The sequence below is a fragment of the Lathamus discolor genome, chromosome 7 (assembly GCF_037157495.1).
Source record: "Lathamus discolor isolate bLatDis1 chromosome 7, bLatDis1.hap1, whole genome shotgun sequence".
In the NCBI taxonomy this organism is placed as follows: Eukaryota; Metazoa; Chordata; class Aves; order Psittaciformes; family Psittacidae; genus Lathamus; species Lathamus discolor.
In genome coordinates, this window is record NC_088890.1 from 12,325,811 (window position 1) to 12,397,899 (window position 72,089).

At 38.5% G+C, this 72,089-nt stretch overlaps 1 long non-coding RNA gene across 2 annotated transcripts; it reads right to left on the bottom strand.

The window, feature by feature from the left end:
* Nucleotides 1-21,963: 21,963 nt before the first annotated feature.
* LOC136018209 (uncharacterized) lies at nt 21,964-49,835 on the bottom strand. 2 transcript variants are annotated; one of them, XR_010614297.1, is made up of 4 exons: nt 49,573-49,835; nt 48,556-48,719; nt 46,624-46,715; nt 42,080-42,169 (listed from the first exon to the last, which is right to left on the bottom strand). It is a non-coding gene; the product is annotated as an uncharacterized LOC136018209 (long non-coding RNA). The 2 variants fall into 2 exon arrangements; XR_010614298.1 differs by lacking the exons at nt 42,080-42,169; nt 46,624-46,715 and adding an exon at nt 21,964-23,425.
* Nucleotides 49,836-72,089: the final 22,254 nt, after the last annotated feature.

The following is a 72,089-nucleotide window of genomic DNA, read 5'->3' on the forward strand; positions in this document are numbered from 1 at the left end:
GCTGAACTCATTAAGCCACGACAAGTAAAACATTCATGAAGAATACAGGACATCACCACCTACTCAAATCACTCAGCATGCAGAAGAGCCACAGAAAATGTCAGTACTTATCAAGAATGAGCACATTTACATTTTCCTGAAAAGTAGAGTTTACTTTTTTATCACAATATGAAATTTGCTTTCTCCTGGAAGCTATTGGAATACTCTTCGTAGCCTGATTAATGCAGTCCCCTGGGAAACAAACCACTGTGCAGTTTGTTGCAGAGCTCATTTCAGCATGACTCTGGTCTTGCAGGATCATTGGATTTCTCCCAAGGTGATAAGACTCCCATTTCCACCATCAAAGAAATTCCCTAAACTGGTTTTCCCAGAGTTGTTTTCTTATATTACAATGAGGAAAGATTAATTATGTGCTGGTGCTTCTAAAAGCCTGAGACTGGGAAACATCCGAACATATGAATTTAAAATTAATTTTGCTTCCTAGGGTAAAGTAACTATTGCTCCCCCACTATTTGGGGGTGGCACATTCTGACCCTAAAAGATCACAGATCAAGAAGTGGGGGGATACCCTCCTCATGTCTGCAGACCTGAATGGAGTAATAAATATTAAATGATGTTTTTAGCTAGAAGATGATCTGTATTCCGCAACAGTATTTCATGTGTTAAAGAAAGAGAAGTGAATTAGCATCCCATAGAGATGTTTTATTTATGCTTTCTTATTTCCAAACTTGAAAAATACAGAAATAAAACTCAGACAGCTAGAACTCAGTTAATACAGCTTTTCAGTCTAATTTTGCTAGACTTTAATAATTTAAAATGAAAATAGAAAAAATCTCTTTGAAATTATCATAATTTGGGGCTGAAAATATATTTGGGTTGGTTTTTCATTTTTGGGGTTTTTTTTTTTTGTGGCTTTCTTTTTTTTTTTTTTTTTTTGCATCCACTAAATACCAGGAAAAAAGACATGCCAGGAGAGTTTTTAAAATTTCGTATTAGAGGGAAAGAAAGAAAACCTCCATCAGATGTGCATCTTTTCATGTACCTTGGTTTCATTGCAGCCCATCTTAATGACCTCAGTGGGCTTGACCTGCTTTACAGTGTTGCAATTCAGAACAAAATAAAACCCTTAGTGTGTTGTACAGTTGCATATATGAAGATAACTGGGTTTAGCATTCATTGCTGTATATGGTCATGTTTTAAAGGACATCTCTGTACATTATGTTCACATGGATATTACAATATTCATCCCTAGATTTCAGGGAAATCCTGGGGAATGTTATTCACAATACAGCTGAGTCACAGCATCTGGCCTGATCTTCACAGTGATTTGGTGCTTGTGTTGCTGCAAGTAGTTTCAGAATTTTGCTCACCTCTGTGTTTGGGGAGGTAATTTAGTTCACTTGTTTGTGATTTGTGAGATGTGGGTGTTGAAGCCATCTGCGAGCAAAGGACCACAACAGGACAGAGCTGTGGCAGTGGCCACAGTTTAACCTATTCCACTAATTCTATACATTGAGAGATATGAGGAGCACTTAAGGGATCTTTTTGCTGTCACTGAAATCTATTCCTTGTGTTTAAGAGTGGATTATACCACATGGAAGTTGCTGGAAGAGGGACTAGGAACCCATGAGAGGAATGTTAACATGAGCTAGAGCAGGAGAGGATGGATGGGAGGAGTTTCCTGGAGGAATGAAAAGAGCTTTATGCTTCAACATCTTTTCCTCACCAGTTGCACGCAGATGCTTTTCCTACTTCCTAGGATGCCTGATTCAGAGATCTGGTACCCATCACCTGCAGGGAATTCACAGAACTGTCTGTTTAACATTGCAATACTCTTGCAACAGCAGATGGCCTCCGCACCTTTACGTTGCATGGGCTAGTTTGGAGGATTTCTTTGGCTTCAGATCAAAGGCATGCCTGTAGCTCAGCTGGCCTCTTAGTATTAGCAGGTGGCGTGTTTTCCAGTATATCATATAAATTAGAGACTACACACATCTGGCTGCCTTTTCAGGATAGTTAGCAAGTCTCCCTTTCCAGTGATGCTCTTTAGATTTGTAGCCCAAGGTGAGGATGTGCGCAAGTTGCTGGGAGACTGACCCAGGACTGATGGCATTGAATTGAGACTACTTGGAAAATGCTGAACTACTGATCATCTGGAATCCATTTCATTCCTGCCAAGGAAAGGCAGAACAGAGTGCTCCAATTAGCTTGTGCTCCTTTTCAACCACGTCAGTTAATTAGCTGAAGATGGGGGAGGATTTATGACACTTCTTCAGAGGTCCAGGCACTACGTGTTGCCCAGTTTCAGGCGCTTGGTAATGGGAATTCCCCCCCCCCCCCCTTTTTCTTCATGATGCTGAATAAAGGGGAGGAAGGTGGACTCCCAGTTCTTTGTTCCTTTTTGAGAAGGGTAAGGTGCTTATTAGGCTTCAGTTTGCAGCATGCTGGTTGTAACCCCAGTGACTTTGCCTCCTAAGGCTGTCTCTCATAAAAGATCCAGCTATGTTTTGTATCATAAAGGATGTGAACTAGGCATGAATTCAGTCCTTCAGGTATTGAGGCATATTTGCTAGAGAATTTGTCTTCCAGGCAGGCATCTGCCCACTGCCTTCTAGATCTCAGAGCCAAAAGGGCAGAAGCCAGGACACAGCCTCTTCCTTGCTGGCTTGCAACCAGGGACAGCAGGGCATTGGGGATTGATATGTGTATTGCAGATTGAGACTTGGGTAAGGAGTTGGAATTCTAAGTCTCACATCTGCTATTCCAGCACAGTTCCAACCATCTTGGGGAAGAAGTTATCTTGGATTGTAGATACACACTGGTGAGTTCATGTCCTGGACAATGATATTGTGCAAATCTTATGGTCTCATTTGGCAATGTCATCCATTTGGATGTGAGCATCTGTCACTGAGAGCACTGATTTCCCTCTCTGCTCTGCATTCATCTCTAGAGCCCCCAACATAAGAAGGACATGACTTGTTGGGGCAAGTCCAGAGGAGGCCATGAAGATGCTCAGAGAGCTGCTGAGTAGAGAGGTCAGCTATGGAGACAGGCTGAAAGAGCTGGGGTTGGTCAGCCTGGAGAAGAAAAGCCTCCAGGCAGACCTTGGAGCAGCTTTCAGTGACTAAAGGGGCCAACAAGAAGCCTGAAAGGAGGCCTATTAGGCATGCAGGAATAAGACAAGGGGGAATGGCTTTAGGCTGAAAGAGGGGAGATTTAGATTAGGAAAAAAATCTTCACTATGAGGGTGCTAAGGCACTGGCACAGGGTGCCCAGAGAAGCTGTGGCTGCCCCATCCTTGGCAGTGTTCAAGCCCAGGTTGGATGGAGCTTGGAGCAACCTGCTCTGGTGGAAGGTGTCCCTGCCCATTTCAGGGGGTTGGAACTAGATAGTCTTTAAGGTCCCTTCCAGCCCAAACCATTTTATGATCTTGCCTTCTCCCCATAGCAGAGAAACTCATCTGCACATTCTTTCCGCCACCCTTTAAGTTTTTAGAGAACTCTATTTGCTATAAATGGAACTTCTGCCCTGCTTCCCCAGGTGCTTGTCCTTGCATCCCTTAGCTCAGGCAGTTCCACAGTTGCTCGCTTCCTTTGACATTTCTTTTATTGCTCTCTCATGCACTAGCTCATCCTAACACATGTTAGAACAGCAATGTCTTTTTGTAGCACTAGTTTTAATTAGTCTTCACCTTCCCCTGGGATGACTGTTTGCTCTAAAGCTTTCTGCAGGTACATATTTTGCACTCTGTAACTCACTACACTACCTGTATGGTAATGCAATTGCCTTGCCAGGAGTTTGTGGTGATTGTTTGTTGTTTAGGTGACTGACTGTTTCCTCCCCAGTGTGCAGAATTCTCTGATCTTGGCTGATGAAAATTACTGGTGGTGTGGAAATAGTATTTTTAATGACAAGAGAAAGGAAAGATGAAGGCGGACACTTTCAAAGCTATTTCTGTTATTTTGCTATTCAGAGCTCACTTTTTTGAAGGGAAATCAGCATCTGATTGCCATAGATGGCTTTCAAGAAGTCTTTCAAAATGTGTTAAGAGCAGAAATGAAGAATGTAGTTTATAAGACAAATAAGCAAGTAAGTTATTTTGTCCATGTTTGCTGTATGTACAATCACAAGGCTAACTAGCAATGAAGTTACATTAGTTATGCTGTGAAGGCCTGCAGATGTGCTCTCTGGATCTGCCATGTGACACTTTCATATTATTGTACTCCTGTGCAGTGTCTTTGATAATTCCACAGTTCCCTGTGTTTAGCTGGTAGGCTCCATAAACCTTGACTAATTATTTTTACATTCTACATCTTCTCATTACAGCATGTTTGCCTGAACCTCTGTGCCATGCTGTTCACAGCAAGTTTTGTGAAACATATCAGATCATCAGCAGTTTTGCTTCTCGAAGCTGAGGAAAATATAAACCCTGGCAATTCTTTCTTGGTTTGCTTTCTAACAGCTGGGATCTTGACTTTACTTATGTGAGCTGCATCTTGGCCCATTTAATTAGTCTTCTGTCTGTATGCTGTAGCTGACAAATTAACTGTAATCAAAATATTTATTAGAACTGGCCATTTACCCTAGTTGTGTATGCGCTCTGCCACAAGGTTTCTGTGTACACAGAAGCTCCCAGTAACCCCTGATTAATGAAGCAGGTTTTGTTTCAGTGGGAAAAAAAAAAACAAACAAGGTAGTTTTTCAGAGAGACTTCTGCCTGGAACAGAGAGAAAGGAGACACCATCCTTTTCCCTGGTCTTGACAAATCTCATTGTGTTCCACACTAATACATACAGAATATTTCAGTAATTAATACTGGTTCTCTCATCTAAGTACTTCATCCCCCTAGCAGTGCTCACCATTAGTTCCTCTTTGTGTTGGAGCAAACAGAAGCTCCTTGTTCTCATTTTCATGACCTCTTCCTACCCAGATATCTCCCTTCATTACTAGGATGTTGGCTTCATGGCTCAATAACACCAATAGGCACTGCTCATTTCTGAGGCTTCTAGTGAAGCTGCTGGGTGCAGGATTCAGCCCTCATCTCCGCTGTGGGAAAAGCACCCCTCGCTGTGCAGCTCTTCATTGCTCCCCTCCAAACTCAAGCTTTTCCATTGCCTGGCAGTGGGTGGGCAGCATGAACTCCTCTGCTCACTTGGGTGTTAGTCTCATTGTCCATGTTAATTAAGGCATAAAGCATCAGCTCTATGAAGACCTAATGCCTGAAAGAGTGAGACACACACAGTGCTGGGGTCAAGTACTGGAAAAAAATCTGTTCTTCTGTTCATGTACATGTCTTATATACCACATGCAAAAAAAAAAAAAAAGCCTCAGTTTTGGCCTCCCATTGTCTGGGCTTTGGCTGTCCCGTTATACTGTCAGGGAAATCCCTACCTCTGCCGCACAGGTCTGTCTTTACTAACTGGTTTCTGCCACATGTGGCTTCATTACTTTTATTCTTTCATTTGCTAACTCAACAAGCTGGGAAATCGTTCCTGTGCTCTTCATGCACCTAGACAAGAAACTGATTCTTTTGTAATTAGCTAATGCACTTATTTATGTGGTTTTTAACATGTTACCGTTAATCAATTACCATTGTAGGTATATATTGATATCAGTTTAAATTGCTGTTTCTTTCCACTCAGCCATTTATTGTCATGTTAGTCTGACATGCTATACCATGATGATTAATGATGTGATAAATTGTAATACTTTCTTGTGCCAAATTCACATTATTTCTGCAGGAAATTAGGTGAGGCTATAACTTCTGTTTGAGAATGTCTGCACTGGACCAATGGGCCGGTGAGTATAAGGGGAGATTATAGCTTGAATTGCTCCTAACTGAGCGTGAGTTGTTCCTAAAAGAGAACAACAATTGGCAATATTGTATGCTCCACTGAATTATATTCTTCATGAAGATAAACAGTGGTTTAAGGCTCTAGGCAACAGTGCAGTTCTGGTTTATTTTAGTTTTAATCCATATTTTACTGTTCCATTCTTTCCTGGTGGTGTTGAACATCCTGCTCTTGTTATTTCCATGAAGAGCAGATCTGAAACCAAAACCTGAGATTGTAATTTGACAGTCGTTACTGCTATTTCTCTCAGCATTATTCACCACTTATTCTCCTTTCAAGAATGAAGCCTGAAAAGGCACAGCAGCAGTGGTAACAACAGCCAAAAGGCAAAAAAGCCTGTCTCTAATGCCGGGCAAGGAACAGTGTAGAAGATCCTCCTTGCAAGAGGAGAAAACTCAACCACTCACCCAAATGCACAATAAACATATGATGGTCCCACATGGAGCAAACCAGGAAAGCATGTTGGTGTTGAATGCTTTATTTCCTTAGTGTTTGTTCTCCTGCATTTCTGTTTATGCCATACATGACCTGTGAACGTGGATTGAGCTGCTGCCTACGCAAGAGCTGCTTTTCTCTGAGAGACTGAGAGTCAGGAAAATCTGTGCACATACACTTGCTTTTTAAGACACTGTGATTTTTGAACTTATATTTTTCTGTCAGATTAATAGCTTTGGATATATTAATTACCTTTTCAACTATTGATAAGTTATCAGAGGAAAGAAAATTATTTGGGCTATATTGGGGTCCAGGGAGGTCATGACATCTGTTATAAAATGAGAGATATAATTTTTACATCCTAATGTCTGCAACTGCATTATGCCAGAAATCCTCTCACTGACTTCAGTGGTTGACTTGCCTGGCTTGCATGAAGGTGGCTTTATTTTAAGCTGCTTTGTTCACTTCAATAGAGTTTAAAAGAGAAAAGTCTTAGAGAAGACAGACTTAAATGGTTGTGTCATTAAGCCTTCAGCATTTGCAAGTAGGGTTTTGGCACAGCTTGACTTCCCAGTGGTAAGTACTTTGTTTGGCTTTGGTCATTTAGTTGCTTATTAAACCTCTTATAAAGCTTTTTCAATATTCTTACTTTTGTTAACTGCTGTCACAGAAACTGTATTTAGTGCGTTCTTTCTTTTCCCATACTACAGCCCTGAAACATTCAAATTAAGTAAGTGAAAATTGCAGTGATTTAATGATGAATATGGAAAAAAAGTTTTCAGAACTACCTGATAACATGCACACAGTCATTTTAATGGCGCAAGATGAGCATGTACTGAATCTGCCATTATATTTAGAGGTAACTGAATCTTTCTGTCTTGGGGAACCTTTTCAGCTTAGATTCACAGCCATTTTCTTTAGAGATACTCTATCATTTGAAAACTTTACAAGTGGAAATTAGTACACAATAACCTGCCCACAGTCCAGAACAGCTCTGTGGCTTTTTTAAATATACCAAAGAGGCTCCTGTGTGGAAATAAGCAGGGGTTTTAACTGTTTCTGTGATGCGAATTGATGGGATTATCTTTGTTACAGTGTCCACCCACCTTTGTTTTCATTCAAACAATTAAACACCAATTTGCTGGGAAAAAAAGTGTAGATAAAAGAATTACCTTGTGCTTCACTGATTCTTCATTAATAAATGCAGCCGGAATTGGTCTGCAACAAGACCTGACAGGCACTTCACATAGCAGTAACTATTGCTTTTGCCTTTCCAAGTTAGTTTGAACTGTCATAGGGGGTCTCCAGTTGATGGTGTAACTCTTAGAGTGAGATTTCCAACAAAAAAAAGCATTACTACATCAGCTTTGCTGTACTGAAGGCCTACAGGTAAGGCAAGATGATCCAGTGGAGCATGTTGTGCCACTGGGCTTGTGTGAAGCTGGTATATTCCTGCTCAGGACTTGGTACTGCACTCAGTCCAGCAGCTTTTGCCTAGCCTGTGGCACACAGGAGTAGTCACGTGTGACTATGTAGTCATCCATGCCACAGGCTCAAACCCTAACACGATGGACCTCACTGGACTCTTGGGTAGGTTTCCCAGACAGTCTCTCCAGGGACGTGGGCATGGGGAGGTCATAAGGTGCAGCCATATAGTGAAGTCTGGTACACAGAACAAAACAAGTTTACATGTTTTTCTAATTGTTGTACTTTGGCCCTCCTTCACAGCAGGCAAGCTGCTTTTGAAGCATCCAATGCTAATGTTGTACCCCTTATGCATTGCTCTCAGGTACCCTCATTCACACACTTCACGGTAAATCAGTTGCAGCAGAGCTTTCAGAACCGTATCAGCTGATGCCCATTAGAAGCCAGCCAGCCAGTCAGGTACCACAATGCCTCAGCAGGAGCCACAGGAGCATTATCTCTGGATGTACAACTGACTTGATAGCTGCTTTGAAAAAGTCATGACCTAACTGTCTGTGTTGGATCTGAAAGTAATAAGCCCAAAAAATGCTATTGCCTGGTGTTTCTTTTCATAAATGAGACATGCCTCTAACACGGCCATTAAATCAGTTGTGTGTGAGACAAGCTAATTTTATTTAGGGATGACATATAATTTCATGGTGAGTTTTACTTTGCTGTGTTGCTGCAGCCTATGTCTGTGTCACCTACTTCCAGAAAAGGGATCATGCCCGTCAACAGCAGTACCTTCTGAAGCCCACAGCAGCTGAGCTGACGAACTTCCCTTCCTACAGAAGAGGCAAGGTAATAGCTTTGGAGGATCACCCTGCTAGTTTAACAAAGACATTTTATAGTTTTTATTCTATGATCTGCAGCAAATAAAAAAAAAATGCAAGTAATAAGTGTACAAATATTATATACTAGTTATTTTAATTAAAAGTTTTATTTATGATATTTTAGTCCATTTGGAATGTTGAGAATAGCTCCAGGTTTAATGCAGGATTTTTTTTTTTTATCTACGTATTAAAAGGAAAAGGAATATGGCTGTTTTAACATTTTAAGTGCCTTTATGTCAAGTATAAACTGGAATCCTAGTTTTACTTTTTAATGAAGCTTAATTCAACCTAGTTAGGAAACCAATAACCATATTTCATAATTCAGTTTATTAAAGTAATAAACACAGCTATTCCAGGAAATGAAAACATTTCTGGATATGAAATACACAGTTCTCTGAAGAAGATACTCAAGTATGGGTACCTGACATTTAGCAAGTAAGCCTGTATATTTTTGTATAAAGCAGAGTTCTTTATTTCTAAAGATGCTCAGTATCATCTGGTTTCCTGATGTCTGTGAGTACTGCAGATTCTTAGCAACATTCTTCTGAATTTTTTGTTATGTTTAATGGGTATTTAGATGTCTAATTTTAAGCAATGAGATATTTGAGTGGTTGTCTTAGGACCTGATTTTCAAATATGAAGAGAGCAATATCAACTGCATTAAGCCTGAAACGGCAGAACTAGAACTGATACTTCATAATGCACTAAACTCTTCAGAGGCTACAGTGCCCGAATACTGTAGTACAACATGGTTATTAAGAGAGGCCATTAGTCAACGCAGCAGAGTGTTTGTTATTCATTATGATCACTGAATTCCTAGAGTTTTAAGAAAGAGTGAATTGGAAAATACAAAAATTGGTCTATTGCCATCAAACTGGAGTGGGAATGTTCCTTTTTGGCAGGCGAGGGCTCATGCAATTTGTGTTGAAGATTTTGCTTCTTTTTTCTCTTGAGTGACAATCATGTTTTACCCATGCTGGGATCCTGGAACTTCAAAGGAAAGGGTTAAGAAGTCTGGGGCTGGGCCAGGGGAGCTTTGCAGCCCCAGCTGATGCAGGCTTGCAGGAAAGCCTGAAGAAACTGACCTTTCCCAAATCTCAGGAGTGGTGTCTGAAGGGAGATTCACCTTGTATTGGTTTCTGAAACAGATTCACTCCACAATTCCTTTGTTAAAATAAATAGTATTTTAAAGAGGATGTTTGGCTGCAGGTTATCCCAGAGGAAAGAGAAGTACAGGAACGGCCCTATACTGTTGGCTTCAGGTAGCAGAGCAGAGACTAAAAGGAAGGATGGTCTCAGAGTTACTGCAGACACCTTGCACTAAGTGAGCACTCGAGACCTGAGCCCAGGAGACGGATATGCTCCCTGACACAAATTGAAATTCTCCATTTTCTCTAAAAACTTAAATCCTTAAATTGTAAGAGGGAAGGTTATAACTCAGCAAGATATTTTTCATCTATGAAAATGTTTGTTTAGAAACATAAGTAGTTACACACCGATAACGGAGATACATCGTACAGCTATAGAAATACAAAGACAGCATTTATGGGTAAATATAGATTTTAGAGCATTGATCCCAAATCAGACAATTCTTGATATTTCCACCTTTCTTTTAGTCTTTCTGTCTTTCCAATAATTCAGTCATCCTGGCCAGTGGAGATGCCCTTTCTTCTCTTATTTTAAACACATTAAATTTCAATTAGAAGTGAGCTATGTAGAAGTGGATTGCTTGGTTATTGGAGAAGTTTGCATAAGTCTGGCATTCAGCAGAGATCACTTTCATTTACCATTTAATATTTTAAGAGAATTACAGATGAGAGAGACATGGCTTTTGTGGGAAACTTCACATCTGCTGCTCTGGAGCTTTCCCTGGTGGTGCCATTCCAGGCAGCTGATCATTCACTTCTTGTCCCAAGAGCTGGACTGGGCTTGACAACCTCCCATTCCCCAGGACCGGAGGAGCTGCAGTTAATTAACCTTTTCCTTTTTCAAAGGTAATTCCTCTGATTTGCAATTAAGGGGTTTTCAGTTTATATCTTTTCCAAAAAGGGGGCATTTCACTCCATGGCTGTGTCACCCATGATTTCACATGAGTGCTTGGCAGAGTCCCAGGGTGTTCACTCGCCTCTTCTGATGGAGGTCAGAACTCCCAGGCCCTGGGCACCCTCAGGGCCCATCACACCCTTCAGTTACTAAGGAAGTTCTGAGCTCCCTGTTTCTTGTCTCAGATAGTTCTATCGCTTTCTCTTATGACTCCAAGAACATTGGTTGTTTTCCCTTAAAAAAGAGAAGAGGAAAAAGGAGTGAGCAGCTCTTGACAGCCAAATGCGCACTGACAGTATGGGTAGCATGAGAAGCCTTTTCCATTTGCACCGAGTAAAAGGTATTCAGCAGAGCTATGGAGAATATGATAAAAGGAGACTATCAGTTACTTCCAGAGTCCTGTTACAAACCAGTAGGTGTTCAGTGGAAGTATTTAGAAAATCAGCAACTTTCTGTCGCCCTCCAGGCAGAGCAGATCAGTTGAGTGTGCTTTAGAGGAGCACTCAGAGTGAAATGAGAGCAGAGGCTGTCACAAGAACCAGCCTCTTGGAGAAATGCTTCTGAGATAGCTCCCATGAAAAATTATCACTGATCAGCAGCTGCTGAATGACACAGCACTGTTGCCAAAGCACCAGCCTGAAGCACCTGCTCTCTGCATATCGCGTTTTTTGGCAGTGGATTGAGAAGCATTGCGCCTGTCCCTGCAGCTCCTAAAAGCTGCAGCTCCCTGTATCGAGTCCTCGACACAGGGCAGGGATATGCTGCTCAAAGGAGCGATGTTTTCTCTTTGATTGTGTTAGCCACAGAATATCATCTGGATCCATTTTTACGTTGTGTGTGCCAAGCTTTGGCTTTTAACCCAGAAACTTTTCAGAACCATGCAGTAAGGTCACTCATTGTTTGTATTCCAGCACAGTGCATACTGCAGTTTATGTTCTAAGAAGCGGCATTAACACACTGTAATACATTTGAATAAAAGTGTTTTATTTCCTGCTGGAATTTCATGCTGCTTGTGAATTTATGAATTGGATTTCTAAGGAGTAGTACTAAGCTCAAAGCAATTTTCAAAGGGGCAGGCAGAAAGTCATTAGCAACACTTTGAAAATAAATTCTTCCTGTTCTGCATCAGTGAGATTTGTGATCCCCTTTACATATATTTTATTATGGTCATTCATTGGTTATCTTTTTGGCACTATTAAAGTAATCTGGAAAAATATATTGCATATTATAAGAACCACTTTGATTATACCAGCCTCCTAAGTAGGAACACAGGAACACTGAAAGAGAAATAGAAGTGGGAAAAGATCTCCTGGGTTGGCATATCCTGTATCCCACTGGCACATCACATCATATAATTCCTTTCATAAATATAAGTAATATAAAACTCTATGTTCTCTTGAATTTGAAAGGAAAATATCATTCTTGTGTGTCTAAAGATGATTAAAATAAGCCAATAATAAATGTAATTACTGTGAATTGGTACCAATGAAGATTTTTATCCCTAGAGTTGCCTTATTTTGAGATTTTAGGAAGAAGAGTTGGTTTTGTACTCTGTAGCTAACATTTGTTTCTCTGAGTAGGTGGTGTTGAAGAAACTGAAATAACTTGGATGTTTTTTTCTTCCACAGCCTTACACAAAAGCAAGGCTGTAACAACAGGGTGTTGGGTGTCCATGCGTATATGGAGGAGCAGTTAGATGTTCAAATGCTACTGTAAGTCACCCGATGTTATTCTGCACCTCTTAATCAGAATGAGTGCATCTGCATTAGAGGTTTTGTTCAGCACAAGCAGGAGTGCCCTTGTGAAGCACACCTCCTGGTTGCTCCCCCCCCCCCCCCCCCCCCCCAGTTACTGCACTTTGGTTGCCATCTCAAGGTACCTGCAATGGGTCACTTCTGGAAGATGTGCTTCAGGGCATGCCTATATGGTCCAGCCACAGGGAGGCAAAACATTCAGTGCATGGCCATAGAATGTGTCTAATGTGATCAGCAGGTCTACAGGACCAGTTTTCCTTGATGTTCCCTCTTCCTGAGCCATGCTTGCCAGCACAGACACCAGTGTGTCAGACAGTAAGAAGTCACCCTTGCTCCAGTAACATCATCTTTCGATTCACAACTTGCCATACAAATGGAATCTCATTTTCTCATGGTGCTTGAGAAATAGACTTCTCACTACCACACAGAGTAAATGAGATTTACTGTTACATATCTCAAGTATGAGGTATTTTTTAGGCTACAACAAGGATTTAATCTAAAAATATTTTCCGGAAAGGAGAGAGATGCAGCTGAAAAAACACCCAAGTTAATTCCTCAGTGCCTCGCCTGCAGCGCTCTCTTTCTTCCAGCAGAACCCGGTGGAATTTAACAGCACAGTGGCTAAAGAGCTCTTTCACATTATGGAGAGAGCAAAATAGCTCCTGTAGTGTTTTCCTAGCTTGTTTTAGCTGTTTCTTTCCGGTTGAAACTGCCCGAAGTGAGACTACTCAGCTATTCCTCCAGAGGAAAACAACAGGCAACGGGATATAAAAATAATAAATCATGGTATTTTACTGTACAGAAACAATATACGTCAAAGGAGTGACTTTTACAACCTTATATTGCTATCTTTAGCAGTTGCAAGCTAATAGAATAGGCTAATTTGAGTAGGTTGTTTCTAGCAAATTATCACACAAATACTGCATGTCTACATACACATTACCTACTTCAAATTGAAGTTAGAAGTCAGATTTTGAGCAATGAGCTTTATCTTTACTATCTTTTTCCCATTTTCTGAACCTTCCTGAAATGGGGTTATTTTGCTTTTTCAGAAGCACACTACAAGTGATCCAGTTATTAACAAATGGGCATTTTTTGCTATTGCACTTTAAAGATACTGGTTACATTAACTGCAATTTTATTTTGGTGTGTACCAAAGCCTAGCTTTCTTTCAAGGACATAAGTTTTTTTCCTCTCTAAGCACAACTCAGGTGATATGATACACAATTCTTAGAATAATTTTCCTTTTTGTTCAGCTACCTATGATTTAAATAAGTGATTTTCATATGATTTACTCCCATGACCTAAATGAGAAGGCCACTGTCTCAAACACCATTTTTTTTCTGGTCACTTGGCTGGAGGTCCTCTCATTTCTTACATGTTCATGGACTTTTGTATCACAGGATGTCATACTGATATCTAAGAGCAACATGGATCTAACTAAAGGTTTAAGAAATTTGCGGTGCTCTACAGTAATGTTTGGTACACGGCACCCACTCATAAAACTGAAAGACTGCTGTAGTGCACAAGTCTGAAAGGCAACAGGAAGGCTAAATTCATTGTATCATCATACAATGTACAACACTATCTTTTAGCTTTTCACAAAGCAGAGAAGTCCTTCACAAACTGTTCTGAAATAGAAACAGCAATTGAATTCAGTGAAGTTTGAATGTCAGCAAGATTTCTTGAATGAATTCCAGCACGTTTATCCTCCAGGAAAATGTTTCTGTGGAAAATGTTTCTACAGAAAATTTCAACTTTCTGCTGCCTATTAAAAATAACTTGCAAATATACGTATATATTTATTTACATATAATTGTAGAAGAATCCATGGGGTTTTGTCACATTTTCCCAGAAGAGCTTACACTTAGGGAAGCCATGTCTGGATGATTCAGATCCAACTGCAGAAATTCAGAAGGTTAAGAGTTACTGAAAATGTGAGTTAGATTAATTTTTTTGTATATCATTAACTCCAGCTGTTGCTTACCTTTTTTAAAATAGGTTTCTAAGCAGGAAAATGCTCAAACACATATAGAAATACATGAACAATTCTGTTTGTTTCAATAAGGAAGCTAGTGAATCCAGAATTCAACAAAATGAAACAGTAATGATCATTACTGAATCACCTGAGTGAGTTATGAGTATCTGACCAGTCACCCTCCACAAAACATGGAGGGAGACAGGCATCTTGCCAAATGGAGATTAGCCCAAAATGAGAGATCCTTTCCTAGACTGCCTCCAGAAACAGGATTTGGTAAGTTAATGTTCTTAGGTGTACTTGAGGCCATGAGTACCTGAAAAAGCCAAACCCAAAGCCTGAAGTTGCAGCTCCACAGAAGTCAATGGGAAGTCAAATTTCTCTCTTCTCACCTTCCCATGATGTTGTCCTGGAAACTTCTGCCCTGGCACATGAAATGGCCCACCACACTGAGTATTTCATGGTGGCTCCAATGCAGGAGTTAATATTGCCTCAAAGCAGTCCTTCACAAGGGTTATTCTGCTAGCACTCTTCCTGCATGCTGGCAAGCTTGTAAGTAAAAAATTAATCGTGTACTGTATGTTTTGTTCAGAGACTTTGTACTACCTGGCTTCAGAATTTGTCAGCTGTTAATCGTACAGTGCAAATGCATTGTTGTTCTTGATTGGTCATTTCTGCTGTTAGAAGTACATTCAGACCTCCTAATCTAAAGAAACTCAGGTAAATCAAAGTGGTGGACTATTGCTAATACATTTAAAGATAAATCTCCTTGCTGGAAAAAAGAATCAAACAACTGCCTTTTGATAGCAGTATGAACAATATTTTTAGTTCATTTTCCAGTAGCTACCTTTCAGCCTCACACAATTCAACAGGTTTTTCACATCAGGAAACACCTAGAATCTTTGTATGAGATTCTTGAGTTCAGTGCTTCAGCAAGTTAAGTGCTGCATTTTTAATACTGCAGTTCTAGCTTTAACTGTTTTAATCATTTGATTAGTAACCTTAACATGAAAAGTGACGGAGGCCTTGAATGGTTTAATAACTCAGAGAAGTTCTGGCTTTTGAATGAAGTTCATAAATGTGGCTTAGAATTGATGTATGTTATCTTCAGGTGAATATGTGCCATATCCTTGAAGGGTAAGTAAAAGCAGCTTAAACAGAAAGATTCCCTGCAGAAATAAGATTTTGCTTAGGATTTTTTATGTTATCATATCCCCAGATGTGTTGCTTATTCCAGTGTGATACTGAATTATTTTGGCATTCCACAGTATCAGAGGACACAGGACAAACTTCTGCTTTTAGAAAAAGATGCATGTATCTATGTGTATGCCTGTGTGTGCACTCAAAACTATAAATAAGGATGAAAGGGCATTTTTCTGAGTACGCATTTATATGGAGCTAAATTATGCAGATTCTGTATTTCTTTGTTGAGGATGTTACTATAGTTTTTTCCCATGGTGCAGGGAGCATGTTCATCGTAGTGTCACTTCATTTTATATGTCTCTCCTTGCTTTTATGGCACAACTGATTTTGTGCTGCTAACCAAATGCACATACTCTATGCACCTTCTTCTCTTTGTTGTTTTCTCAGTACAATGCTGCTGTTGCATGCCTTTCACTCCAGCTGCTGCCTACACTGAAGTCATGACATTCAGCCGTTTGTGTCTTCTCTATAGACCACATAAGTTTTTCAGGATATAGCTTTATGGGTTCTGTTGTACTGCTGTTACACTGATCACATTGTTCTCTCCAGCCTTGTGTTTAAGTTCTTTTTATGTCTCATCTTTCAAGGCTCCTGGTGTTAAGCCAGTTGACAGTTGCAGTGTTTGAATAATAAATGGAATTTGTCAGTTCAAATAAAAACCTCTATCTCTATATATTCACATTATTGTTCCTTTTCTTGTAAATCTTGACCACTTACTTGGTCTAATGATCTTGATCTCTATAACTTTGTCAACAAATGGAATGGTCAAACAGCCTCTCACCGTAATGCATTTCTGCTCTGAAGAGAGCTTTGCTTTGTGCATATTTGCTTCCCCTTGGTTCAATTTGCTGCAGTGCACTCTGTCTTTTAGAGTTTCAGCGTGATCACCAGCACCACAACAAGTTGTTCCACTTCCCTCCCTCTTTTTTAATACATGATGTATCAGAAAACAAATGGTTATGTACATACTGATGTTTTATTTGCTATTTAACGTACTAGTAGGGATCTATCTGTTTTTTCACTGATAACCTAATGTCTTTATCCTTCATTTGCTAAAAGCTTCTGTTCGCTTTTAAAATGTACTGTGTTTGATTCAATCATATTTTCAATTTTAACCTGTATATATATATACACACACACATATGCATGTGTTCATATATAAATGTATGTTTATGCACAGGGAATTTCACAGCATTACGTTGGTGAGGTCGAAGAACAGAGCAGCAAAACTGAATCAGGTCAACAAAGCGAATCCTTCAAGCTGACTCTGCAAAGATACGGATGAAATTGGACTGATGGACAAAGGAGTTGGTTTGCAGGCTGTCTTTTCAGAAGACCCAGGAAGAGGTAAGCTGCTGCAGTGGTGACTATCTGGGACTCACTGACTTCACGGCTTCTTCTCCTGACTGAAACTGGATTCCTCTCCAGATCCCAAACTGTTCCATTTTCAGCTCTTTCTGTGTCTTATACATACCCTCTCTTGCACTGTGCACGTTTTACACATCCTGTTCGTTAGGGGGTTTACCACCATAGTCAGCATCAGCAGTCCACACACAAGACAATTTTCTGTCCCTTCAAGCAGGGCTGTGCAAGGCTTTGCAGCATGACATATACACAGACTGGGACACCATAATATCTCACCTCATGATTGGCCATGTTGCTTTGTTTACATATTTACATCAGATTAGTAAAAAAGAATAAGTTAAATTATTCTATTTTGCTGTCATTTCACTGTTTTATCCCAGCTAAGGGAGCAAAATTGTCATCTGTGATGCTGCTTAATGGAGTGTCGACAGAAAAAGCTGAGGTAGCCAATAGAGGTTTTAGACAAATGGGAACCTGAGGACAGTAGTGTTTAGTTTCCAGCCCTAAGAAAAGACAAATATATTATTGTATGGGTTGTAAAGGTTGATTAATGCTTGTACTCCACTTTTCCTCTCTGAAGCATGCAGGAAAAGAGCCTGTGGAAGTCAATGGATGTTTTGCCACTGCCTTCCATGATTGGGCTCTAGATAAAAGGTGATTCATGGAGCTACTTACATGGTAAATGTGAAAAATGAAAATGACCTATCCATTAACTTAATCATCATTCCATCCCTTCTCTAAGGCAAATAAAGTGCTAGATGGAGGCAGATGTTGTTGTAATTGAGGTCTTTTTTATTATTTGAAGGGACCAGTTTCTAAAGGTCATTGATGGAACTTGATGGAAATAAGCCTTTAAAGTGTGAATATTGATGGCTGAGTAAAATGAGTCTTCAGAAGGAAGACTGTGCAAAAAACACAGCTATTTAAAAAAATAATTATGGGTCAAATTCTTCTCTCACTCAGGGCACTATAAATCCCAAGTCATATGAAGAAATCATTGACTTCGGTGTAAATGAGGGCACAGCCTTCCCTCAACTGGAATGAGCTTAAGTATTTTATCCTCCCAGAGGAGAACAGAACAAATGAAAATTTTCTGTGATTTTGCCACAGCCCTGATAGAAGCAGAGATCATGACTGTCAGACATCCATAGGAAAGTTCCCTTATTTTCTCCTCTTTGGATCTGCCTTGCTCTTGCAACCCACCTGTGCTGTACCAGGCAGGATCTTGCCCCAGTGTGCCAGCATGGCAGAGCCACCCCTGACTCCTAGCAATTCACCCTGTGCTCAGGTAAGCAGAGGCTGCTGTCCTGCAGTGCCTCCTATAAACAGCCCTACTACATGGAGAGAAAAGGGAGCTCTACAACTCTTCATTTCATTCTATATTAGAAATACCAGTATGTAGCCCTTATACTCCTAGAAAATAAGGTAAACAAAGGTGCGAAGCATTCGTATTCTCACGGATGTACTGACTGGAAGGGAGAAACAGGATCTATCATTTTGTTTCAATCACTTTTTAATTCTTGTATCATCCTCTGATTGGGTTTGCTTTAATTCTTTTATTCTCGGTCTTATGATGTGGTATCAGCAATCTTGCATTTGTTTTCAGGAATGCCTGTAGAGACGTTCTTCTCTGTGATTACTACTTCCCAGAAAGTAGGCATTGCTGTATGGATTATTTTAAGGTGTTTTTAGAAGTTCAGAAACACACAGACACAATGCAGAGGTGAGATTTTTTTTTTTAGTTTTGAGGATCAATTATATTTACATGTCATTTTTATGCTTTATTAAAAAATGTATGTCCCAAAATAGGCACGCTGTTTGTTATTCAAATGACATTTTTACATTAGATTAATCCCCCCATCGATATAGTAGTAATCTGTACTTTTAGACATATTTGTGATGTTCTTCTATTGTTCCTATTAGGCAATTAGAATACATCAATATATTTTCTTTGCACATTATTCATAATTATTTGTATATATCACATCTACATTTATAAACATGAAAAGAATATCCTTAGCAAAAAAATATAGATTTTTAGCAAATGTGTGTGGCTACTACTTGTCTGACACAACCTTAGCTGTCATAGCACAAACAGCCCTACTAAAATTCATCTCTCCTTTGGACAGCTGTTAGGGTGTGATACATAGCAGATAAAAAAAATCATGGACAAGAACCAGGATAGCCTAGAATACAGGAGTAAGATAAAAAAGCCATCACAAGTAACAGCCTCTCTCGTAGCCAATAAAAGAAAAAAGAGGAGGTCAAATAAGTTCATCCTCCTGAGAATAACATAGAGCTCAAATATGCAGCACCTCTCCAGGCAAAAAGAAGATAAATTTACCAACATTGTAAGAAAAAGTATGGATCAATGATGAGAATTATGCTGCATTATAACAAACTGTAGAATCATCAGATTGGAGAGCAGAGCCATAGAGCTGTTTTGAGTAGGAAAATCAGGGAGAGGCTGGCAGGAGAAGGGATTGTCACCGTAAGGAGCAGTGACAGCTGGGAGGATGCTAGCTGCTGTTTGGCGTGCCTGAGAAATGCAGAGACAAAATTAACTAGGCAGGGTGACATATTTAAAAGAACAAGATCGCTAAGGAAAAGAAGTTTGGCAGGGATTGAAGAGGTTATCCAGGAAGCAAAATAAATGCAGATGAAGTTAAAAATAGGTAAAATCTAAAAGGTAGCTGTACCCCATCAAGCTGATTGCTCCACAGGTCAAAACTGGAATAGCTCCTTCCAGCTTTGTAAGGCAGAAAAGCTAGCATTAGCTTTAATCAGTTTATGGGGAACTCCTCAAAGACAAGCATAGGTAGTTGCTGTTTTCAGTAATATTTACTACAGGACTCTGGTTTGTTTCTTGGAGATACTGCATTCTGCTAGTTTTTTAAATAGTTGTTATAAACAATGCTAACCCTTTATATAATGCAGCAGTAGCTGGTAAAGATGAGTTTTTTATTAGCACTCCACTGTTCCCCCCACTACCATAGCATCTACACTACCCCCAGCTACTAATTCCATTTACATTACTATTACACAAGAAACTGCTCAATGCAAAATTATTAATTATGTTGGGGTTTTTGCAAGACAAAATTTGCAAAGTAAACTTTAGTAAACCTAGAAAAAGATTCCCATTGTAACAATTGCTTTGCAGAAATTCACTTTTCATAAACATACATGCCATTTCAATGTAAATAGCCTTCTGTTGTAATGGAAAAAAATAAATATTGATTATATAGTTTACAAAACTAAGTTGTTTTGGAAGACTTCTACATCTTTGTATGTACCTGCAGAAGGGTGGTCGCATTTTAGTGGTCTGTACTGAATAGACTTTTTTTTTTTCCTCTCAGCCCTGGAAAAGAAAGATTTTTGGAAAACATGTAGTGCCTTGCAGTAGCTTTAATAATTTCTGAATACTTGGCCATCAGTAAATATCAAGTCACATCAACCCAATCTGCTAGGCTGACTTGCCGTGGTGATATTTTCAATTCAGGTAAGGTGGGCAGTGCACAGCTTCCACAGGGATTTGAGATCTCTATCTTGCATTTATTTTTTTTTCTCTGGAGTAATCCCTGAAATCTTTCCCCATAGCTTTGAAAAATCTGTTCAGTCAAGCTTTCCCAATGCTACATAAGGATCATTTTGTGATGCCCATAAGTTTATATTTTCTCAGTTGGGCACTAACCATTTCTATAAAATGGGGACGTTTATTTAGCTATGCCTAAGGTTTTCTTGATTTCAGTTACCACTTTCAGAATGAATACCTGCTGACAAAACTAACTGGCTTCTGCAAAACAGTTCATAAAAGTCTCCCTTTACTACATTGGTCGAATTTTCACACAGAATCTGATCAAAGAGCACTCGTAAAATCCCTGCACTTTCACAGATTTTAGGAAATTTGGTTTTGATTGCTAAAAGAGGGGGTTTTGCCCATTTGTGTGCAGAAATTCTTTTGTTTTGTAGCTGGTGATGTGTTTTTTGAGCTTGCCTGGCAAATAAGAGAGAGTCAAAATGTAACAGAAAATTAGACTCACAGATAGGTTTAGCAGCATCATAATTTTAATCTGGTCATTAAGACTTGCCAATGCTTAGGGGAAGGAAAAAAAAAGTAATATTTGATCTATCCCCCAAATGAGACTCTTTTTCTGGTCATGATTTTGGTATAAAATCACCTAAATTTGAACTGAATTCACTTAGCATACTGCTAACAACAACAACAAGGAACAACAGCTGGCAAACACTAGTTCATTTAGTACCTTACTAAAACTATTTTCCAGCCACCTGTAAATATTTGCAATATGGGTTTGCTACGTCTCTGAATATTTCTGTTTAAATTAAGGCAGCTCATCCCACACACATGACTTGGGATAAAAGCGCCTGCGTTCCCACTCAAGTGATATCTGCAGTTAGAACAGACTTTTTATCCCTAAATCCTATGTAGCATGACTTGTCTTGATTGTTATTGTCAAGCTTTATTGCCGGACATTTTCCACTGACACATTTATATAAATGAAAATAGAAAAATGTAAAATGTTTAACCTTCTATTCAAGCCTCGTGGTACAACACTTGCTGTGTGCAAAAATCCAGGGAGCTGTCCATTACCTCCTCAACTCTTCCAAATTTCCCTGCCTGTCCTTCACACCTAAACCATCTGTTTGTCATTTCTTGGCACTCCCCATACCTCTTTCACAAACGAACCATCTGCTCAGAGCCTTTAAACTTCTATTTACAATACATACTCCTTTATCTATCTCACAACTCTTTGCATATGTCAAAATTTTAATTACATAGTCACATATTAGGATGTCATCAGCTCAGGAGGCTTTTTCTAACAGTGTCTGTGATGGGCTAGAAGGCTTTTAAAATGTGTTTTATGGTTTGGTGATATACGGTATTTATGAAGAGCACAACAAATTTTGCAGGGAAGAAGCAGATGATGCATGAAGTCAATAATTGTTCCAAGACACCTCCAAGTAATTGATGTCTACATAATTCCATAAATGTTACTGCTTTATTAAATATTTATTAAAATACAATAACAATATTAATTTATATGAAAATTCACTTTAGCTAGCAGCTAATGCATTTAAATGTCATATATTCTAATGCAGTCTTATGTCCTGTTATGTTGGGGGCAAAAAAAAGAGGTTTCTTTCCAGAAATTTACTGGATACCTCAGATCTCATAAAATATAAGAAAGTATGAATGATTTTATAGATGCTATAAACATGATTAAAATATCCACCTTGCAAAGAAGGAGGGCAAAACTGAGCTTGCTAAACAAAACGCAGCTAAGACAATGAAAAAGTATCAGGTATATTACAAGTACTGTACTGCATGCATAATGCACACATATAAACAAAGCATTTCTTCACTCTTTTCAGAGGGAGTTTCATCCACACAGATGAGACACTTTTCGTACAAATTGTGGACGAATGTTCCCTGTTTTTTCAGGATGTGTTTGATTAGTTGATGCTATTTTAGTACACCACCTATTTTGCATGGTAGTCAAAGTGGAGGGGAGCTTTAATAAGACAAAGTGTTAGAGAAGAAAAAAACAGCAGGCCTTTCTCCACACAGCTCACTGAGCATTAGCACAAAAGGGAACTTTTGCTGGAGTTCATGGGCTTTGCCTGAATCTTTCAGGTGTGAGGGTTGTTCATCTTGTCTGTTGAAAGGGAGAATATACCAGCAATGAAATCTCACACTATATAGAAAGCACATCAGAAGGGAAGTGTTTTTATCTTTGGCTCTGAGAAAAAAACAAACCCAGTCTTGAGAAAGATACAAACAAGTTCAGTGCTATCAGAGGGAGGACTCCCACTGAAGCACAGATGAGATGAGTCCGGTTACACCAGAGCCGATCCTGAATTGAAGGCATGACTTGGAAATCACCCTGGCTCAGATGCCTGCCTGCAGTTAGCTTTCTACAGAAGTAGGACATGCTATATAGAAACCTCTGCTTCCCATCTGCTTACAGGGAGGACCAGGAGCTATGCAGAAGTCCTATAGAGTAGATCCCAATCAAAACAACATTAAATACAGAAACACTTGCCAGTGTTTAAATGAAAAACCTTTGAAATGGCTTAATTTACTGTAAGTACAATTCTAGGAAACAATCATTGAAATTCAGCTGCTTAGGGCAACTCCATCTCAAACTGAGCACAGCATCACTCCAAACCACTTGACAGTAAATTCATCTGTGAATGTATTGCAGGTGGCTGCTCCATGGAAGACATACAGACGGTAATGTCTGAAGACCAACAGAAGACCAGCTGGTGGGAGGCAGGATCGTAAAAATGACTTTTCCACAAATTCCACAGCCACAATGCCAGAAGTAAGCCATTTCCCAAATAAACCTGATTCAGAGCTTAAATAACGCCATCCCTAGGACTCCATGGCTGATTGCTAGACTGGCACGTATAGCTGAAGTGTAGCACCATAGACTGTTTTGTATGTCATTGGCTTCAGGACTGCTAGGAGATGGGATCCTGGGGGGAGAGAGAGTCAAAAGCACAATTAAATCCCATCAGGGAGAGTTCATTTCTTCTCTCATTTCCATTTTTCCCCTTGGCACTTTGTTATACTCAAAAACTTTTCATGGTACCATGCACTCCAGTATTTCTGAGAGCAGGGGAGGCTCTTGCCTTGCATCCTCTTGCTGCAAGGGATGAGATAAAGCAAGCATTTTGGTACTTCTTCATCTAGTTCTGCTCACGGAGTGGTGTGTGTTTTGTGAAGTTTTGTTAGTCTGACTAGAGTGAGCAGCTGTCCTAAATGTAAAATTACACAGAGTATTGGAGCAATTCCAAAAGAGTTATTGTAGGCATGCAAATGGATGCAATGATCCCACCTTTTTTTGTAATTGATTAAGGTAAATAGCTAAAGTCTAGAACAACCTGAAAGGAGCTTCCTCCCTTTTAATTACACCTCTTTTATTAATAATGTAGCTTTTGAAATCGCTGTTAAAACACTGATGGAAATTTTAATATCAATCATTTTTAATATCAGCTATTGTGTACATACCTGCCATGACAGCTTCTTTACTGAAATTAAGGAATCCAAGTTCCTCATAATAGTTAAAAGATTGACTAGCATGATCCCTCAGTTTACCAACTGATCTTGTTACCTAACTAGGCCTGCACAAATGAATAACAGATTTAAGTAATCTCCAGGCACTGTGATTCCTCTTCTCCACCTATTCAAACAGGGGGATTATACTCATAATGCAGATCAATACTAGCTGATTTAATACCTTATTGTCAGTTGCTTTCAAATCCTCAGATTTAATCATGCAGCCTGAATGAGCAGCTACGTTGTTTTGCTAAAGATTAAATTTTTAAAAAAGGCATACATTTTGGAAACAGGTTTAAGAAACAAGGCATCACATTTTTTACATAAAAGCTCTTGTAAATTTTCAGCTGAAATGCTTTAATGTTTCTATAGTTTAAATGATTGACTTGAAACACCTTTTCTGTTCTTCATAAGTTGACAAAAGAATAGTACACAACAGAATTAATTTCTTTCAATATGGAATTGTGTAAGTTACAGATCCAAATAGAGGAAACTCATTAGATAATAACTCTTCCTGTGGTGTCAGCATCACTTACCTCAGTGCTTTTTGTACTGTTTCTGTACTGGCAAAACAATAGTTTAGAATCAATTGATCTATATTTTCTCACCAAAGATGACTTCAAAAATATGATCTTCTGTGATATATCTGTTCTTTTTTTACTGTGTATATACAATGAATTCATACATATTTTATGAAAACCTTTCACCAAAAGCTCTTGCAATCTTATAAAAATGCCTGCTTGTGTTTTTTGAAACTCAGGAAGATTGATATTTGGAAGAATGATGGACTTCAAAAATTACTTTGGATCCTCTGGACTGCTTCAGTAATGCATGCTGCTTTAAAATCAGAGTGGGTGAAAAGTGCAATTCACAGAGGACAAAACTTGGGGGCATATCCTGAAGCTTCATGGCACTGATCATGACCTCATAGCCAGACATTCCTGTTGCTAGAGCTGTCTCCTCCTTTACCAACCTGCTAAGCCTGGTAAGGGAATTTATTAGACCTGTCTGACTAAGAACAAATAATAACTGTACTTTAAAAGTGCCTGTCTCTTGCTTTCTGACTATTTCTATCATAATTTAATAATTTTCTCACTTTCCAGCACTCTGTAGTCAGAGGGAGGCATTTGCACCTTTTGTTATTAATGTTCTTTCTATACATGCTAGTTGCCACAATAGCTTCATCATCAACAGGCTTGAAGTATGAACAATTAGATCATGATTTTCTTTAAACATGTACCAGACATCACAAAAATCCAGCTGTGTGAACAAAGTAGAATCATCTTTGAGAGCAAATGCTGTTTGCAATCTTACAATTTGCAGACTAAAAATTAAATGACTATTTTTATCCTCCCTTTTCTGCCAGACACTAACTGAATTTGTCAAAGTAAGCATACTTAGGATTAAAGTTTTATTGATTTGTTTTTTTTAAGGCAAACTTAAAGTATGGCACTAGGTTGCAGAAGACTTTTTGGCCCAGATTCCAACTCCTGCCACCTACAGTTTGCCTGCCAAGAGCTCCTGAAGCCAGTCACAGTGACAATATTCACTCTACTGCGGCTACCTGGCTCACAGCTTGGTCATGGCAACCAAATGTAGGTGCAGAGGGGTTCTTAAGGAAAGGAAAAGTGCACTAGATAGAACCTAACAGAAACATCTGTGGGAAAGAATACCACCCAGTAATGGGCATCACCTACAGGTTAATAGGAATAACCACCAGCGCAGGAGTCGCAGTCATGAATGAAAGTTGTTTTATTCAGTGTTCACTGTAAGAGGCTTGATTCATTCTCTGCTGCAGTATCATTTGCATACCTAGGTTTGAGAGACAACTTAAGGCCTTTTTTAGTCTTGAATTTCCATTAGCTTTGTCATTCATTTCAGTAAGCTCTCTGCCCGTCCCTACTCTAGCATTTAGCAAGTGCAAATCCACGGTTTTGAGATGAGAAGAAAAGCAGAAATAGAATTGTAGAATATTTTGTTGATCTTTTAGGAACTATTGGTTTCAGTAGTTCCCTTGACGAGCTGCTTTCCAAGGTCATTATCCCCCAGCTTTCCATGACCTTCTAATCCTCTTCTCTTGAATTCAGTAGGTCTTCAATTAGCTAAACTGAATTTGGCACAAACTTTTATCTGGTTTTCCAAATACCTCATTGGTGTTCACTACCTGAAATATTTGTTAAGTTACCAGTAGAGGTTTTAGATACCTAGATTTTTAATATAAAATTCAAATTTAATGTAAAATTCAATACTGTTTTGTAATATTTTCATTTGCTTATATTTGCATAGTGAAGGAATAGAATATAAACAGGAACTTTTTACTTGTGTTGCTGGACAGGTCCTGGAGTCTTGTATTACGTACTTCATTGAGCACAGCTAAGATCCTGAAAACTTCTCTAAGGTCAGTGGCATTAATTGTGTGGGATCTGTGGCCATAACTGCTAAGAGGTCCAAGAGCAGTTACAGTGAAGGAAAAAATAATCAGTTTATGATGTTATTTGATAAAGGCAGGAGTCATTTTAATGCAACCCAGAGAAATGCACCAATTTGCAGCGTCTGCTGAGACATCAGCTCCACCTACAGAAAAGGCTGTTGTATAGCTCCCACATAAGCATATTGAGCAGACATCCAAAACATCAGCACTTGCAGTAGTTGCTCTAGTTCAGAAAGATTACATACCTATAAAGAGGTACAAACAAGCAGATTAAAGAGGACTGGAGGGGATTACTGAGTCCTAGACAACTTCCTGTGGATGGATTTTTGACAGCAGGAGAAAATAACTACTAGGAGGTACATTATTATGTAAAATATAATTTACATAAAACAGAATTTGCATGTCTTTTTCCTGAAGCAATCGGTATTTTTCATATTTCTGTTGCTAATTGAAAACAGGATAAAACAATACAGATAGTCTGCCCAGCAACATTTTGAGCCTCAAGTCTCAAAAGTGCTGAGTATAATCTGTGGTGCTAGCTGTGCTGGGCAGGGTAAGGGGTTTCCCATAAAATGATCCCACATCTCGATTAAAAATTCTGCATTTACCCCTTAGTTTATCTAAAACGGAAGAAGGCTGCTCTATCTTGCAGTCAAAACATGTCATATGCGTATTCTCACACAGAAAGCAGTAGAGGTTCTATAGCCTATCTGAGAGGGTGTTTGATTTCCTGGCTGCCTTATTTGTTTACAACAATGCTCTTAAAATTGTCTCTACCATCTGTGTGGTTTCAAGTTGTTTGAATGAGAATGAGAAATTAAAATGCCATCCAGATGTCTAGATGCATATCAGCATTAACATATTATGCAAATTGTCACAAGGATAGGGTTTTTTTCTTCTTAAACCAAACAATATTTTTAGATGGAATGGAAAGAAGTAAATCTGTGAAGGATGACAAGCAAAAAAAGAATGCTCTGAGCATATTCAGATGAACTTTTCAATCACTTTTTATGACAGGGTTAGGTACAAAGTGTCCTTAGTTGTTTTTACTGTAAATCTATAGAAGGACAACTGGATGAAAACATAATCTTAAAATAAAAATATCCACAAAAAGTAATGAAGCACCACTAAGCCTGGAGATCTCATAAAAAGAATTCAGCAAAGTGAAATATAAAAGTTGTCTCTGTGTATTTATCTCATGAAAACAGGACTTCGTGGACAATAATAACAAATATCTATTGCCTACTGAGCATCTAATGTAAAGAAACCTTTGGCTCTGACTCTTATAGATGTTTATACTTTAAGATAGGTATATTTGGAATCAACAATGTAAGATCATATTTGAGCCTTCTTTGCTCTCAAAAAATATGAAATGGGATGAGAAAATTAAGATAAATGTCTTTAACTGAGGTTGATTTTTTTCTGGGACCTTGATTCTTGCAACTATAAATAAACATGATGTCTCTTGAATGTCTCCCTAAAGTTTGATGTATTTAAAAAAATCATTAATAATGGAACATTGCACCAAAACCACTGAAAATTATTTTTGCATTATTTGGTATCAAGAACTAAAAGATAGCCCCAGCTGGTAGGTTCTACAGGGAAGCTGGGCACCAATGCAGGGAATGAGCTACAAATAGAAGAGATTCCTATTCCCTCCCTGATGTCAAGGAGTGCACTTTACAGCCTTCCTCCCACAAAGGACAGAGCTAGAGCTAATGCCACATAGGTTAGAACCACATTTCACTTATGTGAAGGCATTTCACCTCCCTTACCATCTTTCTCCAGACTACCCAAGATCAGTTATGTCAGACTTTTCTCATGCTTCATGTTTTCTACAGTTCTAATTGCCATGCTCTCCTCAGAATTTCCTTTAGTTAATCCATATCTTTTCAGAAATATTGGGACCCAGACAGGCCAGAGTACTCCAGCTGTAGTCTTCCTGATGAGTAGCCTTGAATAAGTACTTCACATTTAAAACAAGCTATTCCTGTTTATTTATCCTGATTCACTGTCTGCTTTTCTTTATTAATGACACTCCTACTGTTTCCTGCCACCGCAGCTCCTCTCCTGAAGACATCTTTTCTGTCCTTCCCTATCCACCTTATCACCAAAAGGCATTAGGTTGGTTTGATATGATTTGTTCTCGAAACATCAGTGCTGGTTGTTTTCTTACCATCTTTTATCTTCTGAGTGGTTAAGTAGATTGTCTGACTATTTGGTATCTTTCTGAGCACAGAACAGAGAATGATTGATCTGTAATTCTTCAACATTTTTAACGGTATTACCTTATTATTGTTCTTTTTTTTCTGCCTGATACTAGTGACATATAGTCTTCACAGAGAGAGTGTTTACTATGTGTATGTCAAGGGCTTAATCCACAGAGAAATGCGGAAGAAAGGATTGTATTTCAGCTGCTACTGCAGATACTGCTGAACGAGGACGACAGTTCCAGTGTTCTGTAGATCAATGATATCACAAAAACTGATCTTTAATAAATAGGTGCATTATGTTATATACATTATAGCAGAATATATGCAAAATCCCATCCTGAGAAGGGGTGAATATATATTTCATAGCTTTCAGTTGGTTGCATTTTCTGGGGTTTTGCTTTAAAAACACCAGACACTTCTAATGATAATTCTCAATACCAGTCTAATGTCACAAGAGAGAAAGAAGAAGGAAATCTAATTCTATAATTTAGTTCCTTCAGTCATTAAAATGGGAAATTCTAGTCTAGTTGAAAAAAATATTGCTGTTTTGAGGTTTGCTAACTATTCAGAGGATAAAGCCGTTTGTGGATTATTAATTGCAAATTAAAAGTTTCTTTGCAATGAATGAACAATAGCTGTGTTTTGTATTGGTGCGTTTAGAGTGTTCTGCAGCCAGAGATGTAAACACTTGTAAACAATCCACCCACAGGGCTTCATTCACAGTTCCTGAGAGTTATAAACTTAACACCAAGAAGATAATAAATGGATTTGACAGAGTTTTTTTAGATCTGATTTTTGCTTGGCATGAGGGAAGTTTTAGTAACACTTCTTAAAGCAACAAGGTTTTGTTTTCAGGTCATTAACTTCAAAATGTACAAATCCTATTGGTGAGACCCTCCAGACGCTAAAAGCAGAACCTCATTTACAATGTGCAGATGCAGTGGTCCAGACTTGCTATGTCCCAGACTTCCACACCCCAAAGAATTCAGAAGAAAAAGCTCTTGTGTTGTTGGTTTAGAAAGGAAACCATAGTAAAAATGTATTTGGCTTGAACCCTTACAGACTGTGTAATCCTCCTTGGTGGCAGCTAATATTTACAGTGCAATTTTAGCCATTTTTTACAGTGTAATATTATCTTAAAACAAAAAATTAAGAGGGTTCAGGTTCTGTTGTTCAGATGCTGTAGAGGATTAATGTGCATTTCCTATGCATGTTTAGAAGCAGAACGAATCTCTGCTGCTGCTGCTCACCCTGAAAAACATTCATGATCCCAAAGGCCTGACCAACTGGTTTTCAATCATTCACAAGAATGTTTTAGTTTATGCTCTCACAAGTCTAAAGCATGAATGGCTGATAGAATATATTATAGATTTTAGTTGTCATTCTTCTGGCTTTTATACTTAATCTCACACATGGTGGCCAGCCTGGATTTCATGTGAGTGTAAACAGTGGCTGTATTCTTACAAGTTTTCACAAGAGTGTTTTACTGTGAACTGTTTTGACGTATTACAAGAATGGCTAATTATGCACATTCAGAAGTCTCTTTCAAGGCCTTATCCAAAACATATTGATCCTCCATTGACTCTAGTTGCCCTTAATAGACTGGTAGGCAGTCAGGCTTGCTCTGACTTATGTGATCTCTGCTGCTTATCAGAAATGCAATTTCTTTTCCAGCAGAGATCTGGACACACTTTTCACTTTGTGTCTTCCTGCATTACCCCAGTAGGTGTTTTTCCTGCTGTTTGAAATTTCTGCACAGGGACCTTCAAGGGAAATAACAGAATAACATCAAGGGAAATAAAAGATTTGATGTAATCCTGAGACACATTTTAGTTAAATATAGGCGATTTATCTTGGAGCAGTTCAATATTTGGATATAAGTATATGGCCTTTATGTACCTGAGATGATATTGTCGATCGCAGAAAGCTATGACTCTGTTAATTAAAACAGATTAGATGATAGCAAACATTTTGCTGGCATATAAACTAATAATTATTTCTTATTTGAGCCTGAGTCCTTCACAGTGTCCTTTGTCAAGCACTTGATCAGTGAGCTTCAGTTGCACAAAGCATTCCTAACATATTAATTCTAGCTATAAATATTTTTCTTTGAAGTTTTTCCTTAAATGCTTCTCAAACAGTATATGGAGAGGCAATATTAGACTTTCTCAATTTACAGTATTACCCGTTTGCATGTAACTGTCATGTGCAGAGAAAATATCTGGTAATTTCCTTTCAAGCAGCAATACTTTTTCAGAAGATATACTTCTAAACCTATTCAGGAACATTTCACAGAGTAAAAGTGATGAAATTAGGTTAATACATTATTTATGATGAGTGATTTGCTCAGCCCCATGCAAAACAGAGGATGATTTTTAACCAGTTAATTCAAAGCTCTGTGAAAAGAGGTGAAAGCATATTATGTTCCTCATTTTTCTCAGTTTTGTGGCAGACTGCCTTAATTACTTATTAGGCCTTAACTTTGCAACTTGTCATGTGGCAGCTGACAGTAAGGAGCTGTGCCTGGAAAGATGAGAAACATCTGGGCAGGACAACTGGGAATAGTGGTAATGCTGTTTGATCATCTTGTCTCCTTTTGTAGCCATAATGTCTGTGTCCTTCGCTTGAGGTTTTATACAGAAATGTCTTCTTTCTCCTTTAGTTCCATTTGTAGATAGTTCTAACAAAGATATTGCAACTAGAGAAGCAATAGAGTGCAGAATGCGAAATGAATTCATATTAATCATGCACGTACACCTCACTAGAAAGTTAATAGCACATCTTCCTGCTTGCATGTAGGACTTCAGAACTGATTAAGTGGCAGCTTTCACTGCTGTCCCACCATATGAGAAAGTATGGCAATAAAAGAGGATTCAGCTTCACAGCATCCTGTAAGCTTAAATTTCATTGATAGTAACAACGTGAACAAGAAAATGTTCATGTTGGGGAAAATGTCTCAGGGAAAAAAAGGATAAGAAAGTAATTCTTCAAACATAAAAATAAAAAAGGAGAGGAAAAGCGTACCAACAAATGTAACAAATTTCTAAACCTAGGTTGCAAGAGAAAACACTTCAGTCCCACAAGAAGCAATTAGAAGATCCTGTGGAAATAGTGCATGAAAAGGATGAGTCTCCAAAGGAATGAACTGCTTCTTCGTCATATCTTTTTTTTATTATTGTTCACATGGAATTCATCTAACTGCGTATTCTCTCCACAGTGTTTGAATGTTGCCTTCCCCTTTCAGACTGATTATCTGTCTTCTATTGTAAGGAGGTATGAATAAGCAAAAGCATTCAAGGCTGCTGCAGAGGATGAAGTACTTTTTTATTTCTCTTTGTAGAACAGAAAGCCTGTAGGAGGGAAATTGCAAAGTACTGTTCTTCTCTAACATGCATTAGAGAAGTACTTGGTTTATTTACTCATATCCCACCTGAAACAGCCCACAGATTCATTTAAATAAATAAGCTTGCACTACACGGTAGGTTTTTATGTGTGGAGTGGGAGGTAGGATAAAGAGAGTAAGGGAAATTCTCTCTTGTGTGGAGTGGGTTAGTCCATGCTTAGGCTTTTTTTTTTCTTTTAAGTTTTACTGCTTCCTTTTTAAAGAAGTTTGAGCTGAATTTGGGAGTCTTATACTCTGGGGCACTTAGTTGTTGGCTTTAGGCTTTAATCACTTTCTAGATCAGCTCACATGTGGTTTAAAATGAATCTTTCATTGTAATTCTTCAGCCACAGGCACCTGGAATCTGAAAAGACTTTTATATCACTGAATATGTTATCTGACAGTGTACCCATAGTGATTTCTGCCCTTCCTTGGAGGTAACTAGGTACATATTACAGATCTAGGTTAATAGGTTTTATGATCAAGTAACTCAAAGGCACATACTTGTCCTATTAATAATGCAAATGTGATAGGATTATTGAGTTATGAGTAGCTTATACACAAATATTAACTACTAATACGTTCATTAAAGCTGAGTAAAGTATTAATTAGCTTTGATCCTGCTGGATTGCAGAGTAACTTAGTTTTACCAAGGCCTGCTCGAATTGATTATTGTGATCCCATGCTGTGCACTATGTTTTCACAACAGAATTGATCTTTTTCCTAGATGAAGACAAACAGCATTTTAAACCACATTTGGAGATGTTTCTAACTAAGCTCTGTTAGGTAAGTAAGTAACAGAAATATCCTGTTGGAAGTTTTATCCTATATGGGATCTTATTCTGAAAGTAACCACTTTAAAATTTGGTGTGGCTGTTTTTGGATCCAAAAGCAAAGTAGAGTAAAAGATTCTCCACTTTCATTGTGCACTATAAGGCTATAGGCAGTCTATAGTGGGATTATTCTCCAGTATTCCTGAAATGCTACTTTCTAATGTGATAATCCCGTTCTGTCAATCTTATTTATCAAGAAACTATCAGCTTTGACTTTTCTGAACTACAGGTAAAAAAACCCCACAACATAATAATGTCTACATAGGCAAATACCTGTAACTCCTGCTTATTACTGAGCTTTAAAAATGTGGCCCTCAGCCTCTATCATCATCCAACTTAACAGCAGCAAAAAATGCTTCTCCATAATCAGAAGAAAGACCCAAAGTGCTGAACAGTGCAGTTTGAACACAAATTAAATATAAGTAAATTCAGAAAGCAAAAAGATCACAGCTGGCATGCATATTAGTCAGGCAACCATGCACTCCTCAAATATGCTCGGATATGAATCATGTATTTTAAAGCCAGTTAAATTACTGTTGCTGAAATAAGGTCATAAAATATTACTGCCAATCACTTGAAAGAGATAGATGTTCATTAATTATGCAACAATTGAAAAATGTTTTTTATTACATTGACTTTTTTTGCTCATTTCATCTTGAAGGAAGGCAACAATCATCCATGGAAAATCATTGTTAGACACTGTGGATTTCTGTGCTGGTGAAAGTAAAAATAAACTGATCTTCTCAGCATGCTGACCACAACATCATTGAAGGCACTCATTAATGAGGATGTAAATATTACACAGATGTATTAACAGGAGCTGTTTTTTTATGTATCTTTTAAAGGATCTGAGACAAGCCTATGGAAGACCATGAGATGACTTCTAACAATATCACTGTCCTAAATTGACATGAGGTCATTCCACTGCATGTATTGAGGGACTGAAAATTTCTCTGAGGTTTGATCTGAGTGAGCATTACACAGTGAAGAATGTTCTCAAGGTTTGAAAGGGTCTTTCTCAAGGAAAATTTCAGTTTCTTCCCAGTTTTTTCCCTAACTCTAGACAGCTCATTGCCCCTTTAATATTACTTCATTTCTCTGACTTCTGAAAGTGCCTCTTCATTTGTAGCACTTCACTGACAGTGAGTGGTAGTTGTTAGTAGCCATTATCTCTTCTGATTTTCTGTGAACTAATTGTAAGAAACATAAGAAAATCTATTAGAATAGTAAAGCACTGAGAGGTAAGAGAAAAAAAAAAAGAGCAGGTCAAAACTGTATTGGGTCATCACAATTTACAGCAATATTTTTTTCAAGAAATGTGGAGGTCTAAAAGTCAATTGTTAAAAAGAAGGCAGAAACAGGGCCACTAATATAAATTCAAAAATCAATAGAAATGTCCAGTTTGATATGAACTTTTACAGCAATTTCTAGGGAAAATGCTTACCTTATGACATGACAATCATCTTTATAGCATAGGTTAAATGAACCAGCAAAAGCAAAAATGTTGCTGGCATCTTGGAATGTAGCAATGGAACTGAAGGACAGACATAGCCTGGGACAAAGCTAAGAGAGCCAAGAATAAAAAAAAGCACCACAAAAACCCCTTATTTGAGCTGCTGCTTACAGTCCAAAGCTGATATTTGATGAAGGCAACATGCTCAGTAATCAAAAGCCATTGTTTATCTGGCTAATGTTTCCCAGAACTTTGAAAGAAATAGAAATATCAATATTAAAACTATTTCAAGTTATAAGTAAAGTAATTTTGCTCATGCCTGCATCACCTTGACTAACCAGAGCAAGAGATTCCTTATAACTTTAGCTGATTAAGTATACAAATCATCAAGTTTGCATACATATCACTTATGGTTAAAATTAATTTTTGATAGCAATGAGTAAGGGCGATGAAAAATTATAAATTAAAATATGTACTTGAACAATATCCTGTTGTGTCAATGTGATTTCAATAACTCACAGTAAAAAGGTAGAAAAATGTGAATGACATCTGTGGGAATAAAATTTTTCATATTTTCCTGTCTTTCAGACTAATAAGCGGCTGTAGCATTAAAAGACAAACAGTGGTGGAAAAAATAACTACACTGGTCACATATAGCAATCAAGTAAGATATAGGCATCTTTATAAATCAATAAAATAAAAATATAAATAGAGCACAGACGGATTAACAGGTGGTGAAACAACAGATGACATATACAACACTGATGGTGAAGAAATATGACCAGGTTGAATAGTTTGGACAAGATTTAATTCAACACAGCACAGTTTTGAAAACTGATGGCTTTTAAAATAACTTAGGAATGTTTCTGCCCTGCTCACAGTGCCTGCTGGCCCCTGGGAGTAGGAACTAATCCAGCACCGTTATGAGGATAGCAAACAGTAATGCTAAGTAGTCGCTGCTGATCGCTTGCACCAATTGGAAATGATTCTTGTGACCAATTACTCAGGCTGTGGCTGGCACCAGTTAGAGTTGTTCTCATGACACCATGCGGTATTTCCACAGCTCTTGATACACCATGAGACAAGGGTGGTCACAAAATCACAAAATGGAATATATAAACCTTTAAAATCAGTTTTAAGTAATGTTAAGTTTGACGGCTTTGTAACAGTACTGAGGTGCATGGTACATAGAAAAAAAAAAAAATAGAGTACAGCTGGAGAACATACTGAGAATTCTTGTACAAGATAAATCGTTATAATTGACATAGTTTTAAGAAAAACAGTCTAGAAGAACAGGGCACAGGGATAAGGAGTATCTGGGAATGGCAGGTGTTCAGGATGGGCTACAGTTAAACCAACTGATAAGTAGGAGGACAGGAGGATTCTTATGCCTCTGGTGCTAATGAATCAATTAAGCTGGTATAAGCATCCACTGCACATGCTTCAAAGGCTGCCAGAAGTGATGAAGATTGTTGGAAGAAGTAAATGACCCTCAGAGACCACCACCACAATTCTCTACGCATGCGAGGAACTTTCTGGAAAATGATGTAATGTATGTATGCCCGGGGACTACATAAGGATGGCTTGTGTAGCAATAGGGAGACACACGTTAGGAGGAGCTATCCCCCGTGTCTCCCGGCACCGCGATAAAGAATACCTGCTTGTCAGCTTGAAAACTTTGTTGGCAAGTTTGTTCCTAGAGTTTTATCCAAATCAACCATCAGACCAGAAGCTAAAATGTTGGACTAATGTAAGGCAAAGGATTTGTTGTCCCCTCGTACTTAGGTGGGGACAGGGAGGGTATTGCTGAATTCCTTATGGATGAGGCCAAAAATAAATGTTAGCCTTGGAGCAGATTAAAGGCAAGGAAACAGAACAGCAGATACATCAATCATAATAACGAAGGTGGAAGTAGATGGCTTTTCCAGATTGGTAACCTTCATCAAACAAATGCAGGATGAGATCATCTGAACACAGACTGGAAGAGTTATGGAATGAAAAGTAAGTTGAGTAAATCAACAATCATGTCAGGTGATACTCTGCAGCAAAGATGGATGTTTCCTTTCTAATTTACTGAAGGGGCACATTCTGTTTGGTTGGACTGGATGATCTTAAAGGTCTTTTATAACCTAAACAATCCTATGATTCTATGATTCTCACAGGGATGAAGATATAAGGACTCATTGCCAAGAAATGCTACTGGATACACACCTCCACCCTCTCAACCGGAAGACTGCTGCTGTGTTTGCAGGACCAGGATTTCTGAAATAAATTTCTGTGCAAGGTATGCGGTGTATGTGCGTGTGCACGGTTCAATTTAGGCATAAAAAAAAGTACCTTATGTGCAGCATCGATAAAATCAGAAATGCAAGCAATGTAATAAATGAGACTGAGTGTTCAGTCTCTATCTTTTTTATCTTTTAGCTGGTCAGAGTTTTCCTCTGCAACTTTCTTTAGGAAGCTGCTTGCCTGCTCCCTAGGCTGTTAAAAGGAAGGATTGATTATAGGCTTTAACCTGTGCAGTTTCAGCTGGGACATTCTGGCTAGGCAGGCAGTACATGGTTTTTGAAGATAATAATATTCCATCACTGACGATACCAAGTTATAGTAAGAAAAAGAAAGGTTGTGAGTTATATCATATCATGATGCCATTGGAAAAGGGGGACATCCAATCATGCTTTTTCATGTTTCTCCTGGGAACAGCACTGTGTTTCACTCACCTCAAGATTGTGCCCCAAGGTATATTTTGAACAAGAGAAAATAAAACAGTCATGTAGAGCAGTGGGTACCTATAATCCTAGTAATGACAGTAGCATGGGCATGCCAGACATATTTTCAGTCTTTCTAGATTTGTGTATCTATCTATATCTACCTGTCTACCTCACATGCCCTAATTTTGCACCTTGGGCAAGTTTTGAAGCCCATTCTGACTTCCACACAATAAAAATTTTCTATTTAGATATTACTAATGTATTTAAAACTATTGTTCATCTGCTGCCTAAACTCTTAGAGATCTGAGTAAGTCTTCCAAAATCTATGTACTGTCACAATCTAAGAAGTATCATTCTAGTTATCACCCATAAAGGGATGGAGTCACTTACTTGATATGAAATTTATGCATAGCACCAGTCACGTGTTCACTCAGGATACTATTGAATTTGCCACTGGGGAATTTTGTATAACTAATGAGTTAGAGGCTGGGTTAATCACATGCATAGAGGGCTAAGAAGGGTATAATGGAATCATGTGGCTAGTTTGAAAGGGTGGATATGAATGAGCCTGTGTGAGACAGAGCAAGTATGGGCTTTTAATTGCTGATGGTAAAATGAGGTTGTTTTGGAGCAGAGTATGGGGATGAGGGAGATGAACATTTATTCCAAAGAATGGATGTCATGGTTTAAACCGATCCACACAGCTCGTCCACTCACTCCCCCCCTTCTTACCCTCCCTCTGCTCCTGGAGGGACGGAGAGGAGAATCGAAAAGAATGCAACTCCCACGGGTTGAGAGAAGAACACTTTAGTAACTAAGGTATCATCACACAAATCATTACTGCTACCAACAATAATAATAATGCTAAAGGAAATAACAAGGGAAGAGAATACAACACCTCAACACCAGCCGACCAATAACTCGCCCCACTCCCCCCAGCCGAGCACCAACCGATACCTCGTCCAACCCTGTAGTGAACTCCCAGTTACCTCCCTGGGCATGACGTGCTGTGGTATGGAATACCTCTTTGGTCAGTTTGGGTCAGGTGTCCTGTTTCTGCTTCCTCCCAGCCTCCCCTTGTCCCCAGCAGAGCATGAGACTCACAAAGTCCTTGGCCAGAATAAACATTACTTAACAACAATTAAAAACAATCGGTGTTATCAGCCCAGGCTGGAAGTCAAAACACAGAGCTTGCACCAGTTACTAAGAAGGAGCAAAACAGCTCCTGGTAAACCCAGGACAATGGATTATACTAGATTTACTTAGTCTAGATTTACTAGTCTTTACTTTAGTGCATAAGCAGAGTCACAAAGCAAGATTTAGTGTGCGCTTGTGCCTGTTTTGAGGATATTCATTTAAATGTTTGCATCAAAAAAATCACAGTTACAAAGACTGAAATACCCTATTGGGTCTAGCCCATGGCATTTGAATAATATAAAAAGTTACTTTTTTGGTGATGCAAGTAATATATGATAAGAACCAATCCAACAGAAACTGCTGATAGGGAAATCTGGATAGGTTAACACAGTTATTATATAAGTAAGTCATGCTGCAAGCTATAAACAAATATTTTCCACAATCCATTAATTGTTAATGAACATCCAAGCTAACAAATTAAAATAAACCCATTTTATCACTCAGAATTAATGATTTCCTGCTGGGCCTTTTTAATGTTCAGAATTCGCCTTCTTTGAAATACTTAGCTCATCAGAAAATTTGCTGTCAGTCTTTCATTTCTTCCTCACTGAAGGGTTACTCTGAAATCTTCACCTTTTCCTTTCAGATGTTTATATTTAAAGAAAGATGACCGCTTCCAGTACGAACAACTTCTACCTCTCCTTGAGCTTGGAGTTCATAATGCTGTTTGAATAAAGTAAACCCTTAAGTACTGAAACAAGGTGAACATTCAGCTCAACAAATTTCAAATCCAGGTGATGTGAACTTGCTGATTAACTGAATGAAATGGGTATTTCAGTAGAGTGTTAGGATGACAGCAAATGTAAATCTGTCCTAAAATATAGTAAAACCTCAGGAAATACAAGATACCTGTTGACAAACCAGCTTTCTTTTTAGCAATAGTGTTTCATCTTTTTGACTCTTGCCTAGTTCTTCTGGGTACAGGGAACATGGGTACAGATTTCACAGTGCTGTCATCACCATGCTCATATTAATCTAGATTTGCATGGTATGTGACTGTTGGCAATAAGGACAGTTAACATTCCAGTATCACTTTCCCTTCAAGGATAGTGAAGAGCATTGGAAACATTAAGGTTTGAGGTTAGTAATTTACTAATGAGAAAACTGATTCAGAAAGAAATTAGGACTTAATCTCTCATCCACTGAAGCCAACAGAAATAATTTTGTGATTTCCTTGGGCAGACCACGCATGGCTTGTAAAAGGTCACACAAGAAATCACAGAAAAATTAGACCCAAAGTCCAGTAACTTTTTGCTTGTTCAGTACAAGAATAACTGTCCCTTATTCTATGCCTGAATCCTCTTTATCTGAATCCCTTTCCCTCAATCATTGAATAAATTAGTAATCTTAGAATCAATTATAGAATAGTTTGGGTTGGAAAGGACTTTTAAGATCATCTAGTTCCAACCCCCCTGCCGTAGGCAGGGACACCTCACACTAGACCATGTCACCCAAGGCTCTGTCCAACCTGGCCTTGGACAATGGATGAAATTTAGAAATATTCCAGTAAATTTGTATTTGCTAAGACTACATTTTCTTATCACAGCTTTGAGCTGCAGCAGAGGAGACTTGAAACAGCTAATGGCTTTGAAGCATTACTATTTTTTTATTCAGGCCCAACATTGCAGGAGTCCTCCACGGGACCTGAGCTGAAGCCTTTGCTGATAGTGGAAGCTGAAACTCCAAGGAGATTCTGGAAGCAAAGATCTCTTGGGTGAGTTTCCCTCAGAAGAAACACAAGCCAGTCCCCCTGAGCTAAGAACCAAAGCCTTTGTATCCTATTTGCATGCTCACAATTTAAGCACTATAGTACGACTGAAAGCCATACTTTATGTTATAGAAATGAGATATTCAGATTCTCTGAAGTGGTTAAATTTTAACAAAAGCTCTATGTTGCTGAGACTTTTCCTTGAACTAAAGCATCCAGCTTTCAGAGTGGCATGATGACATTGAAGAAATCACAATTAAATTCTTCAAACTTGTTATTTTAGAGGTGGCATTCTCCAAGGACCTGATCCAAATCACTCTGTACTCAGCAGGAAACTTTCTGCCTTGGGGCTCCCTTTATGTTTTGCAAGATCCTCTATCTCTGCTAATATTTCAAGCAGTTTATTAAAAAATTCCATAATGCAGTATGCATTGCTTGTGTGACTAGGAACCTTTATATCAACAGTCTAGATAAATGCTGGTGCTGCTATCATAATACACTTCAACAGAGGCAAGAAATATAGTGCTGTATTTACAAATTTGATCCATTCAGGGCCTAGGGCTGTAGTAACTTAGATATAGGAGTGTTTATGTGCAAAATCACTGGAGCATACATGCAGTTATTTATCAAGATGGTCTGTGTATAGTGTTAGTATTATGCATTAGCACCTTCTTGATATAACAGGAATAAACATTTCATGAAAGAACATGAAGGACACTGGAAAGGTATATCATAAGCACAGTGTTATAATGAGCCCATGGAATATTTATGTTGTGCATTCCACATAACATATGTGAGAGGTAGCCAAGTAAAGCCCTCCCGAAACTAGGTGAGCAGGACACTTTTATAACAGTGATATAACTGAAAGAGCATTCCTAGACTTTAATGAACCTTATGTGTCACTTAAAGGTCATTCCACAGTAAAATTGGATAAATAGATGTATTTTCACGCTATACAGAACAGACAAGTTTTTGCATTAGTCTGGTCTTAGTAAAGCCTAGTGTGCAGTGAGTAGCAAATGTATTATTCCACTGTGTCATATAAAGGATTATTTCAGATGGTTGAAATAATGCATATAGTTAGAGGTTATGGTAGAGTAATGTTAAAGAAATTCATTGTTTCTGGGCCTGATGGTAATATGAATGATAAAAAAGTGATGACGATTATAGCCTTGAAGCATTACAGTCATTTTGCTATGATAATAGTCCTCAGATTTGGTTATAGCCTTAATATGTTACATGAAAGTTAAAATCAGATTCTCAGAGCTGTTGGCACATAATGATTACTTTTTTTTTTTTTTGTATACAATGCAAATTATTAAAGAAAATGAGAGTTAATAGTGAGGAGAAATCCTGGTTTCTTTCATCTTTTCCTTTTTTTTTTCACAAAAAAATAAAGGAAAAAAGAAAAGCTAAATGTAGAGTTTGTGTTTCAAAGAGGGAATCAATTTAGAATCATCATTATTAGCTTAAAGTACACCAAGATAAATATTTGTCCCGCTCCATGCTTTCATCACTCTTTGTACCAAACTGTTATGGACCATGAGTGGACAATGTTTCTGGTGTTAGAAACAATATACCAAAGTTGTCAAGTGACTGAGAGCTTCAAATCAGACTGAACAGATTGCTTTGGTTTGACTTTTGAGACACTTTAAACAGGCATGTGCAAAGGAACAGCTTACAGAAAGCTGTCCTGGCTGTTGGGCTTGGCTGGGAGTTACAGAATCTGAAGGACACAAGCTCCAAGATGACTTTTATCAAACTGAGTCCCAGCCTTCCCTGCAGATGTATATGGCAAGAGAAAGGAGTCAGGTCACGGTTTTTACATCCACATTGCTCCAGGCAGTCGTGGCAGCTGTGTTACAAACAGTGCCTGTTATCATCATGTTAGCTCTTCACAATCCATAATGCTTGCTTAATCCATCATTTTTAGGACTCTCAAATGAAGGACTCACTGTCCATGATCACTACCAGTCCAAAGTGTAAGATTGTAATCTTAGCTATAACAACGTCACATAACAAAGCACGTATCAGAAGAAAGATTAATAACAATTTTCATTGTTTAATAAATATATAATAAAGTTTAGTAGTAGACACTAGAAGAGCTGTGAAAGTCAAAACATTTCTATTTCTCGTTCTTCCTCTGCATAGAAACATACACACAAAGACAAGGAAAATGATGGAAAAGGAAGAGAGTAATATTCCAGCTAAAGCTGAACTGGTTCCAGACAAGCTGAAAAAGAAATGAAATGGTGTCATCGTTATGACAATACAGAATTGAAATTCAATATTTGTTCTGTAGTTTGTGCTCTATTTTACTTTAGAAAGCCAAGAAATGTTTGATTAAAAAGGCTGCATTTTTCATTCTTCATTCCAGATTTCATTTCTGCTACTTAGGTTAGTCACATACATTTCTTACCCCGGAAGCTGTCTGATGTCTCTGTATTGCTGGAGCTTCACACAGGTGATTGGAAATCAAACATTCAGTGGAGATACTGCAGTTAAGTGTTAAACCTGTCTGCTTTTATATCTCTAGTACAATAATTGATTTAATGTTATGGTAATCTTCTCTGCAGGTTAAAGCAGCAAGGATAGTTCCATTTCATAAAGTAGCCACTGAATTATTATTTTTAAGGTTTTAAAAGCATTGAGGCAATTTACATTTCTGTTTTTCCCTTTTAAACATACATATAGATAAAGAATACAGTGAACACTTGCACAGGCAGGAGGACAAGTTCAACCCTAACATTTCCTCCAAGAAGAAGAAAAAAAAAAAAAAAAAAAGGTAAGATAGTAAAAATAAGTTAAATTCTTGAAGGGAGTAGTTTTATGCTTATTTTCTTTCTCTTTGTTCTTGTACATTTTATTACCTCCTTGTGGCTTCTTGTTGGAGTAGACAGCTGGGGAGTGCTCAATAGCTCAACAGTCTGAGCAACTTCTGGCATTTCAGAGTTCAAAGGCAAACAAGCTAACACTCTTTTAAACAATATGGTACCAAAAGTACATTGCCATAATGTCACTGCTGACAAATTTTGGATTCAGCAACATTCTTCTTGATGAGAAAGGTTTCAGAGGAGAACCAATACTTCTCCAGTGTCCTTGGTAGAAGGGGTTTTTCCTAGGTAATCCTGACTGGAGTAAACAGCTTGCTATAATGATCCAAAATGCAAATTGATCTGTATTCCAAAACACTGCTCTTTGTTACGTGCATAAGGAAATAAAGGTGGGATTCAGAGATTATTGCTGACATAAGGAAAATTGCCCAACTTTCCTTTCCAGGGTACATAGCTCTTGCCCTCTGACTTCAATTTCATCTCAACAAGTCAACTAAGCAATTTAAATGTGAGTTCCTTACTTTGCAGGAAACTCCTTAAACTGAAAATAAGGTGGTCTGTGTTGAACTGCATGCAATCTTCCCAGATATTACTGTTTTGTTTAAATACCTATTACACCTGGAAAAAGGATGCTGCTTCTGAGGGCAGCTGCTCCAGGCACTTGATTCACATCCCAGTCTCACTCAACAGTCATCTATGTTATGCGAGTGGAAAACCATTAACTTTAGGATTAATTCACAAGATGATAATGTCTTTTTACCCACTGCTACAAGTAATTGCCATGACCCAGTGTCTGTTGAAGTAACAGAATTTCTACTGTGGTAAGGACCAAATCAGGCTGTATATGGTCAGAGACCAGTTCTTTTTCCAAGTAGTTTTCACTGTGTATTTATGGTGAGAAATGAATGTTGCTTTCTCTTTGCACATTAGGACTGCTGAGCTGAAGAAAATGGGTATAACTTTTCTTTTAATTCTATAATCTTATTATCCTAGCTCCAGTAAAAACTGATAATGAAATCTGAGGATATTGAGAAGTTGGATTTTTTCCATTAAGTTTAACTTGATATTTTTTTTCAAGCAGTGTGGTACTTACTATAGTCCAACTCTTTTTAAGACTATCCAGGGAAACATAAACCCTTGCAGCGAGCCATTTTCTGTCAAAATTACATCTGACCTGCATATTTTTGCAATTCTCTGATGCATTATACAGTCAGATCAGGTAGTTCCTTGACCAGTTGTTCACCCCCATCAATTGCATTAGCATTTAACCTGTCAGTTTAAATTACAAAGGTAACAAAGGTTTAAGAAGGTTACAATAGATCCAATCTCACATGGAAGTGTGGAAGAATAATCTTAAATCATCCTTCAATATGAGTGTTATTTTTTCTCCTGACATACATATACTCACTTTCTAGAAGCATCACAGTTACTGTGGGTGAGCTTTTATGGTGAAGACAACATGAGATCAGCAAAGCATGTGACATGAGAGAAGTGCTAGCACTAAGACAAGCATGTATATTTAATCTGAACTTGGATTGCATCTCCTGCATCTTCATTTTCTCTTCTATTCTCCATATTCTTTCAGGGCTAAATTTCTTTTTATTTCTCTAGAGATTCTGTTCTTCATTGTGTCTGAATAATAAATTAGGCCTATAGTCATATTAGCACATCATCAGGGGTTGGAGTTGTTTCAGTCTAAAGGACTGAAGATTTAAAGATACTGTGTCTGCAAGGTGGGCAGCCCAGCCTCTCCTCAAACCATCCGTCATCCTGTGTTGTACACTTACAACTGTACCACAACAGGTTTGGGGTTTTGGGTGATATATTGATAAAATACTAATCTATGATGCCTGCATGCTAAGAGAAAAATCTATTCTCTTTTAAACAAATGCATATGCTTGGAAAAATCTAGAAATCCAGTGCATCAGGAGAGAGCACAAGAAACCACATTTCAGCTGGCGTGTCAGGATGAGGTCATCATAGCGTGTCTCTGAAAACTTAGACTCATAGAATGGTTTGGGTCTGAAGGAACCTTAAAGACTGAGTACCACCTCCTTGCCATAAGCAGGGACACCTTCCACTAGACCATGTTGCTCCATTCAACGTGGCCTTGAACACTGCCAGGGATGGGGCAGCTTCTTTGGGCAACCTGTTCCAACGTCTCACCACCACCATAGTCAAGAGTTTCTTCCTTATGCCTAATCAAAATCTGCCCTCTTTCAGTTTAAAGCCATTCTGCCTTGTCCTTTCACTACATGCCCTTGTAAAAAGTCCCTCTCCAGCTTTCCTGTCAGCCCCTTTAGGGACTAAGCTGCTCTAAGTTGTCCTGGGAGCCTTTTCCAGGCTGAACAACCCCAGCTCTCTCAGCTTGTCTTCATAAGAGGGATGAATAACCGTGAGAGAACATACAATTGAACAATGCCAGAATTCCAGCTACCCACACCAACCTGTCTGTGCCCCACCCACCACCAACACAGGCTGCTGAGTAACATGAAAACACTCCATAGCTTTTTGCCAAGCTAAATCAGCACATGATGAGCCAAAATTGGCACTGACCAAATGATCAGGAAGAAAAAAATAATTAAAAACAAACAAACAAACAAAAACAACAAAAACACACACAAAAGCAAAACCCTGATTCTATTAACCTGTACATGCCAATGTATTTCCTACATATTTTCCTCCCTTTCTACTGAAGGTGAAACAAAGGGCTTCTGCCAATAATATTTATATGCACAAAGCTCACATCAAGACATGCCTGCATGGAAACTGCATCATTAAGAGAGTAAAGAAGCAATATTCAAGGTAAAGCCAGACTGTGGCTCTTCCTGAGTTCAGGAAGCACAGTTGCATATGTCTTTTAATATATGTAGATATGTTTTAAATAGTGTTTTCAGTGTGTCCAGAATGCATGTTAAAAAGGCTCTAAAAATAACAATGCCTGCTTGTATATTAAGTTTGAGCAATAGATAAGTGCTAAAAATAATGATATTGGAAAAATAGGTTAGGCATATATCTTTGCATGCTTACACAAATGCCAACTTTACCACATGCAGCTGTGCCACATTAACTGTGCTGTGATGAATGTTGTTTAATAAGCAGAAGAGCGGAGGCTGGCCTACATTTGGCTCAAGCACTTGCGCTGCTGAAATTAGGATGTGCTGGTTTCATCTCCCCAGATGTGGAGCAGCTGTTCCACCCTTCATGCAGAAGAGGGCTGTGCCAGGGTTTGCTTGCTAGACTCTGGGCAGGACACTTGATTGCTATAATTATCTAGATACGTGGAGATATTTAAATGCACAACCAATAGAAGATTGTCATGAGAATCTATTGAGTATCCGAACAGGAAATACAAGTCCATACCAGTCAATAGGAATTTCCAATGAGTCTTTGGAGCCATACAGATGTCAAAAAAAAGAGAGTCTTTAGAGTGACAAGACTAAGTCAGACCTTATTGATGTAACCTACAATATTACTGCTCTTGAGCAAAGACAGGTAGATTACTACAGTTGCATGCCAGGTTTTATTAAAGAGTGCATTGGGAATTGTCAAACTTGTGAGACTGCTGTACCAGCTGTACACTCAGAAGGCTCTTATGGCCTTTTCCCAGCAACCCATCTTCAGTACATATAGAATAATGTTAAAGAAAGAAACAAAAGGTGAAGTAGTTTTCAGCTTCACTGCAGCATTCAGTATTCTAATCCACAGCTGTGGATTTTGTTATTCCGTGCACAGAGACAGAGCTTGGGTTTAGATTTTTGGCCCAGTTTGTAATAAGACCTATCATAAACCTGTCATCGTAACTGCCCAGCTGAGGCTATTTCTCCAGAAGAGATTCCTCCACCAGACTTACCTTTCACTGATGGGGCGGGGGAGGGAAGTCCCACAGCTGAGGTGGAGCAAGGTGATAGAGCTGGTGAGCTGGTTCCCTCAAGGACCATGGGGCTATTGGGACAGATTTTACAGTGAAAAATGCTCCAAGAAAAAAACAGGTTTCGTTTGAGGATTCTGCTTTATGATTCTACCTCCCTTGCAATGATACCGTGGATATATCCACAGTTCAGTGGATACATTTGAGAAGTATACTTCTAAATTTTAAAGGCTTTTTTTTTTTTTTTTTTACTGAAGGGTAAAACATTAAAACCATATGAACTGGCTCCAGACTTATTTAACTTTAGTCCTAAACTTTATATTCCAGAGAAAAAAAACCCAAATAAACAACTGATGAAAAAACAAATACAAAAGTATTTCAAAGCTTTGTAATCGTGTTTTGACTGTGCAGATATTACTTCTTCGGACCAACAGGAACTGCTGTCCTCTGATCAGGGAACTCTTGAAGGACAAAGTACTTGTCTTATCTCAGATAATATCTTGGGTTATTCCAAAGGTAAATAAGCATTTAAATATAGCCTAGGCCCTAAAAAACATCTCGTCAAACCCTGCATATTGCTGCCACTGGTGCATTGTAATATACTTCAGCACTTCTTGAGTGAGCCAAGCAATAGTGAACAACAGTCCCTTTCCAGCCTCTGTAAATATCTCCAGCACACACATGTAGAAACACTCTCATATCTACATTTGCAACTCCAATTTAAACTTCTGTTTCTAATAGTATATATTCTTAAATAAAATCCTAAGCTGTTTAGTTTCTTGTGGCATATATCCAAATGCAACCCAAAGTCCTACAAAAAAATAAACTTAAACACCATTTGATATGTTTTACCCAATGAATATTTATAGCAGTGCAGATGTCAGAGACACTTTTCAGTGAAAAAAAACCCTTATTCAGGTTTTATTGATGTAACTCATGATATTACTGCTCTTGTACAATATAAGGTCATGCTGAAGTTATATGTCAGACTTCATTAAAGTGTGTGTTGAGAATCATCAACTCGTGATGCTTGCTGACCTGGGCACCTTGAGGTTCTTGAACAGTAGCAAGGCATTCTTATGCCACACATTTGTAATGTGTTTGCAAAATCAGCTAATCAATATTGGTAAGAATTTGAAATTTGAAAAGAGATCTTTCTTGCCTTATCCAGGAAAATAATCCCATTTGGAGGATGCTAAGTTTTAAGCAGAAACCATCCTGGATCAGAGAGCTGGTCCTTAAAACTTCCAGCAAAACTGAGAAATTTCACAAAGTTTCTCTTTCAACTATATCCCCTCCCTTCCATAGAAAGCTTCAGAAAGAAACAAAAGAAAAAATGAGAAAGAAATGCTCAGTTTCCTCCATTTCCCATTCTAGAACGATTCTCAATATAAATGAAATTAGGTCATGTACTCAATATGGCACACATGCACTATTTATGGCCTGTAATCAAACTGCAAGCTGTGAAGTTCAGTGCCACTGTTTATCATGAAGTCAAACTCTGAGGCTAAATAACTTAATATCCTTAAATTTTGTATCCACGCTTTGGAGAGCTGAAGGCTCCAGTGTAATTTCTTTGGAGTGCTGACCTTCCTTTGAAGTATTACTAGTATTTGTCACTGTTATAGTCATGATAGTAGATGAGATTTACCAGTCCTTGTTGCCTGTGTTATCAATTGGTTAAGTTAAATATTTAAATGGAAAATGGCTTTTGCATTTTACTGACATACAGAGTAATTCAGAGACAGGGACTTTGCAGTACAACAGAGGAAAATACTTATGAAGCTGATGACTCACTGAGATTTCTTGTACAGTCTTGGTGTGTTAATGTGCACCAGGAGAATTCCACCCAGACAGGTACTGCACTGAATCTCTGATTAACAACAAGGAGAGAAAAAGATCATTTTCACTTACCACCTGCAGAGCTGTAGGGTTGAGGAGCTCCACAGGACCAAAAGCCCATCTTGCTTTCCTCTGTGTATTTCACATCACATTTTGTTACACACAGGGCATTAACATTTTGCTGTTGTGTTTGGTTTGCTTTTTTTTTTTTTCCTGATGTATACATTCTGCCAGAACTATAAAGATAAGAAATATAATGAAAATTATGCTTAATCACAGTAAGACTATCAGAATCCAGTAAATAAATGTTCCCCATGCTTGCTGCTTAATCCTAAAATTAATGTAATCTGATAATTTTCCTAGTACTACTGGAAATCTGATATTCCTGTAAGTCTTTAGAAAGCCTCTGCATTCTGAAGTTCAGTGGGAACTAGGAAGCTGATTTCTGTAAATGCCTCTGAAAAGTCCAACTATAAATTAGACAAAAAATATTAGATACTTTAAAAGTGATTTGGGAGGTCTCCTTTGACAGGTTCTTCCCCTCAAAACCTGTGTGCAAAGATTTTGTGTAAAAACATGGACACAATCAAATGTGCTCACTATTAAAAAAAAAATCATGTTTCGTAGCATTCAGAAAACCACAACTCACATAAGAGATACATTGCTTGTGTATACATAACAAACGCATCTCAAACTGACATACATTTGTATGGCATTAACTAAGTAGGTGAATTTTATACTTATTAAATTAACCAATAAAAAACACCCCTTAATTCAATTCCAAACTGTTTTTATTTGCTATGGGAGATGTACAAGTGGAAACTGAATCAAAGAAAAATACCCCTGCCACTCCAATATATGTCTCCAGCTGATAGCTTTTCACAAACATAAGTAATTGGGGAGGAGGATTCAAATAAATAAAACAAAGGCACTGTCTTTTATGTTAACATCTGTCAGAGAAATTAGTCTAACACTGGGGATAGAGAACTGATCAATATCCCCCTCAAAGTAGACTAGTTACATGCACTAGCTGAATTTAAAAGTCTGAAGAACAGAATCTCAGCAGTAAAGCAGATGATTGGTACTCACCAGCCTGCTAAGTTGGGATATTTCCATTCACTCCACTGGGCCTCCATTACAGACTGAAATTGTGGGGTCATGACCAGCACAAATTAGAGGCCTCGTCAACTTATCATCTGTCCAGGTATTTGCAAAGCACAAAATTCACTTTCAAGCATCCTTTCCCTTCACCCTCAGGAGCTGTAGCTACAATTGACAGCCTCTGGCATGTGTTCCTAATGGTCAAGGACACAGTAATCCTTATTTCCGTAATGATCTTGCAGTCCTGAAGATCTGCTCTGCTTTGTGTTAAATATAAGGAAGATATAAATATAAGCAGAGATCAGAGAAATATGTGTGTGGGTGTGTGCAAGTTTCTGCTTTCCTTCCTTGTTTATCATTCAGCAGATTCCCATTCATTGCAAGCAATTGCCTGAAGTAACAACAGCTGCATTCATGTTTATTAGAGGTAACCACAACACTGGCTTGTCACATTCAGTCAAATATTTCTTTTCTCACGTCAAGTTCTGTTTATGTATTGCCAGTCTAAGAACTGCTCCAGAAATATAGAGAATGGCCTTTGCAGAAACCTCTCTTCAAGAATGGCATTTGGATGAGTGTGCAAGATGCGCTTGGCATGAAGCCTGCTAGCTGGACTGTGGAAACGGATGGGGCAGCTAAGCAGCTACCACACTGAATTCAACTAAATACCAGGCAGCACAGCTTCCAGGTATGAGACAGGATTTTAAAATGGGCTGTAGCCACAACACAGGGGCTCTGTGGGCTGCAGAAACATTGACATCCCAGAAAGCATCATGTGTCCAGTCCCAGAAAGCCAAGAGGACATGATGCTGAATATGACCTGGTGCACCCCAAAAGCCTGCTGACAGTATATTTTCTTTTTCAGAAAATGTATTTACAATTATTTAAGCATCAGAAATACCATGCCATATGATCTGCACTAAAAATACCCCTGTTATTTGCATCAGAAGAAAGATGCTTACATTACCAACGACAAAGAGGTTACAGGAAACTCTTGGATTTCTTGTCAGTGCACAAAGCTTACAAATACTATTTTGCTGAGCTAAATGTCTTTTATATTTGCTTTTTAAAATAGTAGCTGTTGTTTATCTTAACTATGACCTTTCCATCTGTTGGGTCAAGGGTATTGGCCACACTATGGAGTTCAAAGTAAAATAATTCCAAAAAGATCCCACATCTTATTTTTTCTAAAAAACAGCTTTATCTTTTTGCTCCTAGTCAATATTTTGAAGAATTATTATATTTCATTTTTTGCTAAAGAAAAATTAATAATCATATCTTTTCCCCTAAACTGTCTTTTTCTATCCATCCCTTTCTTACAGCAAATACTTAGTCTAACTTATACAAGTGTGCCACACAGTCTAACCTAAATGCAATCACTGTGTTAACAATACAGACTTTAGAATAATTATAGTCACAAAATATTAAGATGACTTTCCTGTGGAGTATAACACTAACGTAAAAGGGAAACACAGTAGCTCAGATTACTCAAGTCTATTATTAAACACTACTGAGAAATTTAATGGCACTATCAAAATGAAATGCCGATATTTATGTCGCAATAATACTGTCATACCTGATGCACGTACCAAATGCAACTTCTGGAAATGTTTGAGTTAATCTCTACTCCATGAAGTGAGAAAAATTCTGTTGCAACAACTTCAGTGTTTCCTAAATTTTGATGTACATCTCATTTGTCAGACAGAGCAGACATGATAGCAGGTTTCAAGCATTTGGACATTGAGAATTAGGCAACAAATACTGCCAGGGCAGTATGAGCTATCCTAACTACAAGGCCTGTTTAGACCATGGCATCTCCACTACCATCACTAGCATTACAGAAAAGGCGAACAAAAAGCCATCAAAAACATTCCAGGGCTGAACTTACCCTGACGCAGAGTACAGCTGAGGTGCCTGAACTTTCCAGCTACAGCTAGAAAAATATCTTACACTTCTGAACCACATTTTTGTCCCCAGATGCATCTGTTCAACAGCCCCTGGCAGACAAGTGAGAGCGAGTATGGCCAGGACCTGGTGTCAACCACAGCTCACCCCTGCAGAAGCGGATGAGGATAGAGAATCCCTTGGTCAAAACCCTCTATGACAAGATCTATTCATGTTGTTTATCAATAAGCATATGCAGGCTTTAAAAGGTGTTTGGACACCTCTAAGCTGTATATAGAAATACATGAATACCTGATTGCATTTACAGAATATTACCCTTAAAAATATTCCCCTTAGTCTGGCAGATTTACGGCTCTTCAGTACTTGATGTTTTATATAACCTTGAGCGCAGATGCTTTGCTCTGTTCTGAAAGGTACAATACAAAGAAATTAAGGAAACAATAGGTAAACTTGTGAGGAGAGGTATAGAAGGTATGGCACTAACTCTTGTGAAGGTGAAACTGTTCTGCTGAATCTAGTTCTCTCAGGCAGAACTGAAGCAGATGAAACGCATGTTTGCATCTTGATGCTTTGTTTTTCTTTTCTCCCCTTTTCTTCATCACAAAATGAAGTATTTCCTCTCCCATCTTCTATCTATGCACCAGACAAGAGATCAGTAAAGCTGTGTCAAAAAAAGAATAATGTTTCCAAAGCAATAGAAATTCTTGAAGAAGTATCTATGTTGTTGATAAATTCTTTCTTCATTTCTATATTCATACAAAGCACATGTATTTTCATGCACCATTGAACAGAGAAATAGTGTGCATTTCCATAGAAAGCTGCTATTAGGTTATTTTTCTTTTACAGAAGAAGTTATTTTGTATGGCTTTTCAAACCATAGTACAAAGCCTCGCTACTCCTTCCTGCACCTTATTCAGTGCAAGTGCAAATTAATTTTTTTAAAATGCTATTAGTGGAAGATAGTTTCAGATTCTACTTAATATTCATTTTCTCCAAACCAGATTCTTTTCAAACTAACTTGACAGGATCCCGATATTACAATAATGCATATCTTAAGCAAAGTCATTATTGGAAATGGATCAGTATCTGTTTATCACAATAATGTGAGGTTCAGTAGGCTTGAGCTAAAAAGGAGATGCTCAGGAAGACCCCAGAAAAGCTAAGCAGAACCAGGGATTTGCTGGCACGTGCTAAGGAGGAGCTAGAAGATGATCGGGACCCTGAGCTTGACTCCAGCACAGGGTGATGGATGGAAACCAGCTGCTCTCAAGAAAGCAGAAGACAGAAAGCAGAAGACACAAAGCAGAAGACACCTAGAAGGAGGAAAACAGACTGTTTATGCTTTAGTCACCAACATGATGATTTTTTGATCCCAGTTTCCCAAGTTTCCTATAAGTAGGGTTTAGAGGGTATCAGCACTGTGGCAGCATGGCAAGGAAGTTCCCTGCTGAGCGTGGATTGTTTCATTGTCCCACAAGTTTCCAACAGTTTGCAGAGAAACTGTGCATGAGATGGGGTGTAAATCTGTGATCTCACATTTCCACCCACCAACACCTCCCCCTCTTTTTTTGTCAGGTCAATCAAATTAATTGGTTTCAACTGTTTTGAAGAAGTAGAAGTTCATTAAAATTTTGAAGAATTGCCATCACAAGAAAAAGCACAATCTTCGGTTAACAGTGTCAACCCGCTACTGCGCTGGCTTCTTTTTCTTCTTAATTGGATATGCCGACTCAAATTCCACTTAGCAAACGGTTTTGATTTTGGTAAATCAGCATTTTTTCCAGTGGGGAAAAAAAATTGTCAAGGAATTCCCAACCATCTCAAGTAATTTCTCAAATGTGGTGCAAGTTTAATAAAGTCATAGCCTACTTAAAACTGCATTCTTGAATCTTTTAGGTCTTCCTGAAGTATCAAGGGACAATCAGTCACCAGTTGTATTCAATAAACTAGCAGATGATACTACAGGAATTGATGCAGCTCTGTAGAGGTTTGAAAGATGTGCATATGTTGGAGAAAGCAGTAAATAAAACTAAGGACTCACTGGAATTTAGGTATCCAATGGGGGAGCTTATACTTGTGTGCGTATACAAACAACTCAGCCAAAGGGAAGAGAAAATTGTAAACTTAGCAAGTATTGACTAATATGCAAAACTAAAGCCAATGCCATCAAGTTATACTCAGCTATTTTAATTCTGCATTCATTTACCTAAAGGTCCTTGCTTATTGATGCAGATAATTTCTGGCTCTCCACTCCATAAAAAAAAAATCAATTTGGTGATATTATAGACTAAACCAACATTTTCCCACTATATTAACAGTATTTGCTGCACCTGCCCACCGCCATTTCTCAAAGAGGTGATTTTGCATTTCCAAAGGTAACAGAACAGGGACTGGCACTGTGAAGGTGCAGAAAGCATAAAGAATAATACTGTCTCAATACTGAGTTAATGCTGTTAATGGTAACAACTTTAAAGAGTTCTTGGACAACTCACAATTTAGTCTTCTTGAACTATCAAGCATTCTGAAAAGAAACTAGATTGTTGTTTTATCTGCAATAAAGTCAAAGGGATTGCTGGATACAGCAAGATTATTCCACATATAGTTAACACCGTGGCAGTTTATTCAGTAAAGCTCTCATTTAACTACAGGAACTAAGTGATGTGTTAAGTGTGATTTGTGCATCAGCTGTAAATATACAGAAAGAGGCCTCCTGTAATGAAAGCAGCTCTCCTCCAGTCCCCACCACAGGTCACTTCCGTGTGTCAATACAAGAGGAGGGCAAGTCAACAGGACACACAGCATCCAGACAGTTTGTGTGTGCCTGGTGAGTTACAGGCAGAAAAGAAGGTGGCTTAAGCATTGTAGTCTGACACAGCTCAGCACCTGCCCTGAGTAGCCCCAGGGCTCACAAGTGGGAGCAGTATTTCATATCAGCACCTTACAAGCCAGCAGCTGTCACTGCAGAAAGACTCAGTGTTACCTATCAATCAGAAGGATGGCTCATGCTTCCTTGCTCTTCAGGAGCATGGCCTTCAGCCACTGGTTGCAGACATGAGCCAATTGTGTGCCATGACATGATCTAGGTTATGTCATCTCACCAAAAAACACTGAGAAAGTTGAAATGGCAGAAATCTGTCAGTAAGCCTGCCCTCTTTCTGCATCCAGCAAGACCACATCTGAAATGATTAATTATGAATCCATACTGATTTGCACAAGGTTAGGAAAATAGAGATTCCCCCTCCATAGTGTGAAAAAAATAAATACTCCTCAGACTTGCAGATAAGTTGTTTCTTACTGGCACAATATTATACACTTGCACATGCAGTGTACTCACAAATGCCTGCCTGAACTCACTGCCCTCACTCCTCTTGTTCCTCCTCCCTTGGGTTATCCGAAGGCCGATGGAGATGCTGCACCCCAGAGCTTTTAAAGGGAGAAATATATAGAGCTGTAGTAAGTCATTGCCTCTGTATGAACTGTACCTGTGCAGTTTTAATACCAAAAAAATGGAAAATCACTCTGATTACTTAAATCTTTTCCTCCACAGATCTCAGAGCTTTCAGAAAAAAACCAGCAGAATAAAGCAGCTTATATTCGAACATCACACATTTTTCAACATCCATTTCTCAGAAATACTTATTTTATCACAAATCTAAAAAACAACAAAAACCTCAAACACAGTCAAACGCAGACGTGTCAAGCCTGACAGGAGTTGATGACATTCATAAAAGGCACAGCTTTCTAAAGAGACGTCTTTCTTGTGGAAAGCATTAGCCAATTGATAATACAGGTAGTATTCAGCACTCTACATCTATGCTGAGATATAAAACTGCTGTCAAAGCTGCTGTCTTTATTGACATCATCATGAATACTTTGCTCCCGAGGTAAAAACATTATTGTCAGAAGTAGCTGAAAACATTATAGAAGATATTTCTCAGTTTAACTAGGTAAAAGTCTGTTGTTAGAAACATTTCCAGATTCCTTAACATCAGAAAAAGACTGCAAGAACACCATTCGCAGTAGCACTTCTCACTTAAAGTCTTCAAAGAGCATTTTAACTGGAAAAAAACACTGGTTTGGTGTGGCTGGTCAGTCCAAGCATGGGCAAGCTAGCTATGATGGCCCACATCACATCCCAGATCCTGGCACAGAGGTAATCATGCCCCTGGCATAGGGACATAGAGCCTCGGAGAAATCCAGCTGATAAGGAGACTGCTCAGCAACTGATGTTTGAAAGGCTGAAATAAGAAAGAATTCAGCTACATACAGTCCCTTGCAAAGCTCTAGTTGTGTATCACTGTTGCAGCACGCCCAGTTTCTGTGACAATGCTAAGGAGAGACAGACATCCATGAAGGAACAAAGCATAAATCCCACCGTGCCCACTGATGCATTCTTCTTCACCACACACTGAAAATAGTACTGTAAATAAAGGAATAAACCCTTGTCTCCCTCAGTGCTGGCTTTATTTAAACTTGCTATAATTTGACAGACAAAACAAGTCACTGAAGACCAAATCTGCAAAAAGGTTTCAACAATTTGCTACATGCTGGAATTAAAACCCAGAGACACTTGCTCATGGGCAAGCTCATGCCTTGGTCCTGCTGCAGTCTCAGCCCTTACTAACAACCTCCCTGCCCTATTCAGAGAATCAGAGGTGAGCACATGCCTCCACCGTTTCACCCCATTGCCATCCCCCTGACATTTTATCCCACTCAGCTCTTGCCTCTAATCTAATTTGACTGAGATGGAGAAACCTTGCACTCTCCAGAGATCGATTCTCCTCAAGTGCAGCACATAAATGAATATTTTACAAGTCATATAAATGCAGCCCTTTCCATTTTTCTTTCCCAGTTCTGCTGTATGAAAGCAGGCACTGGTACCAATTTACAGCATTAAACTCATATCTCAGAAGCTGGCAGAGATTCCTGGCCTTCCATCCAAGCCCCTCACTAGCCTTCTCCTTTGGAGGGCTCCAGAAATACACTGCTTTTTAGCATGTAACTTTAACACTATTTTAACTCTTGCTCAGTTGTAACAGTTGATAATTAAAATGTGTAATTGCTCATTTGTGTGAAACCTTCTTCAATAAGAAAACATTCTTCACAAGGCTACATGCTTCAGTGCCTAACAGTCAACAGCTAACGTACCTTGAATGTGGCTATAGGGAGTTAACACTTGACATTTTAGGGTCCCACTGGAATAGCCTTATGCTTTTGACTTAAAAGGTGACAGAAGTGTAATATTGAGATCAAAGACTTCCAGCACGATTACAGTTTCTGAAGTTTTCAAGCCATAGAAATTGGAGGCATTTTAGTTCATTTGCTTTTGTACTTTTATGAACTCCTTAATACTTTGAGTCGCTGTTCAGACTTTGGATGCAAACTAGTGTTTTGATGCACAAGGATCTGAAGATGCCAGGGAATTCCAGATTAATCCATGCTGACAGCGAGGGCTTTCTTTAGCTTTCCATTCATTGTGCATCCAGCACAATCAACAATCAGCAAGCTTGTGGTTTTATTTGTTGTTTGGGGTTTTTTGTTTGTTTTTTAAAAGAGAAGCTCTGCTACATGGAGCAAACACTGTCTTTTCAAATATGTATATGCAGCAGTCTGTATTTTTTTGGATGAGGCATTAAACATGTAGAAGTTTGTTTCTACATTTCACTGCCAGCAGAATACTTCACCTTTTCCTGCTCCTTCCTTCTACACCCTCCAACAGATCAATTAAAATTCTGGGCTCTTTGCATGCTGCTGCTCTCCTATTTTAGGTCTCTTTTCTTGCACTTTCATTCTGCAACTGATTTGTGATTGCATGTAACCATCCCCTTTATTGTCATCATTGGCTGAGCAATGCCTTTCGGTCCACAGTTGCACAGGATACAAACGTAGGTCTAATCTCACTCTTAAAATATTAACCACTGAATACTTCCAGCCCAACTTTCTTTTGTAATCAATAGCACAGACACAAAACACTGAGACGCTCAGAAACAGACAATTTCCTCATGCACTGTGACAGATGTACCGCTGCCCATTTCCTGGTATGTACATTTCTTACACTTCCTTATCCTTTTCTATATTTTAACAATCTTTTTCTCACTCATCTGTTTCTTTTTATCAATATGGGTTATCTTGCTTCCTCTCATGAAAGTTATCCAGATTGCTGCCTAATGGATTATTTCACACGGACAAATTGTGCTTATTATGAAATTCAGTATTTTTGCGGAAAAGTATTTTTAACTTCTTGCGGGACAGTCATTCGTAACCAGAGTCTCCAAAGCACAATGAATGCTCTTTCTCTTTCTCCAGCTCTTGAATAGAAGAACAGACTGCTTTAAATCTTACAGGCACAGGCTAGATTGTACATCCAATATTTGCATAATTACAATGACAACACATCTATGCTTGATATTCCAAACTAACTATAAAACTTCAGTACTAAACATTTTAATCAGGCCTTGCTATCCACACTATTCAGTGACCCAAAGTCACATCTGACAGTGCTTTGAGTAAAACTTGGCCAAGTCAGATTGCACTTGAAAAGCAAAACATGGGCCACCACCACAGGTAGCCAGAGAGCCAGCCCCTCAGAGCCAGTGCACAGGGTAGAAACTCAGTTGTTTTGGAGTTTCTGGAGACTGTGAAACAGAAAAACTGTCAGCATTCTTTGTGCATGGGTATTCCCAAAAGTTGCATTGCATTACAATCTTCAGTGTTCAGCTTGGAAACTAAATTGTTTATCCTTTATGAGAGATAATCTTTGAATGCAGCAGTGCACCGTGTTAACCCCATTTATCCACAATACTGTCCTGGGCAGGTAAAGTGATTATAAATCTTGGCAATGCTCTGTATATCTGGGGGGGGGGGGTAAAGTAGTACCCTTTTTCTGCACTACAGAGTTCTTGTAAAACAGGCTATATACAGCAATAAATCTGTTTATTTTTGTTATGGTTCTTCTGTCACTCTGACTGCTTCTGTTTTCTCTTTGAAAGCACTTGATTGTACCATTCTCTGTTTGTTTTCAGCATCATAAAATGAAATTCACTTCATTGATCAGAAGATGACCTCTATCCAGTGCCTCTTAGATTAGAGATAACAGCAGGCTGCTGTCTCACTGAGAAATAATTTCTTAAGCTCCTTCAGCTCCCTCTTTATTATGATTGCTTCCTAACATATCACTTAAAATCTGGAACAGAAAACAAATGAGAATATCTTATCCCAGCGTTTGTATTTTGACTTACAACAAGCAAGAGCACATACACACACTCTGCAGCACTCATTGCTTTAGAAGAAATCATTTTTCTGTGAAAGGAGAAGAAAATATTTAGCTGTAGATAGATGAGCAGAAGAAAGGGATAAAAATGGATTGACATAAAGCCTACATTTTGCCTAAAAGACTATATTCTTTAAAACAAGAAAAATGGTAGATGTGCATTCATATGAAATTTAGACGGTGCATATTCAGAAATGGGTTTTTAAATATCAGCATTAAAGATCACATTAGAATATTTTATCACATTCTGCACTGTAGCATGTGTTACATATTTATAACAAGGAAAGTATGAAAGACTAATCACATACTATGAATAATGCCGTGTTTTTACAGTGAGGTTTGCAAAACATTATCTCAGACATTCACTTCTATTGGGGGCAGAAGGAGGCAGAGTCTTCTCCACCACTTATTACTCAGCCTCTCAGCATCTGCTGCAGAAAGGTCCCACTTCAAAGGTATTATCCACAAAGTAGCATTTATCTGAAAATAAATACATGTATTATATCAGCTATTTCAGGCCTGATTGATTTTGCACATATAATCCTCTAGACATAAACTCTTGAACAAGTCTGGGATGAAGTCTGGATCCAGCCACACCTAATCTCCCCTCTGAGAAGGTGGAATGATCTGCAAGAGGATCATTTCTGAGCTTCATGACTCAATGGGAGGATCTCCCTGACAGTTATGTCTAACCCTGTCATCTATGCAATAAACAATCAAGTGCACCTAGTAACTGAATCTCGTTAAACAACTGCCACATTTACTATAAAACTTTGTTAAATCTTTATTTTATATCAATAAGCATACTATTACTTCTCTCTTTATGAATGAAGTGCATCACTTCATCCACGACAGACTGTAGTTTGTTCCCAGGACCCTGGGTCCTACCACCTTTGGCTAAGCAATGGGATTGCTGGAGGTCTTGTCAGCCCCTGTAAAGCCTCTCAGCTTCAGTCTTATCATCCTTCACTATACTGAAGAATGCACTCTTTAGGAATAAAATGAACTTTCCCCAAACAAAACTTTGAGTGCCTCAGACACTAGACTGGGGTTTTGACAGCTGACCTTCTTTTATCAAGTCATATATCATCAAAGCGACACAACCGTATCCTGGGCTGCATCAAAAGGAGCGTGACCAGCAGGTCGAAGGAGGTGATCCTGCCCCTCTACTCTGCTCTTGTGAGACCTCACCTGGAGTATTGTGTGCAGTTCTGGTGTCCTCAACATAAAAAGGACATGGAACTGCTGGAACAAGTCCAGAGGAGGGCCACGAGGATGATCAGGGGACTGGAGCACCTCCCGTATGAAGACAGGCTGAGGAAGTTGGGGCTGTTCAGCCTGGAGAAGAGAAGGCTGCATGGGGACCTAATAGCAGCCTTCCAGTATCTGAAGGGGGCCTATAGGGATGCTGGGGAGGGACTCTTTGTCAGGGACTGTAGTGACAGGACAAGGGGTAACGGGTTAAAACTTAAACAGGGGAAGTTTAAATTGGATATAAGGAGGAAATTCTTTCCTGTTAGGGTGGTGAGGCACTGGAATGGGTTGCCCAGGGAGGTTGTGAGTGCTCCATCCCCGGCAGTGTTCAAGGCCAGGTTGGATGAAGCCTTGGGTGGGATGGTTTAGTGTGAGGTGCCCCTGCCCATGGCAGGGGGGGTTGGAACTAGATGATCTTGAGGTCCTTTCTGACCCTAACTATTCTATGATTCTATGATTCTAAATCTGATAGTGTATTATACTAGTAAAGATGAAATACTGCAGGGATATATCATCCAATTAATGCCAGGTTTATGATCTGTTTGCTACTGGTAAACGCAGAACACATGAGCTACCCATTGGAAGCCCTTTCTAATATCCTGGGCTTTTCTTGCTTTATTTGAGGAGAGGTATCTTCTGAAAGATGAATGATAGAGAGGAGACACGTTTCTCTCTGGTTCCTTTCACACAATGCAACAAAAGCTGCAAAGTAGTCTATAAGGCCAATAAAAATTAAAGCTGCCCCACTTGCTTTGCCCAAGTGGATAGTGCTGGAGCCCAGTCTGCAGGGTCCTCAAGGAGAACACGGGGAACAGGGATTCAGTGAATCTGGGATTCTCTGCAAGGGTAGAAAAGAAGCACTTGGCCTCTGCAGAAAGCTGCCCTCAAGTCTCGGGCATCTATATGCAAATTGCACTTCAGGAAATTTAGATTGAGATTACAAGAGTGAGTTTGAAAGGAAATACCAGTAGTAGTTCTGCAAAAAGGGGATGGTTCAACAGGATAAAGGATCAGCTGCAACAGAGTTTACCTATAAAACACATCAGTTACTTTTCAGTGTTCTGCACCAGCAGATGAAGGCCAGCCTTTAAAAGCATTAATAACATAGCTATCATGAAATTCTTATACTTTATCGGCCAGTTGTAACTTCTAAACAAAATTTAACTTGCCCTGGCTTCAAAAGTCAGAGCATATTCCCAGGAGAAAAGAGTAGCTATCGTTCAAGGTCAGTCTCAATCACAGAATCATGATTAAAGAATGTCTGAGCATTCCCTAAGTAGGAATATATCTAAGAATCATCTCTGTTTGTCAAGTAGAAAGTTTTTGGGATAGCGACTCTGCTCTGGGATTGCACTGGATCTCAGGCTCTGCTGTAGACTTGTTCACCGACATTCTACCAGAATAATACATTAATTCAGAGAACTGATTCAGCACAAAAATTTCTGCATACCCAAATGTGTCACTAAATTACCCTTTTAAAAAAGCGATGGGGTATTTGTGTTAGTAAGACTGCCATTCCCCTTTACGTGAGAAGAACCCAAAATCTCTGATGGTCAGAGTTAGCTGGAGATGGTTGATCATAAAGCATGCAACACATTGGCAGTGCAGAACCTGCCACTGTTTCAGACGATTTTATCTTTTCTGTGATTTTCAAAACTACTAAAAGCACACAGGTAGGTTTACAGATACATTTGTATATAATATTGACTCTGCAATGCTAATATTGGCTGTTGCCTGACATTTCATATAACAGCATTTATACAGTCAAAGTTTAAGCAATTTCCAAGTTATCCGATGCACCGCAAAAATCAAACCCTGCAATTCCTTTTTCTTATCAGTTTAACGCTCATGATGAATCAGGTAATATCAAAGAAGATAAATTATGCCACTGTTTATTTACAGTTTACATCCCTGCAGTCAATGTACTTCATGCGGGAATTGACCTGTGGAAGAACTATAGCAGCACATTATTTTTGCAGCAGTAAAATTGATGGAAATTGATGATGCCTGAAAAACACACAATTATAGTGTCTTGATTAAAAATGGAGCACATTTCAATGAACTTTTTCCCTTCTTTGCATGATTATGATACACAAGTACTAACATTAATGGTATTTTTTTATATAATGAACCATAAAATTACAGTTGGCAGTCAAGAGCACTCTAGTAGATAAGTAAGGTAATTTTCCTCATAATTTTTCCCTTTATTGTCAATCTTGTTGCATAGCCCATTGCCTTTTCAATGAGCTGTAATGTGAATATTCAAGATCTTGCTTTTCCCCGGTGTATATATTCCAGTTGAAATAATTCAGTTTCACACCACCCATTTTAATAAGTTTTATTAAAAAAAAACCTTAATATTTTTAGGTTTTTCACTAGTACTAGAATTTGCCTGCACATTGACAAAAATAATAATGGCATTTAAATTGCACAAGCTTCATGCAGATCAGGAAAAGTGCTTATTGAGTTTGCTGTGCAAACATGCTTGAAAGTTTGGTTTTGATTTTGCTCTAATACTGTCTTTCTCTCTGTACAGGAGGTTTTATGAAGTTTAGACATGTTTGAATGCTTACCCGTGTGACAATCTAATTAACTATAAGTTTAGACTGAACTGAGTTACAAGGAACACACTAGAGCTATTAACTCTCAAAGTATTTTAGGAAGAATTTACTTTGTGCTATTTCTAATTGTCTGGTAATTTACAACTCTTGACATTAATTACAGTTACTGTAGCATGAGAGATGAGTAAAATGTCACATGGTTTCATCTGTGTCTTACATGGAATACAACTGCAATAAGTATTAAAACCTTATGTAGTTTGGAGTTTGAAAAAAAGATGTGAAATGCTCTTGAGGGGAATTATTATTCTCACTTCCTACTACATGTAAACAAACGTCTATCGAATAATCACAGCTTTCTTCTGCTCTAGCAGTAGGATGAGGTCTGGGCTGCACTGAAGACAAAAAGTTGGTGAGTGTGACCTCCTCCATGGCTTGCCCTGTTGGGTGAGAAGGATTCTTCTCAAGTTTGAAAACATTACTTTTGTGTCCCCTTAGCTGTGGGATTTGTTCAGAGAGCTTAGCAGTCAGAGAAGGAGATTATGGAGACAGCTCAGACTTGCTAAAGATCAACACTTTATCATTACAGTAAGCGCAGAGGCATGAGAAACTCCTCTTCTGGACATGCCCAAACCTCATGCTATCTGGAAGTCAGTCCAATTTTAGACTGTTGCAAACTGCCAATTATTTCCTGATTCTTACTTAAATCTCATTTATCATGTTATCTTCTTGTATTATTTGCAATTTGCCAAGGACAGATGTTCTTTCATCTTTATCTGAACAAGATGTCAAGAAGTTGGTGAGTTTCTACACAGCATCTAGCAACCGCTGAGAATAGCAATGGCAGAGAAAAAAAGCATGTTACCTTCGTAAATAGGAACCACAATTACAAAAGGCTACCCTAAAAGTAGCAAGCAGCAACCCCTTCCTTGTGTTGCAGTTCATTGCTCAACCCCTCTGACAAGCACAAAACTCTGGCTCTGTTGTGAGAGCTATTCCTGGCTTCAAAATTGTTCAGACTAATACCAACAAAATTTTATGATCTTATAATTTTACTTTTTTCCCCACAGACTATGAAGAAATAATACTAGTCACTCCCACTCAAGAAAAGCAAAAGCAACAACTGTAACTTGGATATTGGGTAATGCTACTGAAATCCCCACATTTGTGAGTAGTTGTAGCTCGTTTCACGGCATTTGCTTGCAGAAACCTCGGAATTTGCAAGACTTTGCAGGGCAGGAGTGTTGTTAAAAGAATTAAAATAATTTCAAGTGTTTCATCAAAGGCAGCTTGTTTTATTTTTGTAACTTTTAATCAGCCAAAATAAATTATCATGTAAGTCTTGTTACATTTTGTCAGATCAGCATACAGTAAGAGATGAAGTACTCTAAAGGCAAATAGTTTATGAAACAGTAATGCAAGTTAAAGGAGGTGACCCTTGCTTTCATTTTGGATGTCTGCCACTGCATGAAACACAATGCTTATTCTAGGTAAGGGAAAAAGGCCTCCTAAGGCCTCCTATGTGGCTGATTTAAATTTCTTGCAATACTCACTTTTAAGGCTACATTCCATGGTATTTAAATGTATTAAATTCTCATTGACTTCAATGGGACTGTTATTCTGTTAAGGACTGCATTACTTCAAATACTTTATATTGATCTTTACTCAAACAACCATGCATAAGCCCACTGGGTCACAAAGATCTCTCCAAACACAGGACAAAAATAAAACAAGCACTAACTAAGCCAAAAAAAAAAAAATCTATAGAACTGAAAAATAATCTGTAAACTGAAAATGAGACATCAGGATTTAGCAGCACAGATTTAAGTCTTATGTACTATATTTTCAGTGGTGCAGCTGTGATTTACTCATTAAAACTAGAGCACCTGGCAGCTGAGCAGCTGCATGTGGGTTCAGTGAAGAGCAAAGGGTGACACAGAACTCCCTCTCCTCCAAGAGCTCCTCTTCATCCAGGAGCTGAGCCAACAGAACTGACAAATCTCCCTGATGTTATGAGGTTTGCCTCATTTCTCCCACCACTTACAATCAGCACTTTTGTTTTCATGTTCCCTCGTCATCTGATTCCCAAATGCTTGGGGTTTGTATAACCCACCCTCAAACTTCTTTTCAAGCAGTAGCATTTTTAAAGATTTGTTTCTGCAATAATGCTTTTTTTCCCCATGGGCTTCCCACCTGTAAGGAAGCTGAAAAGGTAACTTTCAGTGGGTTACTCCTTTAAAATGGACAAGTGCTGTGAGAATTTCCCAGTTGTATTAGCTCCAATTAGGACCAAAGATGAGGCCCAAGAATTGAATGTGCAAAGTTTGCTAGAAATTGCTGTGAAGAACCAAGGCCAACTTCCTGGTGACAAGAAGCTGATGAGACCATGCTGGCTACCTCCCTAGGTGGTTAGTTTTATCTAATTTAAATGGGATCAGCTTCCAGCCCTCATGGAAGTACTTATACACTTGTATTAGCTGTAAACTTGTAAGACTGGCTCCTCAGATTTCAGCTCCAACAACTACAATTCTTTCCTAAAATGAAGCTTAAATATAGAGTTGACAAAAGCCAATGTTTAGAAGAAACCACCAGTATATCCAGCACAGACTATTTCTGATCATTAAACCACTCACTGCTAATTTCAATGGCCTATATTTCAAGCATAGGCCTGTCTGTTGTGTAAAAGCTGCTACTAAGCTAGACCAAGTCTATAAAATAAATCAGAATTAAGATGAATAACAAATTTTGTCATGAGCTGTGAATGATGTGTGTTTCTGATATAGAATACAAGGTGGTGAATAGGGATCCAATGAGGAAAAAAAAAATCCACTCTATGATGGCTTTTGATACATATCCATGGAGCTGTCACGTAAACAGTGGTAGCTAATCTTGGCTCAGAGGGCTCAGGAAAAAAAAAAAATCTATGGCTGAGAAATGAAGAATGTCAGGTTTGCAATGAGCTAATGTGGCAGAAGGTCAAGGCTGACAAATCAGCGCCAGCCTAATGTCTTGAATATGTCCACTGCAGCCTTAGTCTACAAAAGATAAATGAAGAAACTGTCAGGCAGTTCTAAACAAAGGAACAATTTAAAATGGAGGGAATCATAATCTGAAGCAGTTTGTTTAAGACTGTACAATCATGATAAGGAAAATCTCAACTTCTCTCTATCAAAGTGGGGTGCAAATAGGAGTTTCAACCAAAACTCTTTTCATCAGAGTAAGAGTCACATTTCAAGTTGTCCTTAAGGATAAGAACCAAGTTTTAACCTCAGTGGTACAGCAGAGAGATAAGAAAAAACAATTTTGGCTTGGTTGTGTAGCAGCAAATAAAATGCTGCTAGTTGTGCTGTCCATTTGGATGCAGACAAAAACAGATAGTTGAAATATGCATTTGTGAGACGTGGTGCTTAGCAGCAAGTGAGAAAAGCATTCTGAAAAACAACTTATGTGCATCCCCTGACAAGGTAAAGTGCATTTGTAATTTATTTCTAGAAGGATGAGATGGTCATTTAGTTCATAAGGGATTCCTCCAAATGAGAGTACTCTTTCTCATTTGCCCTCCAAGTAACATATCAAAAGGAGCACACAAAAACCATTGTTTCTCAGAGATTTACTGATGTTGGATCTTTTAATCAAAGACATCGTAGGGGTATTCATTGTGAGTTATGCTAATAGAATGGCAGAGGAAAGATCATGCAAAAGAAACCTGAATAAATAGGTTGTAATGTGTATGTTCACTACATAAAAATGGTGAACAGTATGTGATAAACCACAAAATGAAAGAAATTGAAACTTAAAATTCTCACTGATCCACTCTGTAACTTCAGTTATAGATTTTTATTTCCACTCTTTCATGAGTCTCTGATCTTATGATTTTCTCTCCCATTTTCCAGATTTTAATGGGCCTATCAAGACATTTGCACAGCACTGAAAAGAAGGTTATGCAAAGTCTGAAGTAAATTCAAATTGATTTTGAGTACAAAGCACTTGAACTTAATATGTATCTCCCTCTACTCAAAATGGCTTGTGACTACAGCCTCACACTTCCAACCTCACATTGGTTGTATTTAAATAAAACAGGTTCTTATTATCCTGTGTGGTTAATAATTCAAGGTCCAATCCTGCCAATGCCAATGGAAGCTATTTGCTATTGACTGCAAAGGGAAGGGGTGTGAATGTGGTATGTGTATCATGAAATTCACTCCCATGCCTATAAGTTTCTGAAAAACCAAATATTTCTGAAAGCTGCTAATTTGCAGAGAACTTGCTATTTGGAGAATCCAAGAATACACTGTACAATTATGAACTGTGTATATAGTTTTCTGAAACAGAATTATTCCTCATATGATACTGGTGATGCTGAGAATACAATCTGTTGGATACATTGGTGACATGAATAGCTCATCTGTGGTAATGCTCACATTCAATGCTCCTGTTGCTTCTTTTGGACATCCGTTCTGGGTCTTTTCCTTCTGCTGCTCTAATACGGGTCTGGAATTTACTGTTTACTATTGGATGGATACCCTAGTATAGCAGCTATGCCCCCACAAATACAGATGTTACAGCTGTGGAAGTCATCCCAGTCTTGCATGTCCAGCATAGTTTCACCAGAATGGCTTTCCTTGGAGAAAGGGCTGTTCTGGGGCTCTCTCTGCTGATTCCTTCCCATCACTGCGCTGGCCAAAATGGCAAACTCAAATGGCAATGGAAGCAGACTGAAGCACCTTCATTCTCCACTGATTTTTCATACTTTCATAAGCTATTACAACCCCTTGTCTTAACAGGCACCTTGCAGCTAGATTTTAATCCCTCAGCTCACACTGAGTAGCTCTGTTAACTCTTTATGTACAGCAGTCTTAGCTGAAAAAGTTTACTACTTATATTTAAAATAATAATCCAAACTTTACATAATGGCCTCCTAGGTGTCATTATTTAAGATAGAGCTCAAATACTTTAAATAACAGTCTTGATAAAATATATTTAATACATAATTGGTTTTTTACTCTTTGAGTACTCAAAGTTCTGGAGAGTATCAGTGTTAGTAAAGGTATAAGATTTGTACAACAACAAAATCTGAAGCAACAAGTGTGCTATTTTTTAGTATTAGTTTCAACTTCAACTGCAGGTTGCAAAATGGCAAAAATAGACCTTGAGCAACCTGTAGGTGATAATCAATGTTTATGGTAAAGTAATATTTGGCAGTACTAATGAAATTTAAGAGATTATTTGCATGTTTAGTGAGATGCATATAATTACACAGTTTCTTGGGTCAGTGGAGTTCAGGTGTGATGGAGAGAAGCACCACAGGCAATTTTAAAACACTTGTGATCCTAAGACTAAAGGAACTTCCTATCCCCAGCTCACTCATCGTTAGGATCTGACCCTTTTAGCCTGACATGATTTCAGGCGCAAAATCATGCAGATTTTGTAATTAATTATGTTTTCCTATAATTCTTCAAGGAAGTTGCACAAAGGAAGAAAAACCTCCAACAAAACCGTATGACCTGAAGCAACAGAAAAAAAAAAAAAGAAAGTAAGATAAAAAGAGGAAGCCAAAGGAGACTGTTCTAAAATTAGTCTGTGTTTTTAAGATGTGTCTCACAAATGATTTTTAGGCTGTAGTGGTGTAAACCAACCAACGCTATTGACAGAACGATGACAGACAATTGACTCAGGTGGGGAAGGATCCAGCCCACGTACATCACATTTCTCTCACTGGAATTTGAGCCCTCTAAGGTTACCGAGAATGGATTCTATAAAGCAAAACCTAAAAAGTGTATTATTTCTCAGAGGACACAGTTGTAACAAGCTTTTCCTGATGGCAAAAATCCAATTATTGTAGTAAAGGTTGTGCTCAGTTATTTCTCACTTCATGTCAAAGCAAATTGTAAAACAAGGTGCATGGGAACTCTGCTACTCTACCTTTACTGATACAAAAGTCTTGTTGTTAGTAAGACAACAGAGGGAGAAACTGAAGGCTAATATCATCAAGTACTGGGCAAGAATGTGATATATAGATTTTCTTGTATTTCTCAAGAACTGCAAAGAAAAGTTTAGCATAGATTGGATCAAATATATATTTTTCTTCGGTGACAAAGATAACCATCTTCATCTCTATTGAATTTTCTTCTTCTCAGATAGTAGTGTATGTTAAACTAGTACAAATGCTTTTCCTATTTGCTTGGCAGATGAAAAGAAAAACTCCTCTCAAAACTGAAAGCTAAAGCAATTATTCCCAGCTGTATCTCTGTTTTCTGTGAAATGGCAGTACAGCCATGAGGAAAGCTAACTTGCTTTTTTAAGGAAACCAAGCGCAGTAAGACAGAAGACCATGGTGAATTTTGTGTGCTGGCCGCTGCAGATGATTGATGCTCTACTCCTCATTTTCAGCTCACAACAGTGTAACATCAGAGCACACCTCTTTGAACATCTCCTCCATACTTTCCTAACTTAGCATCATTAGTATAATACCTATGAAATGCCTTTTTTATTGTTTTTTATTATTTTCTTTTTAGCTTTCCTTTCAGTTGTTATGGGTGTATGGAAGAAAGGCTCTTCGAACAGTGCTCACTTGTTTGAAGGGGGGCCTTTCCCTCCCTCCCATCTGGTCCTTCCACTGGAATGACCTCCCACACCTGAAACACCCAGTTTTTCTCTCCTCTTTGAATCATGGGTTCATGACACAATATATTTGCTGCAGCTACTGGACTAAGACATGCAGAACCGTTTCTGTTTCCATAGTAGTTGATTTATCTGCTAAATATCTATCACACATCTGCAGGATAATTCATGCAGCTGTAGCTACATTCATTTTTCTGCTCAAGTGTTATAAAGGTGGACTTATGGCTTCTCTCACATTAGTATAATAGGCAAATACAAGTTAGGAAATGATTTGCATACCACTTTGGAAAGCTTTGCACAGGTTAGGTACTGAAGTAGGACCTAAATTAGGAACAGATTCATGGACAGAATCAGTGACAAACAGCAGCTGCATGCAGAAGGAAATCTGGGCTGCATCCTTTTGCCATGAATAAGCTAAACCACATCTTAAAGTCAGGGATTTTCCCAGGCAGCCCACTTTGACTAACATCACTTGAAATGACTTAATTCAGTTTACGAAGTTCTTTTTAGTCATTTGCTAAACAAGACTAAATCAAACAAACAAACAAAAGAAAGCAGCTACAGATTAAATCTGACCTGTTGCATCCCAGATTCTGCTTCACATTCACAGTTATGAGTAAGCTTTCTCTGTCAAATGGGCACTGCCAAGCCACATGCAAAATATAATTAAGCACAAAACACAGCCTTCTTTATGTTGATGGGATAAAGCAGCACCCAGTGAGGAAAAGGACAGGAGTATTAGGCCCAATTCAGTTTAAAACAATTTACATTAGAAAGATGCTTGGAAGAATGACCATGCAATATGAATGCTGTATTTGAAAAAGTGTTCTCACAGAGACATACTACCCATCAGCTGGGGAACTGCTATATCCATATTTGACAATAATAACTATTGGACTGAGCAGTTTGAACATATTAACTGGGCATCTGTCTTCAGCTGAGATAGCACTAATTTGGTATTGTTTTGATGAAGATGGCTGCTGACTACAAAGTTAGATGAGTCTTTAATTGCTTATTATTTGCCGACTCCTAACTGTGCAGTCTGTATTTAGACAGGAGTTTCCCCAAACAAATACTAAGCATGTTGCTTTTAGCGGGGCGTAGGAGAGGGGCAATCTCTTTCCAGCCATTCAAGAGATTATTTGACTTTTCTAATAGTTATATGGCAGTGATTAAAAAAACCAGAAGTGCTGTCTTTAGAGGTCTCACTCGCACGTCATAATTGGTGTTTCGTTTGGAGTTTTCATCTCAAATAGCAAAGACTGAAATCCCTTTTAAGTTTTGAGCCATGATGCTCAGTAAACATCTACATTGCACCTTCAGTAGTAGGGCTTTTTTCATTCAAAACTCTTCCACATGCAATGAACAAGCCAAATCTCAACATTCTGCCAGATATAGTTGTTTGCTATAATGCTTTTAGTAAATGTCCTGGGTTCAGTCTTACTGTCGTGGTTTGAGACTAACACATAAAAGGCAATTGAAGTATGATTTGTAGGAGAGCAACACTTCTGTGAGTAACTTTACAAAACTGCCTTTTGCTCAACCTGAAAAGCTTTTAAGAATGCTGTGACACTCACGACACATTTCCAACAAACTGATATTTATTTATTGACCCCAACCTTGCGATACAGGTCAGGGCTACAAAGGGTTATTTGCCAGACACAAGGCAGGGGCTTGCCCACTGGCTACTGTCAGAGTCCTTAAGTCTAGTTTCATTTATCTTGGCAAAAATCTTGCCCAAGTAAAAGCTGCAGGGCCTGGCTATCAAAGTTTAGAACAGGTTCATTTCTCAAATTAAAATTTTATATGGCCCTGGCTGTCAGAACAATTTCCACGCACACCAGCCGTCATCACTTCTGCTGACACCAGACTGCCTACAACCTTCTGCAGCCACCATGATCCCTTGCCAGCGCTTAGAGGGTTTGTTCTGCCCTTGGATCTGGGAAAACACCACCAGTAGCTTACACCCCCTGTTTGCTTTCTCCTTCGCCCCAATGCAGCCATGCTGGCCTTTAATTTTCTATTTCACTCAGTTTACAGGGGTGTTTTATGTGGCCAGGTTTATGACTGCCATTCTTCCAAGTCTCAGTCATGATTGTACTTACCAGCGCAGCTGACAACAGGTATAAACCATTTCTTAAACACAGTTGTGAATGCATACTTTAAAAAATAATCCTGAGGAGAGTGCATTTTTTGGAGGAAAAGAAAGCCAAATGGAAATGGACAAGTTTATTTGAAAGTAAACTATGATAAATAAAACTATTCATGTGGAATACTCCAATAATTTGGTTTTAATATTTAGACTGCTTTAAATATCATGCAGATTAAGTTTGATATAGATGAAATTGTAGCCTCTATTTATCTGTATCCATACATACAGCAACAACATAAAACCCTCCAGTTTGTGGAGGAGTCTGTAGCAAATTTGCAAATAACCATATCTACAGCAGTAGTGTATAATGTACCAGAATAATATACTGGAGAAAGTTGTCACTTGTTTGGCAATTAACACTGATATAGGAGGGAAAAGGAATGAGAGGATATTAACAGATTAATCTTGGGTCCTTTTAGACTGCGCTGAAGTAAAATGACAATTCAGTTTACTCAACTCCCGTTAGACCAGTGCCCTCTGCTGATCACTGCTTGGATTAAATCCCCTCACTCCTGCAGCAAAACAGCTCACAACCGCCTGAAATACATCCAAAGTACGCGGCTGTATGTTTGCAGGACAAGACCATACTTGGATTTAACCCTCAACACCAGCTTTTAAGTGAAGCTACAGACAACGAGGAAATTTAGCAACAACCACCTACGCTATTGCCTAGAAATAAAAACATCTTCATATCTCTTAAATCCTGTAGTTTAGCCTCAAACCAAAAACTCCTCTGCTTGCTGCA